This window comes from Triturus cristatus, chromosome 2_1, assembly GCF_964204655.1.
Source record: "Triturus cristatus chromosome 2_1, aTriCri1.1, whole genome shotgun sequence".
Taxonomy (NCBI): Eukaryota; Metazoa; Chordata; class Amphibia; order Caudata; family Salamandridae; genus Triturus; species Triturus cristatus.
This window is the reverse complement of record NC_140581.1, coordinates 533,856,136-533,928,224: the sequence shown is the minus strand read 5'-3', so window position 1 is coordinate 533,928,224 and position 72,089 is coordinate 533,856,136.

Below are 72,089 nucleotides of genomic sequence, written 5' to 3'. Positions count from 1 at the left end.
ACTTCCACTGTTCAACTTAGAACCCACAGAGATCAGCTGCGGAGTGCCTCAAGGATCCTCCCTGAGCCCCACCTTTTAAAACACCAACATGGGCCTGCTTGCAGCCATCATCAGAAGCCAAGTACTCAACATCATCTCCTACGCTAACAACACCCAGCTGATTATCTTCCTCACAGAGAAACCCACAGCCACCGAGAACAACTTCCACAACGGGATGAAGGCAGGCGCCACCTGGATGAAGGACAGCTGCCTCAAGCTTAACTCAGACAAGACTGAAGTCCTCATCCTGGGCTCCTCCCTCTCCATCTGGGAAAACTCTTGGTGGCCCGTAGTGCTCGGAGTCCTGCCACACCCATGGACTACGCTAAAAACCTCGCCATCTTCCTGGACTCCTCGCTCTCAATGAACTGCCAAATCAAAGCGATTTCGACCTCCTGTTTCCACACTCTCCACCTCCTTCATAAGATTTTCAAGTAGATCCCCACCATGTCCAGGAAAATGGTCACCCATGCACTTGTCAGCAGAAAACTTGACTAGGGCAATGCACTCTATGACGCCATCACCAAGAAACTCCCAAATAAACTGCAGACCATCCAGAATGAATCCACGTAACTCATCCTGAACATCCCACGCCGCAACCGCATCATTGGCCACCTGAGAGGCCTTCACTAGCTTCCTGTCAACAAAAGAATCACCTTCAAGCTTGTCACACACGCTTACAAATCCCTCCACAACGCCGGACCTGCATACCTCAACCACCACCTCTCCTACACTCCCAGCAAACATCTCTGCTCTGCCCAACTGGTCCTGGCACTATTCCATGGATCCACAAGGCCACGGCTGGAGCAAGATCCTTCTCCAACCTCGCTATGAAGACCTGGAACTCTCAGCCTCTGCACCTTAGGCAATCACCATCGCTGCCGCAATTCACGAAGGACCTCAAGACCTGGATCTTCAACTGAACCGAAAACCCACCCTCCCCTCCACTCAGCGCCTTGAGACCCTCACGGGTGAGAAGTCATGCTTTATAAGATTACTGATTGATTGACTGATTGATTCAATGACTCCGGGGAAAATAAAATTTCACCCAGGCCTAGAAATTGCCAGAATTATGGGAATTACACTAATGTAACACATATTACTCTTGCCTAGTGTAATTGATGCCATGCTTGGATGGAGTGTCTGGCCTGAAGGTATTACTGAGATTTTGTGACTGATCTCATCACTCATGCCATTTAACATGTCATGAGTGCTGTAATGCACAAGGTCATAAGCAGTTCATGATTAGGGCGCATGTTTATTTATTTACTTATTTAATTTTTCGGATCAAATAAACAACACGCCATTGATAACATATTAACAAAATAACAATTCTCACTATCAAAAAGACTAAAATCTTCTTAAATATATATTACAATCATTACAACATTTATTCACTTGTCCCTAGTTGATCTATTGCGAAACATTCTTGATACAATGAAAAAAATCAGAACCTTAATTCTCAAGTTCCTGGAGGTTAACAACTATTTCAAGATTTTGTACACCACACTGATATCATATTTACAGATTCTTAGGGGGTCATTATGATGGCTTCCAACTTCCATCGTTGTGGGATTGGGACTCGCCGAAAAGTAGTCAGCAGTCCCACCCGCCAGATTAGGATGCGATTGCTGTGTCGGTGGTCAAAAACATCCCTTTTTCAATTGTGGCTTGTGTTGCTGTAAAGCTGAGTACTCAAAGGAAAAACTTGTAAGTAGTTTATTGCCAAATGGACGACACACTCAACCCGGAGGCTCAGTGCATAATGATCTGTTGAAAGTACAACCAACCGTCTAAACTGTCATAAGAGAACGTCCAGCTGTCAACATTCCAGCTGGTGGCTGCCGCGCGCAGGAGGGGAGGGGCGCGCGGTGAGAAGCAGCTAGCTAGATGTGAACAGGTTAAGTAAACAACACAACACATCTCCTTCCCATATGAATAGAAGGACCTAAAGGATGAAGGAAAAAGAAACATAGACAGATGCCATGCCCAGTTAACTATTCACAAATATAGTCTTTATATTTGCAGGGTTTAACCACACTGCGACCGCATTTACTGGTGATGGTCACCTCTTCCAAAGTGTTATTCTCCGGCACCAGTTCATGACTCTGTCCCTGACTGTCACTTGAATCCAAAGAACTACTTGTAGCACCAGTATCAGGATAACTGTTTTCACCACTAGGCTCCAAAACCTCTTGGACTTCCACAGTCACATTATCACTAGAATTGCCAGGAGATGCCTCCAAGGTGCTTGTGATAAGTTCTCTCATCCCCCCAATGGTTTCAATATTCTCACCACCTTCACTGTCTCCATTGTTTTGTCTAATAGATTGTGGGAACATGCTGTCATTATCCCCGTCAGAATCAGATGATACTTGTTGTATCCAATCCTGCTTGTCTAGCACAACCCTTTCCTCTTCTGCTTCCTTTTGTTCCTGTCCAGTTATGTCTTTTTGAACACCCTCCATCCTATTACAGACAGACAATGCAGATGTGTGCCATACTCTTCCATCACTAAGGAGTGCAGAGTTGCAGAACACTTTTTCCACCTCTAGCGGATTAGTAAATCTACTTTGTCCTTTAACTACATTTCCACTCCTTTTTACTCTCACCTCGTCACCTTCTCTTAGTTTGATAACCTTGCATTTATACTTGCTGTCAAATTTTTCTTTGCTCAGGTCTTTTGCCTCCTGAATTCTCTTTCTGACTGCTTCCACTGACCATTCCGATTTCCTTGCACTTTTGAGCCATCCGATATTATCCTTAGATACAGGAATTCTGCCTCTCATAATCTCAAAAGGACTTACCAAAGTTTTCTCTCCAGGAGTAATCCTGCACCCCCAAACCATTTTGTTCAGTTCTTTCCTCCAACACTTCCCATTGTTGTTGGCCAACTGGATGATGCCTTTTTTGACCCTATTAAATGTCTCTACGACACCATTGCCAGCAGGGTGGTAAACCACAGTAGTTTTGTGTTTAATGCCATTCCTGTCTACAAACTTTTTGAAGATCTCAGAAGTGAACTGACTTCCATTATCACTGACAATAGTTTTTGGTGTGCCCTCTCTAGTGAAAATTCCATCCATAAATGTGATAATGTCAGAGGCATCGACCTTCCTACAAATCTTAATTTCCGGCCATTTTGAAAAGTGATCAACTAAGACCATTACGTGCACATGTTCCTCTTGCCATCTTACAGGACCGAGTATGTCAATGCCCACCCTCTCCCATGCCATGTCAGGACACTTCAGTGGTTGGAGAGGAGGTCTAAGGGTCGTTTGTGATTTGTCTGAATTTTCACATTGTATACAGTTTCTCACCGCTCTCTCAATTTGTATGTCGCACCCAGGCCATCAATACCAATTTTTAATTCTTTGTTTGGTTTTGTTTATGCCTAAATGTCCCTCATGGCAAAGTTCAATGAGACTCTCTCTCAAGGTGGTAGGAGGTATAACCTTCCCCTGTCTTAAAACAAGTTTGTTTTCCACGGATAGTTCATTCCTCAATTCCCAGAAAGGCCGCAACTCATTTCTCAGTAATACCTTTTTGGGCCATCCTTTCACAATAAGTTTCCTAACCTTGTTTAAGGTTCCATCTCTTTTATTCTCTTTGCTCCATACCTCCGTTGTAATGCTAGGGAACTCTTCATTGATGCTTGCAACACATAATTCTTCTTCCTTTACTACTTTTTCCACATTCTTCAAAGGCAACCTGCTCAGAAAATCTGCAACTACATTCTTTACCACTGGCATCCGTGGTAACCACACATGTAAGATTGTTGTCAAACCCTTTAAGGGGTGGAGCGTCACAGATCTCTTTTTTTAAGCTTTTAAAACTGTCTTCACAGTCTTGCGACCATTCAAATTTGTTCTTATTCTTAAGAAGGGTCCTAATGCAGTAAGTTTTCATAGAAAAGTTCCTAACAAACTTTGAATAATATTCCACCAGTCCCAAAAACGCTCTTAGCTCTTCCTTACTTTGTGGAACTGGGGCATCCTTGATAGCCTTAATTAATTCTTGTTTTGGTTTTATACCATCTTTAGTGATTTCATGACCCAGGTAGTTGACAGAATTATTGCTGAACCTGCACTTTTTGTACTCTGCTGTCAAACCACTTTTCTCCAAGATCTTAAGTACCTGTACCAACCGGTTGTCATGATCAGTTTGGTCTTTTCCCATAATGAGGATGTCATCCTTAAAGATGAGTAATTTTTTTACCCCCTTGAATATCTCATGCATTAGTCTTTGGAATAGTGCCGCTGCAGATGCAAGCCCGAAAAGTACCCTTTTAAACCTGAAACACCCAAAAGGTGAAACAAAAGTGGTAAGGTGTCTGCTTTCGGGGTGCAGTGGTACTTGGTGGTAGGCAGCAGCTAAGTCTATGGTCGAAAATATTGTCATATCTTTTGTAAGAGACAACATCTCGTTTATTCTTGGTAAGGGAAATTGGTCGATAAGAATATTCTTATTTAGGTCGCGCAAATCTATACACAACCTCAACTTTCCGTTGGCCCTTCTTGCGACCACCAGAGGTGCGACCCATTCTGATGATTCTGTGCTTTCGACTATTTCTGCTTCAAGTAGTTTATTTATTTCTGATCTCACCTCATCCCTTAGTGACAATTGTATTTGTCTCACCTTATGCAGGCAGGGCACTGCATCATCTTTAAGTTTTATTACGTGTTGGAATCCCTTGAGTTTACCTATTTTTCCATTAAAAACTTTGGGAAACTTGTTGACCAACTCACTGCCCGGTAGCACCTCCTGTTGTGTAACCAGGACCGGTTCAACACTGTTTGGGTTGAGAGTAATCCCAAGTATTCCCTGGTCCTTCCAACCAAAGCACCGAAGGGCCAGTGACAGCAACATACAACTTGCTGCTGGTTTTTCTTTCCTTAAATGCAAATGTAAGTTCCTTGAAACCCATAAGTTCAATCGGTTCGCCCGTGAATGTTTTAAGTGAGATGTCAGGTTTTTCTAATTGTTTTCCCACCTTACCTCTAAATTTCTCCCTCCAAACCACACGGTTAACTATTGTGCATGGTGAACCAGAATCAGCGACTATATCTATATTCACACCTCCAATTTCCACCAAGCACATGGGTTTCTTTTTCTTGCTCTTCTCTTCATCCTCTTTAGCTGTTGCCTCAGTTACATTTAGTACACATAAGTTGTACTCCGAATCATCCGAAGATTCTAGCTCAAATTCTTCCTCGTCCTCATCCTCAACAAATTTCACTTTTTCTTTCATTTTCCTTTTGCAGGCTTTCTGAAAATGACCAATGATCCCACACTGGGTACATTTGTTGTTTCTTGCTGGGCATTTCCAGTCATTCGTCAAATGCTTACTGCTACCACACCGGTAACACTTCAACTGTTCATACGAACTAGCATTCCCTTTGAATCTAGGTGTGTCCTTCACTCTATTTTTAGAACTTTTCTTGCACCCACTCATTTTTGCCACCACACTAGTTTCCTCATTTTTACCTTTTCCCTCATTGATGACTTCCTTCGCACAGCGACCAGTCAATTCTGCTTTCTTTACGATATCAATAACCTGTTGGAGAGGTTTTTCACCTTTAGCCCATAAGGCGTCCTGTATGTTAGAATTTGCAGCACACATCACTATCTAATCCCTAATTAAGTCATCATGCATGTTTTCAAACTTGCATAAGAGTGCCAAGTTCTTTAAAGCAGATACGTACTCATCTATATGTCCTTGTTTCCTCCTGTAGAACTTATACCTGTGCACCGCTACACACACTGTAGGTTTATAATATCCATCTAAGTCCTCCATTGCCTCATCATAAACATTCCTCTCTCCTCCAACTCTTATTTTCTTAGTAATGTTGTTATACACTGTTAGACCACCTGCACCTAAACAATGTAATAATATTTTTTTCTTTTCCTCCTGTTTGAGTGGTTCATCTTCTTTATCAAATGTGGAAATATAATTACTGAAATATTCCTTCCACTGTTCCCATTTCACAGTTGGTACGCCAGTACCCTTCAAAAATGCTTTTGGTGGCTGTAAATTATATATATTGCCTGTTGCCATGCTCAGTCCTTTCCTTATTTTATTTATCAATACAATTACTTTTTTCTTCCTAGATGCAAATTCGATAAGGCGTCACAGTCTGTTCTTTTAAATCACTTTCTTTTTCCTATATATCAGTCAATTACTGAATTCAACTCTCACCTGCTCACTTCCGCCCATACGATCGAACTCCTTGGTGATCATAAACTCTTTTCTTTCATATTTTTACCTTAGCGCTTGAACAATCAAAGTCCCGTATGCCTCCATCAGATTTGTTCGTTTAATCTCCAATCTGCTTATTCTGTTTCTTCAAACTTCCTCAAAGATGGTGGCACGCACACTTCCTGTACGTGGTTGCGTGAAAGAAAAAACTAGACCGCAGGCACTACTTCCGGAAATTCCTCTTCCACCTTCCTAAGTTCTGAGGTGAATTCCTTTCGCAGTACTTTGCTTCATAAACTTGTTATTATAGTTTATTAATTACGTTAAAGTTCACCTACAAGGATTTGTCGGCTGCGATCAATGTTTTGAGAGTCTTCAGGCTGAATACCTTCTTTATACGCCAAGAGCGTTATTCTCCCTTTCAATCTTAATTAAGTTACGCGTTCTTCTGTCCCCACACGCTATTTCTCACCTTCATTACAATTCCATTTTCACCTTCGTAACGCGTGTAAGGAATTTCTTATTCTTTTTGTATACTTGAACGCTGCTTCACTGTTCTTCACTTCCTTTGCTACAAATTTCTCCTTGTTTCCAATTTTCATCCATCCACCTCCGTTTACTTCTTTTAATCATTCATCTTCTAAGTGCCACTAATGTTCACACATTATCCGCTGCACTTACTTTAATTTCCTTTTCTTTCTTCCAATGGACTTCTTCTTACTTTTCCTTGCTTATTCCTCCTCAATTTCTTATTATCAAAGTCTTTTCAAATCTTCCTTCATATATTTCAAATTCAAATTCTTCCTCTCGTGGGTTCATCCGTGCGTTGTCCAACCATAACTCGTCGCCAAATTGTAAAGATGAGTACTCAAAGGTTAAACTTGTAAGTAGTTTATTGCCAAATGGACGACACACTCAACCCGGAGGCTCAGTGCATAATGATCTGTTGAAAGTACAACCAACCGTCTAAACTGTCTGTACATGTACCTGGCTTTAGGCAAGTTTAGAATTATGGGCCAGGCTAATAGGCATCGGAGCCTGAGGTGAATGAGGACACAACGTCTTTTTCAAGTGTTTTCAGTTATCTTAAGATTATTCAAGTTACAGTGCCCCCAAAGCTCTGAGCTGTAGAGGGCTGGCTTGCTACTAGGGCTCTATGGGCCGGATACACAAAGGTACATTTAAACATTTGGTCTAAACTTCTAAGTTTTCACAAAGGGCCTTTACGAGTACTATCTTAACGTCCGCAAGATCTGCCTGTGTGCAGACATAAAGATAGCACTCGTTTTTGCCCTTGGTGAATTCCAAAAGCTGTAAACTTAGACGTTTGGTCTAAGTTTAGAGCAAACATCTAAGTTTAGGTTTGTGAATTGGTTAGTTGTTGTTAAAGTTATTTTACCACGGAATCTTTTTTGCGGCTTAAAAGCTATGTGATTAGTTTTATAGAATATTTGTAGCCCTATCTCCATTTTGGAAATGAACTAGGGGTCATCTGCACATAACTGATCAGGTATATGTGTCACTGCCTGTACCGAAGAGTCATTGTCACACATAAACATAGGCCACAGTTTACGATAAACAAAAAGTGGGCAGATGTAAGGACCCATCCCTGTTGTTCCCCTCTTTTCATTTTGATCCTGTCTGTTAGTTCGCCATTTTGTCCCCTCCGAATCTAGGCAAAAGTATCTGAATATAACCTCCTAACTATATCAAGCAGGCCTACTGGTATCTCTGGTATCTCTGATACTTGCTAGCATGTACCACAGGTTCTCCATATGAACAGTGTCAAGTGCTGGCTGAAGTTGACATATGCATGTATAGATTTTCCCCACTGATGTCAATCACCTTTAGTTTAATTTGAAGAGGAAGACCTAGTCAGTTGGGCTAGTTTTAGGTATTAACAAAGCGTGGAATGAACATAATATGCATCTTTCAGACATTCAGATCATTAGCCTGTTGAGCACCTATCCACAGAATATTTCCTGTAGGTTATTGAGCAAGCTAATCAAGTGGTATTTTCCAGATACAGTTCAACTCCCTTCTTATGTGTGGGGACTGTTTCTGCTTCCCCCATGTGTCACGTATTGGCGTACCTCCGGATATGGCATTTGACAGAACATTAATGTATGGGGTCCAGACAGTAAGTTCAAATATATACACATCAGCCAGTACCTTATACAGTCCAGCGGACCTTGCTTTTTTGTGGCCAATTGTCACTTACATTGAATCATTCAGGGAGAAAACGATATTCAGAGCTGCTGTGAATTGTGGCTCAGTTTGAGACAATATATCTGGTCCATCATCTTCCAAATGTTTGGCGTAGAAGGTCTTAATGTACACAACCTATTCTTTAACCAGGGCATGAACTTCTGGGCACATCAGTTTCTTCCAGTCATTGTGAGTTACCATTTGAAAAACAGGCTTTTGTTTCATTATCCTCAGTTGCCTGTAATAGTTCTTCCCATTTCTCTGTGTGCAAATTATAATTAGTTCACTATAACTGGCATATTTCAGTGTCTCTGTTTAAGCATTTTAGCCCCTTGCAAAACACACTATGCATCAAATTACTAAAAACTAATAACTCCCCTCATTTTTTAACCCACTGGTTTCATGCTTGCTTTAATCTCAATGCTGATTTACTTCAACCTGCACTCCGGGAAAGGCTTCACATTCAACAGCACTTATGGAATTCAGGAGGGCCTTACTTTTGTCTTTAAATTAATATGTTTTCGCTCTAGTTGTTCATTAGACAGTTAACTGATAGGCTATTGCTGTGTTGGAAGTAAATGTTGCATTCTGTAGGGCAAAATGTTATACTAACATAGATTAGAGAGATAAAAAATGTCAGCTTTCTAGAGCAGTAACCATAATATATATATAATAAGATAAAGCCCTCATGTCCTTCATTTTAAATGGAGATGCTTTCAATTTTAGAGTTTTGATTTCATCAAGATAGCATAACTACAGAATGTTAGTGCTCTTGTTGTTCATTAGATCACCGTGGGAAGCGGCAATAGGACATTGGGGAACTGGATGTACTGCTGATCAGTACATTTTAATAAGTAAATCAGACTTTAATCTCACATGACTTAGGAAGATAGTTTGAACCTATAGAAAATGTACACCCATTGTGCATTCTGGTGCCTCCACCATATCCTCAAGGATCATGAGAGAAAACAGTTCTCACAAACATGGTTCCTCAATTCATAGCAGAATATCAGCCTTTTTAATGGGGCAAAACATCTGAGAACACCACAAACAAATGATAAATGATTTATATTGTGAAAAAAACCTGTTAGCACTCTTCATATATGTTCCTTTTTATAATTCTCAAACACTGGCTTTCAGTACAATGCATTTCAATGGGGACCATGACTGAGTTCTACAATGGCTAGCACAAAATATTTTCCAATCAAGTGGTGGTTCCTTTGAGACCACCCCCACATATCCCTGAGGCTCAGGGTGTGTTCACCCAGTTCCCTTATATATTTGTTTTTAATTACTTTCCAACACAGAGGTGCTATGTCCCTGAGGCCGTAATGGCTTGTTCATGTTGTGGCGATTTAATCAATATTGATTAGCCCTTTAAATTGGCCAATCACAGCATATCTGGACACCTGTATACCAGATATACCTATTTATATATCTTTATGATCACACCAAGTATTTATTTAAATGCACATTTCTCAATAACTGCTATATAGATTTACACCTATGACAAAATACACCCTTTCAGAATAAAGGTTTAACTTGTTAAGAAATGCAATTCCCTGGAGCAGTTTTATCTCTAACTCCAACATAAGTTTCCTAAAGAAGTTAACATGGGAAATCAATGTTATGGGCCCGCAATTTTTCCTTGCCCCCATTTGGTGGATTGCCTCAAAACTTTCTAAATTTCTAGGAAGGAGCTGAGGTAGATGAAATTTTTTTTGGAAAGTTTAGCGAAGATTCCTCAAAAGTCACCAAAGTCCCTAGCAAAACAAAACATGTTCTTCCTATGGAAACTCTGACCTAACTATAGCTACACAGTGGTGACCACCAGTGTGTAATAAATATTCAGTATGCATGCCCCTGTTTGCACATGTACTGCATCCTTGTTAGTGAACTGTCAACAATGAGTAGGGAGCCGGTGGGTGGGAGCCCCAACGTTAGCCCAACACAGGTTACTGGTAGTACAAACTCTAACCTAAGCAGGATTACATGTTAGAGGTGTCTTTTTAAGAGAAATTCCTCAGATACAACTTTTGGGACTGCCCTACTGAAGGATATTGAGCTAAAAAAAGATATTAAGCCTGAAAGTGGAAATCTTGACCAAGAAAACTCATGAAAAATATCTGATCAATGAGAGAACTTCAGGTGACACAAAATTTGAATTTTCCCTCTCAGAATCTTTTCAACACGAAATCCAATGGCTTTAGTGGGACTTTTTCAAGTGGCTAGCTAGCAACAACAGAACTTTGCCTGATGCAGCCTGCAGCCTTGTCCCACTAGTGGATTTTGACTTATACTTCAGAGACTAAGCCAAAAGGTAAAACCTTTGCAGTGTTACACCTGTAAGCCTTAGGGTGGGTTTCCCCCAAACATTTTTTCTGCTTTGCCTCACTTTTTACTGATCTGTTTTTGTTGGCCTTAGGACTCTGGGTGCTTTATCACTTCTAACTGGTGTTAAAGTGCATTTTGCTCACGTCCTTAAAACATGGTAGGATTGCTGTATCCACAATTGGCATATTTAATTTACTTAGAAGTTCCTATTAAAGTGCACTGTATGTGCCCAGGCCCTATAAATTAAATGCTACTAGTGGGCCTGCAGCACTACTTGTGTAACATACATAAGTAGTCCCATTAAAATGTCTCAGGCCTGCAACTCTAGAGCCGTATGTGCAGTTTCACTGCCCTGTTGGAATTGACATTTGAAACCCCTTGCAAAGCCTCAAACTCCCCTTTTATTACATATAAGACACCCCTAAGGTAGACCCTATGTAGCCCATAGGGTAGGATCCTCTGTATGTAAAAGCAGGATGTATACTTTTTAGTTTTACATGTCCTGGTAGTGATAATCTCTCAGATTTGTTTTTCACTACTGTGAGCTCTACCTCTCTTGTAGGTTAAAATTGGGGATTACGTAATACATATATTAAATATAATTCCTGATTGAGAAGGAGTAAAATAGTAGTGATTGGTACCTATGGACTTGTAATGATAACATCTCTTTGATGGTAAACATGGGTTTATGATTACAACTTTAAAAATGCCACTTTTAGAAAGAAGAGATTTGTCTGCTCTTAAGACCTGTGTCACTCTTCCTGCCCTCAATACACATCTGGGTTGGGTGACAGTTGGCCTTCATGCATTCCCTCTAGACAGTTAAACAGAAAATGAGCTGAGGTATGTCATTCATATCCTGATGGTCCATCACCAGGCTGATGGGCCTTCATCAGCTAGATGGGTGAGAGGAGCTGACACCTGAATAGGGCTGTGCCTGATCCCACACAAAGCATTGCATTCCCCTCTGTAGTGTGTCTGGAGCCGGGGTAGGAAAGGGAAGGGAGGACCTGAGTGCATTTTAAAAGACCCTTCCAGAAGCTTCTCCCACCTTCCAGAACCAGGGCACCAAAGTATAAATACTAGACCTCAAACACCACCATTTTCATAAACTTCTTGACCTGTGGATACTCTGCCAGGCAAGAGCACTGCTACTCTGCGGGACTGCTGCTCTGAGAGAACTGCTTTTTTGGTGTGCTGTTGCCCTGGCTACCTCTCTCTGCCTGGGTAAGAAAGACTGGAATGTCACCACTTGAAACCACAGTGACACAGAGGGCTAGACTGCTCGCCTCCTGTTTTTGCAGTCTCAGGGACATCAAAGACTTCCTTCAACTCTCCATCCAGCACATGATCTCTGCCAGCTGTGAGTCATACCCTTCCCTGAGGTGCCCCTTCCAGTCCAGGGCCTCAGAAGTGGGTTTCTGTACCGTTATGCTGAAAAACTCAAGCATTCCAGACTTTGCACCGGTCTGAACCAAAGTATTTGCCCTTGAGGCTGACGCAGTGCCTTCATCACTGAGGCCCAAAGATGATGCAGGACACCCAGTGCGGCTCAACGATGATGCATTACCTTCAACGCCAAAGCTCAACAATGACACAGGGACTCAACTGTGTGGTTCAGCGCTGATGCATCGCCTACAAGCCTCTCCTCGATGTCACCTCTTGTCCTCTGAGAAAGTACTGCTTTAGCGGGGCCTGCGTGACTTCTGTATTGGACCCACACTCCATCGCAGTCGGTTTGACTTTTCAGATTTGACTCGGTCCACCGTGACCTCAAGTAACTCCTTAGAGCTATTGACTTTTAAGCATTAAACTTTAAGTTATTTTTTAGAAAGTTCATAACTCTGTTTCTATTTATTGGATGTTGGTCATTTTAGCCTTGTTTTATTCAATAAATCAAGCTCTGTTTTTCTAATCAGGTTTGGATTATGTTTGTGTGGTGGAGTGTTTTACTGTTTTACTGTAATAGGTGTTGCACAAATACTTTACACAGTCCCTCTTAAGTTAAGCGTGCCTGCTCTGTACCAAGCTACCAAAGGCTAAGCACAGGTTAATTTAGGGAGTGTATCTACTTTACGCAGATTAGAGTGGTGCTCCCTTCCTGTTCAGGGTGCGTACCTCTGCCAACTAGAGACCCCACTTCTAAAAACCAGGATGGCCCAGTTGCTATTTGTGTGACTCTGGAAGGCCATCTGTTATGTACATCCCTCTTCTCTCAACAGTTCTGCTGAGTAAAGGTATGGTAAGTACCCACTTCTTTCTAATACATAATGTGATATCCTAGCAATCACCCCTGCTACATTACAATTTGATGTAGAATTTATTGTGTAGAAAATAATATCAAACACAAGTTTACAGGCAATTAGGTAATCTGGCTGTAGTGACTGTTGGTGGAGTTATATTCTAATCCCAGGAATCAAGCTGCCACGTCAGAAACTGTCCACATAATGCCTATGATTGGCAGAAGTAGTTCCAGGCCTGGAAACTGGGACCCCTGTGCTCGAGTAGAATATGTAGCACTTTTCTCAATTCAGAACTGAGTTCACTGGCACTCAGCTAAATCTTGCTCTGCAAGAATTCCCAAGCAGAGGTCTGATCTGCAGTTTGGCAAATGGGCCATTAGTCCTCCAGCATGGGGAATCTGATACATCCATCAGACCAGTGGTTGTCCATCCTCTGAAGTTAGGATTTTGGCCAATGGACAGCCATTTGTCATGAGGGAGCTGTTCTTCAGTTGACCTTCAATGTTGTCTTTCAGTTGGCCTTCAAAGACCCATCCCCATTTCCCTATCAATATATACAGCTCCAACTACGTTGTTATTGTGGACAGCCTTCACATTTTGAGTTGTCCACTGTATGAGTGAGATGGCTCATGGGGTTTCTGATTGCTGTCCATTGACGGATGTGTCCATCAACACACATTTAATCAAAATCTAATCACCAACAACACCTGCAGCTCCCACTACAATAGACACTCTTCAGTAGAGGTGTGTAAAATTCCTGTACTTTGCGTAAGTATGCTAAAATATGGCAAAATTATTCTCACTAATTTGTGCTTTATTTTAGCATGAAATGTGTCTTTGCATCAGTTTTTGGCATGGGGACACGTTGAATAAAAGTAGTGCAAACAACAGCCACTCAAGTTCTGTTTTTCTGGTGAATTCACAGTAAATGTGTACTGCAATTTTTAGTGTGAATTCACAGTAATTTTTTAACATTTTACAACAAATGGTGCATAATTATGCAAGTGACATAATAGCACATTTTTGGAAAGTTTGCACTAGAAGAGTAACATGAAATTCCCAAAATTAAGGGGCAGATTTACAAGCCCCGTACGCCACATTTGCGCTGCCATTGCGTCACTTTTGTGATGCAGCGGTGGCGCAAAGCCAGCGCCATGCTGCGGGGTATTTACAACGTGATGCATCTAGGGAGATGCGTCACGTTGTAAAGCCCTGCGCCACATGTGGGCATTCCGGCACAGGGGGGGGGGCGTTCCGGCTCAGGAACGCCTCCGAGAAGTGGCTGAGTGAAATCTACAAGATTTCACTCAGTCACTTTTACGGCCAGGCGTACGGATTGCCCCAGCATGTTAGGAATAGGGGCACCTCGAGCCTTGCTGGAGCTGCGTCGCTATTGCGACACGACTCCAGCAACGCGCCGCCTTTCTGCCGGGGGATGTGACATGCATCTGCCCATCCGTGCGCCGCATTGTAAATGCGGTGCCTCAGTGGTTGCGCATGGGTGGGCAGATGCGTCGCAACTCTTCTGGCGCATCCCTGCTGATTAGCAGAGATGAGCCAGAAGTTGCAAATCTGCCCCTAAGTGTATTATGCCGGTATAATTAAACTTTCGCCCAGGCCTACTCTTCAGACCATACAGACCATTTACCAATCACAACACAAATCAAAGGGAGCAGAGCGAAGATGTCCTGAATAGGACAACTCAAAGTATCAGAAAATTAGTTAACTGTAATGGTGGATGGGGTAATTAGGGTGAGACTCAGTTGTCTTCAACGCAGGTCCAAACTACAATTATGAGCCAGACAAGGGAACTGTGGCCCAGACAAGTGGCCAAAGTGAATGCTGTCTTCAACACCAGTTGCTCAGAGGAGGCCATCTGCAAGTGGTGAACGACCTTCAAGGGAGAGATCTATCCTTCTCTTCCAGGGCACACCAAGAGGCCCTGACAATAGGTGGTAGTTCTCACAGGCCTTCAACCTCATACCCTGGGAGAAAAAGGTGTTGGTCATATTCCACGCTAAAGGCATTATGGGAATTGCAGGCGCAGTGTGTATGCTAAATGAAAACACTAGCTATCTCACTCTGGGAAATTCACCCTCTCCCCACTCTGCAACCTCTAATCACTAACACACATCTCTCCACATGCAGCAAGATTTTCATACCAGTATACTGCCAGATATCTGTCACAACTCACTACGTTTACTACGTAATCACAATCAACCATTTACTCACTCTGTCACACCATTCTTTTCAATACAACTCATATTGTAAACAAAAACAAACAGATGTGAGGTTATATTTCGACCACTGGTCATCACCCCATGAAACAATACCATATATCAAGTGACTCCTACCAATTTAAGGTCAATCCACTCTTGTCATATTCACATAGCACATGCTAACTCTCTTGATTCACTACAATGCCATATTATAAATTGTCTAGAGCATGACAAAGGCTATGAGAGTATCTGAAATTCATTGTTCTTGTTAATAAACAACCAATGTTTGAACTTTATTGTGCTGCTGTTTACTTACGGTACTTACAGATGGAATTGTAAACTTTATCGATATCTTCTCATCATGCACGGTCACCATTATATTACTGATTTCTAAACTATACTAAACTCAATATTAAACTCAGTAGCACTTTTAAAATACTGAGCAGCCTTCAACCTGAAAGGATATTTGAGGATTAGCTGTTTAATAGTAATATAGGATAGGTCTATATGTCAGCAAACAAATTACACTTTCTTTACAGGCACCTATAATCAGGCACAGATGTTTTCAATTAGTTCATGCCTGAGGTCAGTCCCTTCATCCTTACCACTGACAACTTGCTGCCGCTTATCCCCATTGTCACCTTAATGTTCCATTTGGTGATCATCATCAGGGATGAAAGGAATATCTCTTTCACTGGATAATGTTGTGAAGCATAAAACATAACATAACAATCATGGAAACACTCCTGGAGACTACAGAATGGCCCCTTCGGTCTTGACCAGCCATCTAACTTGGGTCTTCAGGAGCCCAAAGCCAGCTCCATGGACCCCTCGTACTCACGTGGACCTCTTTGAAATGGACTTTCCCTGGGTTGTGCCAGGTTCCTCAGAGATTTTAAAAAGCCAGGTATGCTTTGGATGCCCTGATTCACCTGAAAAATTGCTTAAGCAAACATAAGTGACCTGATGTTTGAATGAGCACAAAAATAACTATAAATTGTGTAAACAAAACCATATAAATTTACCAACAAGCCAAGGCCTCCTCAGTGCAAGGCCTGCCTTTTGTTATAGTATGCATCTGTTGCATAGTGCCAGAAAGTAATGGATGGAGCTTGTTAATCTTACACTGACACTGGTGTTTTAAAGGTTTGCAATGAAAACTGTCTGCACATTCATACAGGCACATGCATCATCATAGGGTTTTGCGATTCCTTAATAGCGATTATTAAGGAATCGCTATTAAGGAATAGCAAAACCCTATGCATGTAGGAATCGCTAAAGAAATAGTGATTCCCACAAATTCCTTAATTGCGACTAGCAAATTGCGAGTCGCAATTAAGGAATGTCTTCCCATTCATTCCTATGGGCCTCCAGGCCCATAGGAATGAATTATAGATTGCGGGAGCAATTTGCGAGTACCAGTAGGTACTCGCATATTGCTCCCGCAATTTCCATGGTGCAAGGGTGTCAAAATGACACCCTATTGCACCCATGTATGTTCACTCTGCACAAATGTTGCATACACACATGCTCTAAGGGCATGTGTGTAGGCAACATGAAACTTAGAAAAATGCAAATAAGTGCATTTTTCTAAGTTTTCGCAAATTACCATGAGGTCCAGCCTCATGGTAATTTGCTCACGCTAATAGCGAAATCGCTATTTTTTTAACTGTAATGCATTGCATTTAAGGAATCTCAATTAGGGATTCCTTAAATGCAATCGATATTTAAGAAATCACAATAATTTGCGATTTCTTAAATTGCAAGTGGCAAGTTGTTTCATGCATCGCAAAAGCTATTTTTGCGATCGCAAACGGCCGATTTTTGCGATTCGCGCCGTTTGCGATCGCAAATAGCTTTGATGCATGTGCCTGCTAGAGTGTAAATGCTTCCTATTGCAGTACACTTATTCTCGGTGAGGAAGTGGCACCAATGCAAAGTGGGCACATCTATGGCACACATCAAGGTATGCCTTTCAATACAAAGAACTCTGCCTTGAAAATGTTCACTGCAGCATCATTCATTGGAAATTGGATCTTGTCATTTATTTCTCTGAGCATACAATCTAAGATCTGGTTGAGACATGCCTGAGTCACTAACTATGTACTGGAAGTAGCCAACAGCACGCACTATGTGGGATGGCAGTCTGAATTCTGATGTCAGACAAAAGTTCAGATTAAAATTATTGTGCCAGAGTCTCTGTGTTGTTACGGTTCAGCCTGTACTTCTTAATCATGTGTCTTTCCTGCATGGTCTGTAGATCCGGATGTGGTTTCTACACATATTCACAATATGGACATTTTCTTCTCTGTCTTGTCACGGGTGAATGATGTATATAACTGCAAAATATAAATTCAATTTGGAGAATGATATCGTAACACCCATGTTTGATGGACACATTCAAATTTGCCACACGTGTAAACACAGACACATATAACATGAAAACAGGGTAAAAGTTGTGATGCCATTCGTTACATAGTCTGAAATATATGTCACATACATAAAGATTTTTTTTAATTTAATAAATTAGCTAAAAACTCACCAATACAAGATGTATTTTTTAAAAAATAAAGATTAACATTTGACCAATTCAATTTGTAAGAAAAAATGTATGTATTGTCAAGTATCCATGTTTTTTTTTTTTGTTTAAGAAATTTTTAGTGAGCGTTCAGGAGAAACAAAACACAAAAATACAAAAGGAATACAGTCAATTAGGAAATCAAAATCGTACTTACAAATTATAGAAACCAATTAATAGGAAACAATATAAAAATCCCATAAAATGATCAAACAGTAACGGAAAAGAAGAAAAGAAAGAGAACTAAAGAGAAAGGGGAAAGAAAAGTAAAAGGAGGGTAGAGATCAAAGAAATAAAGAACATAAATCATAGAATATAAATCAGAGAATAGCAAATGTCCTAAGACCACATAAGATATCAGAGAAAAGAACCAAATTAGGGAAGAGGAGCATTTGAAGAAAGATAAGATGTAAAAGGTAACCAGAGAAGATCAGATTTAATTTTTTGAGAAAGGACAGAAGAAGAGACACTGGCAATCCGATGTTCATCGCAAATAAAATTCCACCACATTAATGAAGATATTTTCGAATTGTCTTTCCAAGAAGATAAAATGACTTTGAATGCCAATGCAATAAAAAGATCACACAATAAAGAAATAGAAGTGGAGTCATCCAAATCAGGTGATGAGGAACCTAAAAAAACATTATGAAATGACAAACTCAGATTACAATTAAAAATGTTCATGCAAGTTGACCAAACCGATTCCCAAAAAATCAAAACATTGGAACAATCATAAAGTAGATGTCTCAAAGAGCCGGTATGCTTAGAACAAGACCGGCATAGTGGAGACGAGGAAGGGGAGAACTTGGATATGCAAACAGGAGTAATAAAAGCTCTATTGTAAATAAAATACAAGGATTGAGTTATACGGGCAGCAGCAGAAATTTTAAATAACTTAGACCATAATTTATCCCAGACATCGATAGTAAATGAAAGGGATAAGTCTATTTCCCAAGCAAGTTGAGTAGGGGATTTAGGTCTCTCGGTTATATGCAACAACAATAGTTTATAAACAAGAGCGGCTTTAGGTTTATGCACAGGAAATAGACTGTATAAAGGTGTTGGGGGAGTAAGGGATGGTGGGGTTGCAGGAGAGTCAAAAGAAGCTAACTGTAATTGTATAGCAGCTGAAACTAAAAGATACTCGGTAAGAGAAGTATCAGGTAGTTGAAATCGTGTTTGCAAATCAAGGAAGGGAATAACAGAGTGTTGAAGAATTAATTGATGAACAAAAATAATACCCTTCTCCTTCCAGTGTTTGTAGTAGAATGATTTACCCTTGTATTTAAGAAATTTATTATACCAGATAGTAGAAGATAGAAAGCATTGAAAAGGAGTTAAACCCTTAGTGAATGAATTATACAATACATTTTGGGAATATTTTATAATAGGGTTATTAGAGATGAAAGTACAATTAGACATATAAAGCACATTCTGAAAAGAAAAAATCCTTTAAAGAGGAACGCTCAAAAACAATCCATCTTGGTATAGTAGTATCAGCAAAATCAAAGGATAAAGCAAAGGACTGTTTGATTATGAAGGCTGAGTGATAAGCCTTAAAATCGGAAAAACGTACTCCACCTTCAGACTTAGGGCGTTTAAGTTTTATAAGAGAAATACATGGGTGTTTCTTATTCCATAAAAATTTTACACAAATGGAATTAATTTGTGACAAATATGAAATGGGAATGCGAATAGGCAACATAGACAATATATAAAGGACATGAGGTACAATCATCATTTTTATAGTATCTAACCTAGCCCACCAAGAAAGATACAGTGGGGTCCAGGTAAGAAGCAAAGATTGAATTTTAGTAATTAATGCTGCAAATGTATATTTAATTGTGGCAGGTAGGGCAGCGAAGAACCAAATACCTAGGTATTTAATTTTCATGGGGCACCATGTAAAATTAGTATCATTAAACATATATTGATAACATAACGAGTTCAGGGGTAAAACTTCTGTCTTAGAGAGACTTAACTTATAACCAGAAATGCTGGAGTATAACCGAACCTCATCCAGGAAGGGGGGAAGGGATGTAAGAGGATTGGCCATATATACCAATATGTCATCAGCATATGCTAATAATTTAATTTCTAAAGAGCTATAAGTAAAGCCAGATATATGAGCATTAACCCGAATACGCTCGAGAAAGGGTTCGAGGCATAGAACAAATAACAAAGGGGAGAGAGGGCAGCCCTGACGCGTACCACGAGACAAAGAAAAAGATTTTGAAAAGTGATTATTTACAAAAATACTGGCCCGTGGACAGGAGTATAGTAATTTAATATAGGAAATGAAAGTTGGACCAAAACCAAACCATTGGAGGGTTCTAAACATAAATTGCCAATTAATACGGTCAAAAGCCTTTTCGGCATCTAGAGACAACGCTGCAAGAAGAGATTAAAATTTTTTTACATGAGAGATAACATTTGCAAACATTCAAGCATTATCTGCTGCTAATCTACCCTTAATAAATCCAACTTGATCAGTCTTAACCAATAATGCAAGAAGACTCTCAAGACGAATAGCAAGAATCTTTGCAAATATCTTACAGTCATAGTTAATTAATGAAATAGGGCGATAGTTTTTGCACAGGGAGTGATTTTTGTCAGGTTTGGGAATAATAATTATTAAAGCATCCATAAAAGAGCCAGAGGCCTTCGCATCATTAATAAAGGAATTAAATAGTGCCAGCAGCTTAGGAACAAAAATCGATGCAAAGGTAGAATAAAATTCAACCGAAAAGCCATCCGGTCCAGGAGCCTTTGATTTTTTTAAGGATTTAATGGCGTTAATAATCTCTTGGGCAGTAACCGCATCCTCCAATGAAACAAATTCACTGGGTAAGGATGGGGGAGAAGGAAGGCCAGAAAAAAAGATATCTAAATTTTGATTAAAAGGATTCGTGTCATCAGAGTAAAGGGCCTCATAGTAATCATGAAAGATATTGGCAATGTCGTCATCTGAGGACACTAAACGTTTAGTGGATTCATTTAAGATGGGACCAATATTTTTATTTCAGATTTGATCTTTAAATAGTTGGCTAACATCTTACTGGCTTTATTTTGGCCACCATGATATTTAGATTTAATTTTAAGGAGGATATTACAAGCTTCCACTGTCGCAAGTTTGTTAAGTTCAGATTTGGCCTTAATGAGCTCATGAAGAGCCGAGGATGATTTGGAAGTGAAGTAATTATGTTCCAATAATTTAAGCTGTTGAAGTAAAGCTAAATATTTATTCCGAGCAATTTTCTTTTTCTTAGATACATAAGAAATAGCAAATGCCCGAAAGGAGGACTTAAAAGCATCCCAATTATTAGAAACAGAGGTTGCTAAGGGATTGTTAAACATGAAAAACTCTTTAACAAAGGAAGTAGCTTCTGTAATGAAAGTAGAATCCGATAGTAAAACATTATTAAGCTTCCAACGACTAAATTTTTGGAAGCTTAACGAGAGATCCAAAACTGTAAGGACTGGTGCATGGTCAGAGATGAAAAATGACCCAATCTCCGAGGATTGAATAGACGGGAGTAGGGATTTACTGACTAGAATATAGTCAATCCTGGACCGTGTATGGTGAACATTGGAAAAAAACGTGAACTCAAGAGAATCCGGGTTACATGTTTTCCAAACATCAAATAAAGGACGAGAGGTAATGGCCGATTGAAAAGCCTTGTGGGATTTGTCTGGTTGAAACTTGGACTTAGATTGTCTATCAGAAAAGGGGTCGATCCATTGGTTAAAATCACCAGCAATAATAATATTAGGGCAGTCAAAGGAGGAAAGTAGAACCTTAATGTTATGCCAAAATTTGGGGTCAGATTTGACCGGACCATAAATATTCAATAAGACCAAATCCTTACCCTGCACAACAACCTTGGCCATTACCCATCTTCCATCAGCATCATTTTGCGTAGATACAATTTGCACAGACAACGACTTATGAAACAATATAGCAACACCCTCTTTCTTACTAGAGGCAGGGGAGTAGACAACTTGACCTACCCATTGTCTTTTCAACTTAAGTGATTCCTCTTCATTACAATGAGTTTCTTGAATGAAAGATATTTGAGAATTTAATTTGGATAAATGAGAAAGTACCTTCTGTCTTTTGACGGGGTTGCCAAGACCACGAACATTCCATGTGACAAACTTACACATAATGGAGGAGCGGAGGGGTACAATACGTAAGGAGATGATACACTTCAGGGAAACAGCTAAAAAAAAAGAGACACCAAAATTGATCAAAATAAGAAAAGTATACAGTAAAACAATACACAGTTCCAAAGGACATATGCAGTAAACAGCACATTATCAAATGAGTAAAAGGACATGTAAGAGGATAAAATAACAAAGCAAAGAAAGAAAGAGAAAATAGAAAAAGAAGTGAAAGAAGTTAGATCAAGGAAAGATATCCAGATCTAAAAGACAACAACAGAGACAGACGCATGGGGCGTAACAGCACCGACGAGAGATGGAACGGCAGAGAAAAAGGTAAGAATAGAAAACTTAGAAACAGCCATATTAAAAGAGAGAGCTAAAAGATTCAAGGACATTAAGGGAGAGAGGGAGAGCCAGTTGCAGGTAGTGAAGATAGGTTTTGAAGAAACGATTTCAGTTTAAGAGGGTCATCAAAAGAACGAGTGGAGCCTTCATGTGTGATTTTACACAAACAAGGATGGAGGATGCCATAACGAATATTCAACTGTCTCATTTGTGGACGAAGCCAGAAATTCCTTCCTTCTTGCGTTAGTAGCATTAGATAAGTCTTGTGAAATAAAGATGTTGTAACCTGACCAAGTAAGTTGACGTTTTATTTTGGCAGCTGAAAGGACTCGCATTAAATCAGTAAATTCCAAAAACAACATGATAATACCTCTAGGTTTAGAAGCATTAGGTTGAAAACGTCCAAGCCTATGGGCACGTTGAATATTTAATGCGAGATCAGGGGAAATGCCTAAGAGCTCAGACAGAAATTTCTTCAGGAAGAGAAGCAGATCTGGACCCTCAAGATTTTCTGGTAAACCATAAATGCGTTGGATTTCCTGTTCCAAAAGTGGAATTTTAGTAGAAATATCCTGAACATCACTAATACGTTGTTCCATATCAAACACCTTAGCTTCTATAGTAATCCATCTATCCTCAATTAGTTGGAGCTTCTCATTAGTAGTAGCCATGAAAGATTTAAGTCCCCGTACTTCATCCAAAATAGTGTCAAGAACAGGATTTTGAGAGGATAGAATGGGTGAGGGAGGGTCATTCTTGGCTCTCTTGGGTTTGGTACCAGTAGAAACTGCTCTAGCCGCATGTGAGGCTTCGCTAGCCATCTTGGATGATATGACGGTCGAGAGGTGATTCTCAATAAGGACTTCCGTCTGCCCATCAGTCAGAAGAAGACACCACACTCCTCAACAAGTCTTTGGAGACCAAAGAAATGAAAAAAGCCAAAAAAGAAGATAGCATGTGCAATTGAAGAACGTCACCTTCCATCAGCACTCTGGTGATAGTAGACACTCGTGAGCAAAACAACGTCCCAACTAAAAATGACAAATCACCAAGAGGCTAGGAAATGTGACAAAAATAAAACAAAAAGATTAAAGTAGGCACATACTAAATATAAAACAGAGAGCCAGAGAAAGGAGAAAAGAGTGCAACTGGCAACACCTCTGGAGAGTCTATTAAAAATAACATGCTGCAACTTGATCACACGGTGATGAAGGGAAAAGCATAATCACCATCAGCTGCGAGGCGTGGTATCAGGCAACAGTCATTCCTTATTTTGATACATCAAGTGATATGGAATGAAAAATAGAAGAAAGCGTTGCCACGCGTTCATAACCTGAAACGCCGGATTACCTCATAACATGCAGCAAACAGCGAACGGTTCGCACAAAATGGCGGCTGCCGCTCGCATTCCACTGAGGTGAAGACACCGCCACAGCTACCGGGTCCGGGACAGCAGAATCCAGGGTCGGAACGACCAAAATCGCCACACCGACCCTTCAGCGCTCCAGACCCATCCGCGAGGGGTCCCCAGGGGCCAAATAACAGGCTGCAACAAGTAGAATATCTCCGCGTTCGAGCGGAGCTCACAATCCAGCCGCCATCTTCTCGCGGCGCGAGACCACGCCCCCCCAATTTCAGGGTTTTTATTATGTTTTTCATTTATTGTTGACAAATCCATCAAAGTTGAAAGATGTTACATGATGGATGCTGTAGAAGCATGACTTGTAATGGGAATGTTCTAATTGTTATTGATGAAGCAATATCAAAGATGACGGATTCTTCCATCAATAACGTACTACTGGTCCATTATATTGTAAGCAAAAGCCTTCGCTGACAATGTTGTTTTTTTGATAGGGGACCAAACATGTCAGATGCCTGACTGATGGAATTTTATATTCAAAGTATAAGCGCCCATTGACAGAAAATGTCATGTTGGTGTACACATTTTTTTTACGTCCTTGGGGTCACTTGCCTCTTAACCACCCCCTCCAGCAGACTCCAGCCCTAATGCTGCTCAATAACGTTTACTGATACTTCCTGGCTGAAGGTGCAGGTGAAAGGGCACCCAACAGCACTGCAGGGCAGCTGGACATTGTGTAGGGGTCCCTGGCAAACTACAACCAACTATATGGTCCCGCACAGCATGGTAGGCTAAATACCTGTAGAAGTGTAAATATGATTTGTAAGAAATAACATTGTGAGTGACTAGACACTCTGACCCTAATCTATTAAATATCACATCTGCAATATCAAAAGTGTTCCGAACTCTATGCTCTCATTTGCGCTCTACATACAAGATACTGCAACACACATAGATTGCAGTGCCCTGTGTAACTAAATTTTTAATTTGGTCACTTTCATTTACGTTTTGTATACCTTAGATCATTCAAAATTCAATGCCCTGCACGGCTGCCCATCTTTCGCAAGTAAAATGCAATGCTGGCCGAAGACCCACATAGATTTCTTTTTATGGAATACAGATCTGCATGGGATACTAATCTGGGCTAGTTTAGATTTTGCTGTACAGTAGCAAGTCAGGACTTGTGACTTAATGTAGACCCCAACTATTACTGATTAAAAAACAGCCAAAAACTTCCGGCCCATAGCACTTTCCCAGACCGGTATGTTGGTAAAAAATGTAACTTCTCACACATCAGCCAGGGCATGCACGGCCTCGCTTTGGCATGGGGACTAGGGCAACAACAATCTGAGAGACAAATTGTAGATCATCCATGGCGTCACAAAGCGTGTCATGGATTGCATTGAATGTGTGCGAATGGTGTTAGTGATTCAGGCCATAGCACTATGAGACAAGGGTGACCCTGGCAGTGGAAACAAGATTTCCATCAGCCAATCCAATGGGGACCCTACAGTTGGAATGATCATAATGGTGTGACTCTAACTATAGCATTGAAACAGATATTTATATGGACAGGGAACTGTATCATGTTTTGGATGGAGGAACCTCTACATAAAATCCAAAGGCCCTGTTTTTAAGTTGACAGATGGGTTACTCCATCACAATGTGGCAGATATCCTGCACTCAAATCCCAAAGTGGAGAATGCACTTGTAATAAGGTGGACTTGCTATCCGTCCCATTGTGATGGAGTTGCTTGTCCAAATGCCACAAAATCTGCCCAAAGGTATGGTACTTAATGACATCATGGAGCAGGGTCAAAACGCATTTGCAGCTTGCTGGATCCAAACTGGGGTGACGTGGTGAGAAAAATAATGATGGAGTATACCCAGGTCTTTGACTGGAGCTTAGTGTTTGAAAAGTTTTAACACTCCGTCCATCATTTTATTTTGTGATGTTACTTAATGTCATCACACACCATTGAGCGACACTCCTCTTAAATTACAATAAATATTTATCAACAATATTAAATCTCAACAATGGGCCTCATTCAGAGTTAGGTGGACATGTCCTGCCCACCTTATTACAAGTAGGTCTTGGTAAAATGTTGTTTATGGTGGAGTGATTGGGGTATTTCGCTCATTCTGGTTACTCTATGACTCAGAATTACCAATAATTATGTGATTGCTTCTGCTTGCGTATAAGGGTAGAAAATATTCGACTACAAGAGTACATTTAGTGAGCGTGAGCAGCCCCTCATGCTCACTCTTCGTGGGAGGACCGTCCGTGGTGGACCCGCCTCATTGCATTTAATCACCTGGGAAGGTCGTCCCAGCAGGAAAGGTGGGTGCAGTCTTGGCTGAACCCCATGATGCGGTGCATTCTGGTAGCAGTCTATCCCAACTTGGAGGTGGAGTTGAATGCTATGGAGCAGCGACAAGAGGCAAAGTTTAATCCATTGAAAAATATTTATGTTGCTTATAACCCTTCTTTACAATTTGTAGCTTGCAATAGTATTTCAAAAACCTAAATGGTATACTGTTCTTCCTATTAAAAATGCGGTAGCATACAATTCAGGGAATTGTATATTCTTCACATTAGTCATGGATAGGGTGCTCATCTGTCCGTTACTTTCATGCATTGTCCAATAATCCAGCATTTGTCTGTCATTTCAGCCACCCCAGTTTTGCAGGTATCACTGATATTGTGCAGCTAACCACTGCTGTGGTGCCATTTCCAGAGCTCTGTGAAAGGTTAATGGGTTAAAGAGCATTAAATAAAACAGAAAGATACTTTCATCAAAAGAGATAACGTTGTGTAATGTTTGAAAAGTATGCTTTAAATCCTATGGTTTCAAGGTTTATTATCATCATTTGCCCTTTCCATCTCATATAATTTGGCTGGAAGATTTTTAAGCACATAGCAAGTTTTCACTTACCTTGCTCGTGTTAAATAATGTTGACGTTTTGTTGCTATTGTTTGGTAAGGAGTGATGAATCTAGTGGTTAATGGATTGACAGGTGGGTGGATGACTACAGAGTGTGCGGGCGAATGGAGTGAGTGTAGATGGGTGGATGGATGAACAAATTGATACATTGGCTGGGAAGATAGAAGATTTTTAACAATAAACTTTATTGGCATTTCGTAATAAAATGGTCCCACAGTATCCTACTTAAAGGCCTGCAGTATAGCTCCATACTCATATTGTCATAGTGTCTTGGAGGTCATTGGGTTGCCCCTGCATGAAAGGTGCAGAGGATGTGAATCACCCATATACTACTACTGGGGTCTAAGGTGGGGCTGCATATCCAAATGTGTATGTCCACCATTTGGGAGAAGTTGCAATATATTTAACACTCCATCTTATGATGACTTCATACATTTACTATTTGCCAACTTGCGATTATGCCCATCATTTATGTATGTCCCCAAAAGGGTGTTGAGCCAAGTAAAGAAGTTATAGTGAAGGGGTGGGGATAATTTTGGAGTTGGTATGATGCTTGAGGGAGCGACACCGGAGGGGAAGAAGTATAGAAGATCTCTACGGAGTAAGTTTAGCCACAATCCTTGTTTCCCTGCCTCTCAGTTTAGATACAAATATGGAAAAGCACTAAAAATCATTCTTTCAATTTAAAGTCCTGAAGCCCATCACATGACCACTGTATCTCCCTAGAGTGGCCATGCCACTGATTTGGCTGTATTAAGCATGAGGCCCGAAATGTTGCTGTGTGTTTGCAACATTTGAAGACTTTGTAGACAAGACAAGGCAGAATATTGGAGGTAAAAAAAGAATATTGTCCATATAGAATGGCACACTATCCTTTCTAACTTTCAGTCCAGTAAAACCCATATTTTGTAGGAGAAGCCATTCCACCAGATCCTCTATGCCTGAGCATCATTACCTGAGACACTCATTAGTGTCAGTCACCAGCGTGCACTAAGTCTCCACCTAGTACGTTCACTCTTCCCGACATCTTCAAGTGTGATTGTCAGTAGAGAATGTTCCAACAGGCCTCTGGCAAGGATATGTGTATTCATAACTAGTCCTAGGCTGGAGAGTGGCATTAGAGAGTAGTCCATCCTAGTAAAAGGATGGGTGGGCGTCTGTGTTAACTTTTGTTATAGGAAACCCCTGTTAGTGTGTGTAAACGTGTGCAACCTGTCCATGACACCATCGAAGGCCCCACCCTCTGAGGGACTATACCAGAACATTCCCCTTTCTTACCAGGAAGGTTGATGAAAGCAGTTGGGAACAGTATACAGTCAATATGGACCCCAGCTCTACATACAAGAGCCCATAGATGGTGACACATCTGCTTAGCAGCTTCTGTTGTCTTAGTAGGATCTGGAAGGGGAGGTGGGATTGGAGCAGAACCTCAATCTGAACAAAGGGGAGGAGGCATTTGAGCAGAACCTCAATCTGAACAAACTTTTGATGCATACTATTTTTTAACAATGTATTATTAACCTCTCTGCTAAGCCTCGGTATTACATGAGCTGCAGCTTTCTGTAGTGGTGGTGAAAGGGTTCTGGCTTGCACTTTGATATTAAGGAGCCGCTGCTATACGTACAGCTACCATTATTAAAAACACCAGAGGTAGTGTCATAGCAGTGGGGCATCAGGCTCTCACTGTGCTCTCTAGGCTGTCAGTGATGCAATCTAAGTCAACATCCAACAAGTCTTGGATCCTCTCAGTGGAAAGAGAATACTACAAAGCTATCACACCATTAAAGTGATTGTTTGACTCGTGCTACACAAACCTTACAGGCCACCTCCGTTCCCTGTAAAGTGCTCCTGCACCAGGATTGGCAGTATTCTCACCTGCATCAGCAAGGAAGGAAGATTTTATTTAAGACCATGTTGGCATTTTAAGGCAAAAAGCTGTTTTTAAAAATACCAAATCAGAGAAGAAGAAAGTCAAATAATGTTATATCAAATCCTGTTGTAGAAATACATTCTGAGATTTTGCCACAGTTTGTAAAAACTCAGGTAGACGACCGTCGTGGAATTTACCGGCAATCATGTTTCTTTAATAACTGTTTTTATTTATTGGCCTCTTCCGCATCAAAGGATCCAAGGACACTGGATCTAGCCCTACTTCCTTGTCTTTAAGTTCAAGCGTCACAGTAGGATGGACGTGTCTCTCGCCCCTATATACTGGGGCTTGAGGGGACCAGAAACTTGGAGGAAAGGTTTGCTGGTACGCAGACATTTTGGGGGCTTCAAACGCTACGATGACCATGAAAAAATGGTGCACCAGTTGTGGTTTGAAGTCAGCCTTAAACATGTGAAGGTGAGAGACACCCAGAAGAGCAAGTGAGGTCCCACAGTGCAATGGTTTGGCCGGCAGCGGCACTGAAGGTGTTGCAAAAAACCCCTCTGTAAATATATAGAAACACAAATTATGTGTTTGATCGATAAGACAACGTTTCAAGATTGTTATAAATGCTGACATTTTCTGTAAAGCAACTGTAAAGATGTGATGCAATGCATTTTCTTGAGATGGGATCAGTTGTGTGTTAATGTTGATTGTTGTAATGAAACAAGGATCTGGTTCAACAATTGCCTCTCTAATTATGTATGTTTATGAAAAGTGATTTTATAAAGAGAATCATAAGAATCCTGAACTATCCCAAAACCATATCTTTGTGTGGGTTTGTAATATTACATTGCTGCATACATCAAGCTGCCAATGGTCAGGCATAAATTCCTGATAAAAGACATTGCATCATTGTGGATCATATGGTGGGACGTGCAGTAACACAGATCATGAATTTCCTCAGTCTTCTCCTTTCCCGGCACTGAAGTTCTGTATACGTTAGGTTCATGCCTGATTTTTTTCCATAATGCGTAACACTGACTTGGCTATCTTATCATGAATGATGGTCAGGTTAAATGCCACTCTGACCACTTAATAAAATATATCTGGTATTTTTAAAGTGCAAACTAGTCACTCCTACGGGTCTCAAGGCGCTGGGGGCCATCATGTAAATTAAGTGAGCTATTGCCCAGAGTCACATGGTGCTGAGCTGAGTTGCCACCGGAGGCGGGGATCAAACCGTGATCCCTGTGCTCCAACGTGAGCTGCCCTGGCTGCTGCACCACACCTCTCCAACTACCACTGAAATATTTGTGAGGAAATACGGAAGCAGATCCAGTTAGTCCTACCAGGCCTCGTAGGACTAAATAGACGTCACTTCAGGTCTTTGATATGCAGTAATTGTGTTGCCTGAAGTAAAGTACATTATTTTATAAGTAAAAAGCACATCTCAAATGTCAAAATCATCCAGTGAACTGACCCTGGGGTGAAGAGGTATTTTGTGTTTGCTCAAGAATATTCAGTGTCCATGTGGAAACACAAGAACAGTAGGTCGGATAAACATCAAATGAGTGGAGATGGGAACAGAAAGCACAGAAATTATTTCCTAAATTTCCCCAAAAATTGAGTAAGGGACAAGAGCCTAAACATACGTCAGTTACAAAAAAAGGTTATATACCAAAGGCTCAATATTCTATTTAATGCTTTCCAGACTAAAGGGCCTTATTTGTTAGCTTCAAGCCAGGGAACATAATCTGACAACTGCTTAAAAATGGACAGCAATGGCAACTGTGGTACTGGATTTACAATGTGGCCTAGTGGGCACTGTGGGGTTTACAGAATATTCCCTTGGATCCATAGGCAAGCTTTTCCTAGGATGGCTGACATCATTACTGAGTAAGTTCTTAAAAAGTTTGTAATTGGTGGCCTAATGTCCTCGTTGAGTGTCACAAGTGTCAGCTTCAACATGGAGGATATGGTGATGTTTCCATACAAGTATTTTAATGACAATATCCACTGAGAAATAGATGTTCAAATCAATGACTGTCTTGAACAGACCAGTGAGGTGGTACCCCCTGCAAACAGATACTCTCTTCCCAGAATAATATAGCTGTAAATCCTATCCTAAAGTACATTCTGCTTTGCGAGAGGTATGTGAAAGTCAAAGGTAAAATGCCAGGTCTGGTGGCTTAGTGGACTAATGTGTCCACTGCAGGAGCCTTTGTTTGACCTGATGGTCACAGGTTTACATCCCAGCGGGTCCACTCAGCCTTTCATCCTTCTGAGTTCGATAAAATTAGTTGGGTAACAATAAACATCTGCTAATTCAACCCCAAGATGCCCACAAGTAAACATGGGCTTTACAAATACACATGTAATGTTATTTAGTGCAAACTGCCTTGATTGGATTTCTAGTGCTGACTAATTTGATTAGCTGAGCCCAAAGAGCTCAAAGAGTACTTCGAGGAAGTTCTGGAGGAAAGGGCACTTCAGAAAACAGAAGGCACTCCAAAAGTAACTGTCTGAGGAGTGAAAAAAGATCAGGATGTCACCGCTAATAAGAACCCTGAGGCTGAAGGGATGACCTAATTGTCATGCAGATCTCATCAAGATTTTACTGCAGCTTGTATTCTTTCAAGCTACAGGGCGAACAATCTAAGAAGGCTTCCATAAAGCTAAAAGATCATTCCCCTCAGTTTCAAAGGCCTTTACCATCATGTTGAGGTACAGGCTAGAAAAGAAAACCTGAATTATTTATCATTTAATGTGAACATGTAGCTCTCTATAATGAGTCAATGTCCTCTGATCCTGTGGCCTGTTAGAGGTTAGTAATGTGGTATGTTGCAGTCAATAGATTTGCAATAATACTGTGTCTGGGATACTGACTACAATCTATAATCTTGGTAAGTATTTGCAAGTAAGTATAGATGTATTATTCATAACTTCACATAAGTGTATCTTAATGATATATCCATGTGAGGTTCAGACTGTGTCTGCTAGTTTGGACCATTCATAGGTCAAATCAACATAGTGGTCTCTCTCTTGCATAACAAAGCAATCTGATCGAATTTTTGTTTCTCTGTATTTTTACACTGAACACCGTTTTCCAACTCTTTCATATAGGACACTTTTTTTTAAATTACATTTAATTTCTTAATCAAATTTTCTTCATTTGTAAGGAAGGTTTCTCGTGATATGTTTCTTTTAACTGTATGTCTTGGACTTTTTAAGTGTTTTTTTTTTATTTCTTACCTCTATTGTTAATTGACTATCTAAACTATGACACTTGAGCATAGATTCCTTACATAAGCCAATTTATTTTTGATATTAAGAGGAGGGTATTAACTAATTTCCCCTGAGGTTGCTTGCATGACGCAAAGCGAAGCCAAACATTGGTTTGAAATATTTCAAATTAAAAAGACCCAAAAGCGCCTTTATAAACTTAGGCCTGAATGTTTAGCTTTGTGGAAAATCAGTCACAGCTCACCACAGGCAAATGGCCGCCAAGTAGGAGCTCTGTGCTAGAGCTCCTGGGTTCGGGATAACCGAAACGGTTTAAATCCCTAGTTAAACCCCGCCATTTCATCCACCGGTCTTCTGGCTACAGTCAACGAAGAGTACACATTGATATTAGCTTGGAATAATTCGGAAGAAAAAGAAGATCTGCTCACCTACCGGACGATCGTCCATCGTGTGTGTCCCATCTCAAGTCTCGCCACTTTGGTGGATGCAGGGATGGACACTGGATACACAGTGGATGTGAAATAGCAGAGGTCATGCGACCCTATGATCACCCACAGGCTGCCCGATGCCCCTGGATTGCGCTGCCCCAGACCCCACTGGCATCGGACGAGGCGCGGAGCTCGGAAGACCGGAGCCTGCCCACCGGAGGCTTCAGAGAAGGTGAGATCCTGTGATCGCAGCGCGTGCAGATGGTGAGAGGCACCTGGACTGCGCTGCTCCGAAGCACGATCACCCGAGGCTGAGCGGAGTGTCCTGGGATGCAGCGGAGACTCCCTGGGTTTGTTTGTTTTCCAGGCACTGCTACACTGCGGAGATGACGTCGACAACGGCGTAGATCGTTAGGGGCTGGTCAGACCGCGGGGGCATCTATGGCCCCTAACTGAGGAACTGCGCAGACTACTGTGGGATGTGGGGAGGTGCTTGAGGCCCAGAGCATAATACAAAAGTAGCATAGTAAAGCCGGACAAATTGTTCAGCAATAAGCTGGGAAGTCAGGGCACGGCTTGCCTGACCTTAAAATGGCGGCCGCCGCTGACGACCAGATTTGAAAGATTTGAAAGAAACTGAGTAATAAGGATGAATATACTGTAAAAACAAACAGAAATCAGACACTTGTACCTTTTTAACTGTACATTTGACCTTGGTGCTTTGTTGCCTCGCTGCCTGGACGACCGGGGCCCTCTCGAGTTCTCGAGTTCGGGGATGGCTCCATACTGAAAAACTGATCTACAAAATGGAAGGACCAAGGAAAAGGCAAGTGAAAGAGGACTAGGAAGTAGAAACAGATAAGGGCATCCAGCCCTCAGATGTGCTTGGGAACTAATACATCGGCCATATTGGATTGCCTCGGTCTATTTTAAATCACCATTGAAGGGAAAGGAGGATTGGTATGGGAAATTATTAATTATTATTTTGAACAATAATTTAGCAATACGCTCTAAACCAAAATCAAAAGAATAAACCAAAGCTACCTAGTCAAGTCGCCCATGCATACAGCCGGAATAGATAATAACAGCTAAGGGAGAACACCACTAAAGTACCTTATACCAACTAGCAAACATGTCCGTTAACAATTTAGAACCAGTGGGCATAAACGCACACGCAATAAAGTATCCAACCAACTTATCTAAGAATGCAGCCCAAAAATTCAAACACAAGGTATTAAGGACAAACCCGGACACGCTGATATCTGACCCCTCCTTTAATCTAGACAATGGCACTATTGTAAATGACCTGATCTTTTTTACCAGAAAAACAGCTAAATGGTGCAATGTCGTCATAGAGATGCTCAACATAAAATCTATGAGTAATATCCCACATGGCACAAGACTTATGATCACACCGTCACCAAGACGTAGAGTGACCCTATGCATAACTATTTACAAGAACGGAATTGTGCTCATACAAGCAGCCAACAACGAATTAGAAAGATTCGACAACATGTTCCTAACCTTAAAAGAACGTGTAGAGAAATCAAATTCTCAACAACACCAGACCTCACAAGTAGCCACCTTATGCAACGCCAATACTACCACCACAGGCATCATACTACCCAGAGACCTTCAGGAACCCCAACACACAATGCCATTAAAAGACACTAATGTGACAGGAGGCGCACTGGAAGAAAAAGATAAAGAAACAACAGAAATATCCACAAGATATACCAAATCCGATCCGACGACGATACAGAGGGAGGAACTAACATCTCCTACACATGTTGGGACACCTTCCACGAGTAGGCCAGTCCATGAGAATCTAGAAACAAATGACAGGGAAGATATCACCCCTTCCATATCCCTCTCTTCTACAACACAAATGACATCGAGGACTGTGCGAAAATTATACCCCACAAGCATGGTTTTCAGATCACAAGACACAGAGAACACATGTCACACCGCACGTAGAGGAAGTACAGACAACCGAACTAAAGAAAAAAAGAATAGGAAGTCGGGAACAATAACAGATCTAAAACTTTGGGAGGCAAACCACGAATCCCGAAATAAACAGTTGCACACGCCCAATATTTCACCCCAGATTCAGAGTGAAATCGAAGACCTTCAAACACAAATAAGCAATATGTCACAAGACATTCTAAGCACACTGCAAGCGATGGAAAAGACCCACTCGAATCCTGTGAATACCTAGGTCTCAAGATAAAATCAGCAGAAAATCAAAGATGCAACATGCATGCGCTTTACCACCCACCAGGAAATAATGCTACTTTCATAGACCAGCTAATGGAGATCATCACGGCTAACTCTAACACTCACTCTAATAACATATTCCTAGGCGATTTTAATTTACATTGGGACGACAATAAGGACAAACAGGTCAATGCTTTTAAAGACTTTTTAACTGAGCTAAACCTTACTCAAGCCTGCACACAGCCAACACACTCGAAAGGAGCAACGTTAGACTGGATAATATCGCAAAACAAGGATACTTCAATACGCTCAATTGTTCCATGCGACTGGTCAGATCACCATGCCATAACCTTCCTAATACCCACCTTGAAAAAGAAGAAAAACACGCAGCCTACCAAAATCAAGAAGTGGATTTGGGATACCAGAGACACTATGGTGCCGATCACGATCCGGTAAAAAATGTCCCCGTACGACTCGTATCGGGTCTTTTCACCGTACGAATCGTACAAGTGCCGTACGAACTGGCAATCACGATTCGCATGGTAAAAAGTCCATACGAACCGCACTGGGAATCATTCCCCACACGTCCTCGGGTCAGAAAATGTGTCCGACACGTCCTCGGACGATTTACCTTACAAACGTAAAAATCCAAGTCCGACCGAGGAATCACGATCCATCCCGTGCGTCCGAGCCTACAACCGTATGGAAAAAACACCGTCCGCACCGAACACCTATAGCAACCATGGAGACATGTGCCCGCATACGCGCCCAACACTCCCCCCAGCCCCCGTACGTCCGACACGTACCCCCCGTATATGTATACCCCCACCCGTCTAGGTACACCCCAGTACGTTCCAGTCGTACCCCCACCCCAGCACGTGTCGTACCACCGTCCATGTACACCCCAGTACGTTCGAGCCCCACCCCCACCCCAGTACGTGTCATACCCCCGTGTACCTACACCCCAGTACGTTCCAGTCGTACCCCCACCCCAGTACGTGTCGTACCAACGTCAATGTACACCCCGCCACCCCTGTACGTGTCGTACCACCGTCTATGTACACCCCAGTACGTTCGAGCCCCACCCCCACCCCAGTACGTGTCATACCCCCCGTGTACCTACACCCCAGTACGTTCTAGTCGTACCCCCTCCCCAGTACGTGTCGTACCACCGTCAATGTACACCCCCCCCTGTACGTGTCGTACCACCGTCAATGTACACCCCCCCCTGTACGTGTCGTACCACCGTCAATGTACACCCCCACCCCTGTACGTGTCGTACCACCGTCCATGTACACCCCAGTACGTTCGAGCCCCACCCCCACCCCAGTACGTGTCATACCCCCCGTGTACCTACACCCCAGTACGTTCCAGTCGTACCCCCACCCCAGTACGTGTCGTACCAACGTCAATGTACACCCCCCCACCCCTGTACGTGTCGTACCACCGTCTATGTACACCCCAGTACGTTCGAGCCCCACCCCCACCCCAGTACGTGTCATACCCCCCGTGTACCTACACCCCAGTACGTTCCAGTCGTACCCCCACCCCAGTACATGTCGTACCACCGTCAATGTACACCCCCCCCCTGTACGTGTCGTACCACCGTCAATGTACACCCCCCCTGTACGTGTCGTACCACCGTCAATGTACACCCCCCACCCCTGTACGTGTCGTACCACCGTCCATGTACACCCCAGTACGTTCGAGCCCCACCCCCACCCCAGTACGTGTCATACCCCCCGTGTACCTACACCCCAGTACGTTCCAGTCGTACCCCCACCCCAGTACGTGTCGTACCACCGTCAATGTACACCCCCCCTGTACGTGTCGTACCACCGTCAATGTACACCCCCCCCTGTACGTGTCGTACCACCGTCAATGTACACCCCCCCACCCCTGTACGTGTCGTACCACCGTCCATGAACACCCCAGTACGTTCGAGCCCCACCCCCACCCCAGTATGTGTCATACCCCCCGTGTACCTACACCCCAGTACGTTCCAGTCGTACCCCCACCCCAGTACGTGTCGTACCAACGTCAATGTACACCCCCCCACCCCTGTACGTGTCGTACCACCGTCTATGTACACCTCAGTACGTTCGAGCCCCACCCCCACCCCAGTACGTGTCATACCCCCCGTGTACCTACACCCCAGTACGTTCCAGTCGTACCCCCACCCCAGTACGTGTCGTACCACCGTCCATGTACACCCCAGTACGTTCCAGTCATACCCCCACCCCAGTACGTGTCATACCCCCGTGTACCTACACCCCAGTACGTTCCAGTCGTACCCCCACCCCAGTACGTGTCGTACCACCGTCAATGTACACCCCCCCCCTGTACGTGTCGTACCACCGTCAATGTACACCCCCCCTGTACGTGTCGTACCACCGTCAATGTACACCCCCCCTGTACGTGTCGTACCACCATCAATGTACACCCCCCCACCCCTGTACGTGTCGTACCACCGTCCATGTACACCCCAGTACGTTCGAGCCCCACCCCCACCCCAGTACGTGTCATACCCCCCGTGTACCTACACCCCAGTACGTTCCAGTCGTACCCCCACCCCAGTACGTGTCATACCCCCGTGTACCTACACCTCAGTACGTTCCAGTCGTACCCCCACCCCAGTACGTGTCATACCCCCGTGAACCTATACCCCAGTACGTTCCAGTCATACCCCCACCCCAGTACGTGTCGTACCACCGTGAACCTACACCCCAGTAGTTCCTGGCGCACCCCCAACACAACCTCCTAAGTACGGAGCGCACCCCATGCCCCAACATCACGACCGCATGTACGAGTCGTACAAAGCCACACACAAGGACATAATCGTACAACCAAATGGCCCATGTACACACCGTACACACGCTCAAAACGCACGTACACAACCACCACTCCTTATAACACACCCACCCAAAATTCAAAAACTGCCACACCCACCCATGGACCAATAAAAAGGGCCCACACACACAAACCATGAGCCTTTGCAACAGACTCACTGCTGCCAGACACCACAGAACCAGACTACAAGCTACACCACACCTTACACTTGCACACCTTCACATGACCACCCTCACAAACACCCTCTCATCACATTCACACACACACACAACCATCCACACCCCCCCCCCCAACATCCACACACCCCCCACACCCACACCATCCCCACCCACACCCCTCACCATGCCCACTACCAAGAATCCAAAGTTCAGTCACCGAGAGTTGGAGGTCCTTGTTGATCAAATCCTCAGAGTCGAGCCACAGATCTTTGGAACATTGGTCAGAAGCACCAGCCAGGCAGCCAAAACAGCCATGTGGCAGACCATCGTCGATGCTGTGAATGCTGTTGCGGACACCAGGAGGACCAAGCAGGATTGCCAGAACAGGTGGTACGATCTGCGGAGGAGGGTCAGAGCCAAGAGGCAGGAGGAACACGACCAGGCCAACGCCACCGGAGGAGGGCCCTCCCGCAGAGCCGTACAGTACCATCCCTGGGAGGAGAGGGTGATGGCCATACTGCCGGTGGAGGCAGTTGAAGGAGTAGAAGGACTCCGAGACCCGGGTGAGTACACAAACAACGCACCTCACATGGGGGGAACTGCAACCACAACCAAAATTACTAACAGGCACGCAACCACCACAAGCCATCGCATGACTCAACCACACTCCATGAGCAGGCACATGCCACTGCTGCCACCATGCCCCATGCACCCAGCTGGACAATGTCAAGTCACAGGCCACAGAAGACAACAACACATGACACGGTAACCCGGATGGCGGGAGGCTGGGCACAAAAAATCACATAGTGCGACTCCAAAGCAGACAACAATGCCCTCTGCCCATATGGCCTAGGTCACAGCCAGACAAACACTGTGTCCCAACACAGGAATGACTTGCCAGCAAATGGCGGACGCCTTGCATCAACACATGGGGGTGAAGGCACTGTTTTGCACATGACAGCAGCTAATGAACAGCCAACATTGTGAAAGAGTGGCAGCACACACCACCACAGCAGCAGCGCACAGACACACAGCAGACAAAATGGGTGCCTGGAGATCAGAAACAAACTCACATCAACAGGCCAAGGGCCACTCAAAGATCTGCTAACAGTGTGTGCCCAGGAAGCTGGGCCAAGGTGACAGAGGGTGACACACGGAGGGAGGGAGAGGGGGACAGAGAGGGAGGGAGAGGGGGACAGAGAGGGAGGGAGAGGGGGACAGAGAGGGAGGGAGAGGGGGACAGAGAAGGAGGGAGACACAGGAAGACGGACAGAGGGAGGAGGCTGACACACAGAGGGAGGGAGAGGGGGACAGAGAGGGAGGGAGAGGGGGACAGAGAGGGAGGGAGAGGGGGACAGAGAGGGAGGGAGAGGGGGACAGAGAGGGAGGGAGAGGGGGACAGAGAAGGAGGGAGACACAGGGAGAGCAAATCAGTCCTTTGGTGTGTGGGAATGTCTGCTCGTCAGCAGGTGGACTGCGTGCATGTAGACAAGGGTGGCCAGTGCCAGAACCCCCCCTCTTCATCATGGCAAAACGCAGGGCCATGTCACAACCTGTACACGAGCACAAGGACAGCCACCTGCATCATATAAGTGTGTGGATCCACTCCATGTGCACATGTACAGTGCTACAAGGAAGGCGCAAATGCATGGCTCGCCACACCTGCACACTCCACTGCTGACTGCAGTCACACTTGACGCAGCAAGTAAGACTGTGCCACACATAGTTAAAGGGGCCAAATTGGTGCCCAAGGGACACACCCATGCACAAGTGCACTGTGAGTGGAATGCAAGCCAGATCCTAATTCCAAGAGGAAATGTGCCAACTTTGAAACGGATGAAACATGGATGTTGCATGGACCAAAATTAACATTTTCTCTCTCACACACAGGTCAACGTCGTGCTGCACCCCCCAACACTGGGGGGGAACACTCACAGGACCCGGATCTGCAGGAGACCGATCCCACCGGCAGCGACCACTCTCACCACTCTGCGGACGACCCCGACCGACCTGGCCCCTCTGGTGTCCAACCACCTGCAGCACCTGCGTCAGGTACAACCGTGCCAACCACCACCCCCACTCCTGCCACATCCCAGGAGACACCCAGGATCCCTGCCCCAACACCACAATGCAGCCAGGCTCGCCAGGAGGGACACGGTGTCCCGGGCACCCAGGAGGAGGCAGGCGACAACGCCAATGCCACCCCTCAGGGGTCCCGGAGACCCGATGTGCCCACAAGTGCAGGCCAGACGCAAGTGGGCAGGGGTGGTGGGAGTGGAGGACGGCGGAGGCGCGAGCCTGACCAGTTGGCTGGGGATCCGGTATTTTCCCATGTCCGTAACATCCTGGACTCATACCGGCAGGACACCACGGGCATGGCCCAGGTTGTGTCCGTCCTCGAGGGGATCAAGGTCCAGCAGGCCCAGCAACATGCGGAGCTAATAGCCTGTCTACAGGTACACCAACGGAGGATGGAGGACAGACAGGCTGAGCAAGTGACGGCGTTCCAGGGGATTCACGCTACACTCCGTCGGATGGCCGACACCATGGCCGACCCTCCCTGTGCCAGAAGGCGGAGAACATCACCACCCTGGGAGGGATCAGGAGGAGGAGGAGGAAACATCCGACGGAGCATCCCAGACGTCGTCACGGCCTGCTGCTGAGGTTCCCCGCAGGAAGCCGGGTCGTCCACGGAAAGGACCGTGAGGGTGGCTGCTACATCACCATCTCCCAGGACACCTGGCCTGGCACCTGGCCCACTGGAGCAACAGCATCACAGCATCAAGAGACATTCTCTGCCACATGGCCCTGCTGGTCACTGGCTGACCAATGTTGACAAAGACTGTGGCATGGACTCTGAGGATTTCCAATGGCAAGGACACCAACTCCCCTACTGAACTTTGGATTCCCTAATCCCGGAAAGCCCCTCACTTTGTCCCCCCCCCAATAATAAATCACACTATTAAGAGTAGATGCCTGCTGGTAGCATTATTACCTAACATGTGTCTTGTACAGTCTAAACATGCCTGAGTCATCTGTTCACTTCAACCATCCACACCCTGGGGCCTGAGTCTGGCACAGGACACATGGGTCACAGTTTATTAGGCAAGACAGACATGGAGCACCATACACACCCGTGATGGGCAGAACCAGCTGAGGGGGTGGCCGAACAACCGTGCTGACAGACACATTGAGTACAGCAACAGTCATGCGCAGAGGTCAGGGATCCTGGCCAGTGTCCTGGGGGGCACCCAGGTATGTGTAGACAGGTGGCAGAACCATGTCCTGCAAGCTTGAGTCCGGTGGATGCAGAGAATGGGGTCATGGACAACGTTGGATGCATGGGGATGGCACATGTCACAATACCCACACAGTCATGGACATCATGCCCAATACACAGTCTCAGCACACACACACAGCTTGCATCTTGCCACACGACACATTGACACATAGCCACAATCAGGCAATACCATGCCAGACATGCAGGATGCACCGTGCCAACACACCAGCATTGACTGAGAAGAGGCACCTTGGAGGCATAGGGACACCTTTATTAGTCATGTTTTTGGGATTGCAGAGGCAACTTGAAGTACACATGAACACATCATGTGGAGTAACATGTGGGTCCAACACTGGCACCCCCCTTCTGCAGCACAAATGCGTGATAGCCATGGAACTGGCACACAAGTGTCGGCTAACAGCTAAAACCCACAGCTGCACACGGAGAGCCTGACATACACCATAGATCCGCTGATGTGGAAGTCCCACGCCATGCCAAGACAATGTCAACCGTATGTGTCCGAGGGCAGTGTCACACACATTGATGCCATCATCACAATCCACTATCCCATCACTGATGACTGACAACCAGGCAGCCCATCTATTCAGGTGTACCCAGCTGCATGTCGTGTCCCATGGGGATGCCACATGACTGCAGAGGAACCAAACCCCGATCGGGGAAGTGTGCACACATCGTGAACAACAGCCACACCCAATACACCCCAGATGCATCCCTTACCCCATGGAGACTTCCAAACGTGTCCGTGCCTGTAACGCTGAGTCAGCCCACGATGTCATGTCCATGAGGAATAGCAGTGCCACAACAATGCAACCAGCAAACGGCATGCGCAGGTACCTGGGGAAGAGAGACACACAAGAAGTCAGCCACAAAAAGCACAGCCACTTGCATGTGCATTTACTCGACACATGTATGGATGACAACATGCTAGGTCACAATTATGACTGGGGAAATACTACCATCACTGCCACCATCACTCCAGTGACACACCCACACACACCTCTGACCCACGTGCCATACATGCAGGTGGAGACACACATCACAACGCATGCCACACGGGGACCAATGCGTGCACACTCAGACCCTGGTACTCACCACTAAGCAAAGAAGTCGCGTATGAGCCGAGTCCGGATGTCCTCTTGCGGCTCCACATCCTCCACATCACTAGCCCCATTGCCAAGCCCTTCGTCCTCCACGGGTGGATGGTCCTCGTCATGTTGATTCAGGATGAGTGGCACAGCTCTTTCAACTGCCATGTTGTGCAGCATGCAGCAGACCATGAAGATCTTGCAGACCTTCGCCGGGGCATAAGGGAGTGCACCGCCGGTCTTGTGGAGGCACCGGAATCGGCTCTTCAGCATGCCAAACTTCCTCTCTATCACTCGCCTTGTCCGGCCATGGGCGGTGTTATAGCGGAGCTGGGCCGGCGTGATGGGGTTGCGGAGAGGTGTCAGCAGCCAAGGCATGTTGGGATAGCCAGCGTCCCCTACATGGGAAGCACATGGACATCGTTAGAACTGGTGAGGCGGTCGTGCTGGTCGGCTATACAGAATACAGGACAGACAGACTGTACCCACCAACAACACATGCCCGTTCGTTGCGCAGCTGCATCATCATATCAGGCATCCCGCTACGCCTCATGATGTAGGCATCGTGTGCTGACCCTGGGAAACGAGCACAGACATGTGAAATCACCATATTGGACAGACACACCACAAGGGCATTGATGGAGTGGTAGTGCTTCCGATTGCGGTACGCCACCTCCCGTGCGTGTGGTGGTACCAAACCTACATGTGTCCCATCTATGGACCCAATGACATGGGGCATCCCTCCCAGGGCATAGAATCCACGCTTGACCTCAGTCATCTGTTCAGGGGTTGGGAACTTGATGAAGTCATCCAGGTGAATCAACATGGCCTCCAAGAAATCATGCAGCACACCGCTGAACATGCTCTGGGACATGCCACCAACATGAGCTATGGTATTTTGGAAGGTACCCGTGGCAAGAAAATGTAGGGCAGCCATTACCTTCAGCTGGGGTGTCAGTGCCGTAGGATACCTGTGCTGCGGTTGCAGGTGTGGTGCCAGTCTCGCCGTCAGCTCCAGAATCAACGGTTGGGTGAAGCGGTAGAGCCGGATCCTGTCATTCTCCTGCATGGTAGCCAAGTCTGGAATTCTTCGGGCAAGAGGCGGCGCTCTGCAGTAATTTGGAAGTGACAAGGAAGAGTGAGTGCACTACGAGAACAACTCATGTCTACTGAGCACATGTAAATCTGGCAATACACACATGCTACATAGGGAGTCAGGTATGTGCTACATGCCCAGGACACGTATGGATGCAAGGTGACACTCCTTCCAAGACCCAGCTACACACGGTGATTGAGAACCTCCCCATGCCACGCCATGGAAATAGCTGTGTCCCAGTGCAAGTGCACAGCCCGACGCAAGACAGGAGTGACATACACCCACACATCAGCAGAAGTGGGATGCCGATTGCAGAGACTGGTAGCGGAACACTGGAGCCACAGGTCACATGACATTACACTAGTCCAGCCCACACACCTTGCCATGAAGGTGCACATGTCATGACTCACCACACATTCCTTGTGAGGATGCTGACATGGCCTTGTCACGCTACTCCGTGTCCCATGCATACATGTGCACCTCACATCCGATAACACATGTGGCATGGTGTGCGGAACAGTGTGCAATGACAATCTACACACAGCCACATGTTGGTTGCTGCAACGGCTGCAGCTTTTGAGGGTGCTACAACATCAACCTGATGTAAATCCCGGACACATATATGACATAGTCACATTGTGCACTGTGGGTAGTGACAAGTCATGTGTCATGACCCCTGTACCGGGCATCATGGGACACTTCCGTGTGTTGGTGTCCGTGCCATGCCAGTGACGCTCACCCCAAGTGCGCAGTCCCACATGCACACATGTCAAAGGAGTCAAGGGCATGCCTGGCACACATTGCACCATCACACAGTACACCTGTACACATCTCATCATACATCTGGTGCCTTCTCCACTCAGGAGGCATGTTCCACATCACAGCCTGTGACACCTGTGCCCCACACATGTAGTAATGCACAGACGATGCCTTGATGTCCATTCCTGGACAAGTATGTCCATCCATGGACAAGTATGTCCATCCATGGACAAGTATGTCCATCCATGGACAAGTATGTCCATCCATGGACAAGTATGTCCGCCCTATTCCTACCTGTGTGTCGCCTATCACCACAGTGATGTGTAAAAACCGCCGTACTGCTGCTGAGAGGGCCTGTGCATGTTCCCAAATCACTGTGGGAGTGCTGCCGTATGTGTACCCATCGTGATGGCGAGCGTACAGGCATTTGTACGGTCCGTAGCACTACGAGTACGCATACGCGTGCAGACCCATAGTGATAGGGCCGTACACACGCATGTACGCTCACTATCACTATGGGTCTGCACGCGTATGCGTACCCATAGTGGTACGGACCGTACACTCGCATGTACACTCACTATCACTATGGGTCTGCACGCGTATGCGTACCCGTAGTGGTACGGACCGTACACTCGCATGTACGCTCACTATCACTATGGGTCTGCACGCGTATGCGTACCCGTAGTGGTACGGACCGTACACACGCATCTACGCTCACTATCACTGTGGGTCTGCACGCGTATGCGTACCCGTAGTGGTACGGCCTCGCATGTACGCTCACTATCACTATGGTTCTGCACGCGTATGCGTACCCGTAGTGGTACGGACCGTACACACGCATCTACGCTCACTATCACTATGGGTCTGCACGCGTATGCGTACCCGTAGTGGTACGGACCGTACACTCGCATGTACGCTCACTATCACTATGGGTCTGCACGCGTATGCGTACCCGTAGTGGTACGGACCGTACACACGCATCTACGCTCACTATCACTATGGGTCGGCACGCGTATGCGTACTCGTAGTGATAGTGAGCGTAGATGCGAGTGTACGGTCTGTACCACTACGGGTACGCATACGTGTGCAGACCCATAGTGATAGTGAGCGTACATGCGAGTGTACGGTCCGTACCACTACGGGTATGCATACGCGTGCAGACCCATAGTGATAGTGAACGTAGGCATGCATGTACGGGCCGTTGCCATGCATTTGGGGTGCCCTAGGGCCCCGAAACGCACCGTACCTGTGTGTGATGCTCCAAATGACATAGGGGACAAGTATTAAGGCCTACATGCATGCTGGTTGTCATGGAGACCAAGTTCAAATTTCGAAATTGTTCTGGAAGGTGCACAGCAGAAGTCAGTTGGAATTCTTCTACTTTGTTGCAATGTGTTTGTGGGGCTGACATCATGCAGGAGAATTAAACTGATAGAGAACCCACAGACTGCTAGGTTTGAAGGGATTGGTGGAAACATAGGATGCAAATGTGAGTGACCAATCACTCTGTACTCCTGTGCATGAGACTGGGCAGAAGGGCACATATAAGGCAGCCAGGTCCCATGAGGGAGCACTTGCCTGCACATCTTTGCATTCGTCGACCCAGCTGCTGCTACTGATTCCCTGGAACCATGTCAAGGGCTGTGGAGAGGACACAGCCATTCACCCTGGAGGAGAACATGGCTCTGCTGGATGTGATCCTCCCACAGTACTCCATGCTGTATGGGCGACCAGGGTATCAGGTGAGTGCATAGGCCACTGCCACAGACTGTCCCTATGTTGTGACTGTGACTTCTGCCATTGCGTCCAGGTGTAACACACATGCCATGTACTGTCGGGGGGGTCCCAGGGGGGGGGTGCCTGATGTCTCCCAGCAGTGCCCTGAGACAGGAGGGGTGGGGGCCTATCACTCACAGCAGTGCCCTGAGACAGGAGGGGTGTGTGCAGAGTCCTCCCAGCAGTGCCCTGAGACAGGAGGGGTGTGTGCAGAGTCCTCCCAGCAGTGCCCTGAGACAGGAGGGGTGTGTGCAGAGTCCTCCCAGCAGTGCCCTGAGACAGGAGGGGTGTGTGCAGAGTCCTCCCAGCAGTGCCCTGAGACAGGAGGGGTGTGTGCAGAGTCCTCCCAGCAGTGCCCTGAGACAGGAGGGGTGGGGGCCTATCACTCACAGCAGTGCCCTGAGACAGGAGGGGTGGGGGCCTATCACTCACAGCAGTGCCCTGAGACAGGAGGGGTGGGTGTGATGCACAGTGTGAGCCTTGATCATTGATTGTGACATTGCCATCATTCCACCTGTGTACCCACTGTGGCACGTACTGCTTTTGCCCTCACCAGGGGATGATGTCCCTATGACAAAGGTGCAATGCGTTGGCTGCATGACATGCCTTGTTGTAACCAGCTAATTTGTACCCATATGTCTCTCTGTGACATGTGGCTGGTGTATTGATGTGGTGTCACTTGTTCCTCCTCACAGGTAGGCGCCACTGCCAAGGAGCAGATCTGGCTGACCGCCGTCAGTGCCGTGAGGGGTGTGGATGGTCGGAGGCGGAGCCTGCCCCAGGTGAGGAAACGCTGGCAGGATATCCGGTGCTGGACGCGGAGGATTGCATGGCTCCTGCTGGGGGACTCACCTGAGAGCCACAAGAACCGCGGCCGCCGCCGTCTGAGCCACCTCCACAGGCGTGTGCTGCCGGTGGTCTTTCCAGACCTGGAGAGGCGCTTACAGGCGATGCAGCAGCCGGAAGGGGGTAGGTACATTTGTGTTTGTTGTGTGTCACCGGCATTTGTAAGGGCACAGTAGCATGAATTCACTGGCAGGGTTTAAAGGTGCTGTGCAGATCCTGTTTGCCCCAGTATAGCGCTGTGCCCCTGCCACCCTTCCCCTCCTTGCAATGTGTTCCCTGGTCTGTGTGTAGTCACTCCTTCACAAGGTAATGTAGGCTGGCGCTTTGTCCACGAGAACAATGACTGTAGCATCATGTGTGGGGGTGGTGTGTAACAGGTTGTGGGACCTTGCCTGTGCACTGTCAAGTTCACTGCATGTGGGTTCCATGTCAGTTGCCACTGATGCTGACTCCAGACATGGGAGTTGGTCTCTCATGTGTCATGCCTTACAGCGCGCATGTCCTATGTAGTGGCCTGTGACATGATGTGCATGAGTGTGCGATACACATAGTGCAGGGATGGTGACGTGTGTTGCAGTCATTACCATTCAGTAGCATGTAGTTGCATACCTACTACTGTCCCCTGGGGCACCTTTTCCTCAGTGGTGTATGTGTCATCATAAACGTGGCCAATCTCAGTGTCTACAGCGTAGGTTGTGCTCTGTGCCATTGTCCCCTGTCACCATGTATATAGACGTGCTATTTTGTACAGGTGTCCACTGTGCAGCCTGACCTGATTGTCCTTCTTCATACTCACAGTTGCCAGTGCCTGTGTGTCTTTTTCTACTCATCTGAGGATGGGCACTGGTACCTCATTATTTGTACAGGCGCACCTTGGCTGTTTGGCGTCCAATCTTGCTTTTTGCCTGCCCCTGTGTGTATCACCCAGACTATGAGATGTTGGTGCCACCTGTGTCTCAACAATTTGCCTCGTGTAGGGTCTTGTTGGGGCGGGCAATGCCTATGTGTTAACTCCTGATTTCCACTTGCTGGGACTGGGCAGTGTGTGATGTTTGTCTGGACACACACGCAAGGTGCAGTGACCGAGTCATGTTGTGCATGTTTTCAGCATTACCTATGCAGCATGTGTCTCAAGTTCATGGATATGCTCCCTGGTCATCGGTATTATTGCCAACGCTGTGTGGTGCAGATGCAGTGCTGGATTGTCCCCAGGGCCTGGGTGCTATGTCAGACTCCGTTTCCTGTGTTTAGCTATTGTCTCATGCTCTCCATGGTATTTCAGTGGCATGGTGGCTCAACCAACTGTGTGTTTCATGCCCTACATCGGTACCCTGTTCAGTAGATGTTAGGGATCTTCCTTTTCAGGCCATGCAATGTTACCTATGTAGATTGGACTCATGTGACAGATGTGTACAGGTGTCTGATTAATTTCTGTCTCTCCACCCTGCCCACAGCATCGTCGGGGGACACAGAGGGAGACATGGACACAGACCAGGCGGAGGGACCGAGCACCAGTGCCAGCCGTGACATCGGGTCTGGCACATCGAGTGGGACAGAGGCGGAGGAGAGTGTGGCCGAGGACCTGTCGACTGGCACATCAGACTACGAAGCTGACAGGTCCGAGGAGGATGTCTCCGGGTGGGCGGAGGCTGCACCAGCAGCTGACAGCGGAACAACACCTCGCACCGCCCCCTCAGTTTCCACCAGCCACCTCCCACTTGCTCGTGTCCCTTCCCAGCGTGCCCGGTCACAGCATGTCTCCTTCCTGCCAGGCACCGCACCCCCTGCCCCTGTCTCCACTGCTGCCGCCAATGCAGAGTCTGTGGACATCCAGCGGCAACTGCAGGTTGGTCAGGATGCGATCCTTAATGTCCTCCATGCCCACGGCAAAACCCTCACCAACATCGAGGCTTTCTTGGAGGGCATTCATTCATCGCAGGCTGACCAACGCAACTTGCTGAGGTCCATAGACTCCACACTGACTGCAGCAGTGGGTCTCCTGCAGCGCGACCTCCCCCCACCTACCCCTGCCCCATCCACACTTCCCACTCCCAAGCCTGTCCCACGTACACCCAGACGTCAGCATGCACCCACATCAACGGACACGGGCACCACACCAGCAGGGAAGGTCCACCGCACTCCTCCTGACACGCACACACAGGGTGAGGTAGGCACACCCACTGGGTCGGGGGGCAAACGTGTGACACGCAGCCATAGTGGGAGTCCGCATTCCACCCAGTCCACTCCCTCCAAATCCCCTCCCCTCAGCTCTCCTGGCCACATCTCCCCCAAGGACTCCTTCATGGCCGCTCTGTCCCTGAGCCCCACAGTTACACCACCACGCAAGCGGTCAAGGAGGTCCCCGGTCAGGGTGGTTGAGTCTCCCCCCCTGTCTCCACCCTCCCCCGGTGGCGCTGCGACCCATCCCTCTGACCCCCCACCTCCTTGGGGCCTGAGGTCCCTTCGGGTGCAGGGGACTCCCTGGAGGACCTTGCAAAGGTGTGTAGTGCCATCCTGGCCTCCGCCTTTGGCACTGACCCACCCCCTGTGGTGGAGTCCTCCATCCCTGCACCCACAACGCCGCCCCTTTGCCCTGATGTCCCTGCGGTGCCTGTTGCTCCCCCCCCCCTGATGCCCTCACCAGTGTGGAAGACGATGCCATTTGACTGTGCAGGCAAGGTAGGGGACACGCATCCCACTGTGTCCCCCATCCAGCTGAGAATCATTGACTGCCCTATGGGCTTTGTGAAGATTGTACTGCCTGCGATCCACGGACATTGTGCTCATGCTGAATAAAGCTTAATTTTGTTTTCATTATCACACTACTGCTATGCTGGTATTGGTGTTGGTGGGGCTGCGACATGGTTTTGGGTGGTGTGTATGGGTTTGGGTGTGTGGGATATGTAGTGGTGTACTGCTCATTGGTGGGACCCTGGGATCTGTGTGCCATCACAAGGTGTTGGCTAACTTTCTTTGTTCATGTGAGCAGTTACTGCATGGTGCACTTGTCCCAGGGTGTATTCCTTCCTCTGTGTACCCAGCTTTCTACCCTGCAGGGTGTTCCCAATGTTTAGCGCAGAGCTGTGTCTACATGAGCTGTGTGTGTGACGGAGCCCTTCTACTTTGGCCATGCATGCAGGGCCATGTGTCCACCTGCAACAATCGTGGCATCCTTGGTGTTCACTGTACTTGTGTGTGGAGTCTGTTGACATGAGTTCATGGGGACATGTTCCCTTGTAGCCAGTATGCATGTGGATAATTCTGGCCTCACACACATGTGTTACACCCCTCCTGTCTCAGGGCACTGCTGGGAGGACTCCACACCCACCCCTCCTGTCTCAGGGCACTGCTGTGAGTGATAGGCCCCCACCCCTCCTGTCTCAGGGCACTGCTGGGAGGACTCTGCACACACCCCTCCTGTCTCAGGGCACTGCTGGGAGTGATGGGCCCCCACCCCTCCTGTCTCAGGGCACTGCTGGGAGGACTCCACACCCACCCCTCCTGTCTCAGGGCACTGCTGTGAGTGATAGGCCCCCACCCCTCCTGTCTCAGGGCACTGCTGGGATGACTCCACACCCACCCCTCCTGTCTCAGGGCACTGCTGTGAGTGATAGGCCCCCACCCCTCCTGTCTCAGGGCACTGCTGGGAGGACTGCACACCCACCCCTCCTGTCTCAGGGCACTGCTGTGAGTGATAGGCCCCCACCCCTCCTGTCTCAGGGCACTGCTGGGAGGACTCTGCACCCACCCCTCCTGTCTCAGGGCACTGCTGGGAGGACTCCACACCCACCCCTCCTGTCTCAGGGCACTGCTGTGAGTGATAGGCCCCCACCCCTCCTGTCTCAGGGCACTGCTGGGAGGACTCTGCACCCACCCCTCCTGTCTCAGGGCACTGCTGTGAGTGATAGGCCCCCACCCCTCCTGTCTCAGGGCACTGCTGGGAGGACTCTGCACCCACCCTTCCTGTCTCAGGGCACTGCTGTGAGTGATAGGCCCCCACCCCTCCTGTCTCAGGGCACTGCTGGGAGGACTCCACACCCACCCCTCCTGTCTCAGGGCACTGCTGTGAGTGATAGGCCCCCACCTCTCCTGTCTCAGGGCACTGCTGGGAGGACTCTGCACCCACCCCTCCTGTCTCAGGGCACTGCTGGGATGACTCCACACCCACCCCTCCTGTCTCAGGGCACTGCTGTGAGTGATAGGCCCCCACCCCTCCTGTCTCAGGGCACTGCTGGGAGGACTCTGCACCCACCCCTCCTGTCTCAGGGCACTGCTGGGAGGACTCCGCACCCACCCCTCCTGTCTCAGGGCACTGCTGTGAGTGATAGGCCCCCACCCCTCCTGTCTCAGGGCACTGCTGTGAGTGATAGGCCCCCACCCCTCCTGTCTCAGGGCACTGCTGGGAGGACTCCACACCCACCCCTCCTGTCTCAGGGCACTGCTGTGAGTGATAGGCTCCCACCCCTCCTGTCTCAGGGCACTGCTGGGAGGACTCTGCACCCACCCCTCCTGTCTCAGGGCACTGCTGGGAGGACTCCACACCCACCCCTCCTGTCTCAGGGCACTGCTGGGTGGACTCTGCACACACCCCTCCTGTCTCAGGGCAATGCTGGGAGTGATAGGCACCCACCCCTCCTGTCTCAGGGCACTGCTGGGTGGACTCTGCACACACACCTCCGATTTCAGGATATGTACGCTTGGAACATACACGGTGGGGGTACGCTCAATGCATTCGAGGTGAGGGTACGAGTCTACTTACACTGGTGTGGTGGGGGTACGCTCCATGCATACGCGGGTGAGGGTACGGGTCGAACTTACACTGTTGGGCCGGGGGGTACGCTCCTTGCATACGCGGGTGGGGGTACGGGTCGTACTTACACTGTTGGGCTGGGGGGTACGCTCCTTGCATACGCGGGTGGGGGTACGGGTCGTACTTACACTGTTGGGCTGGGGGGTACGCTCCATGCATACGCGGGTGGGGGTACGGGTCGTACTTACACTGTTGGCATGGGGGGTACGCTCCATGCATACGCGGGTGGGGGTACGGGTCGTACTTACACTGTTGGGCTGGGGGGTACGCTCCATGCATACGCGGGTGGGGGTACGGGTCGTACTTACACTGTTGGGGTGGGGGGTACGCTCCATGCATACGCAGGTGGGGGTTCGGGTCGTACTTACACTGTTGGGCTGGGGGGTACGCTCCATGCATACGCGGGTGGGGGTACGGGTCGTACTTACACTGTTGGGGTGGGGGGTACGCTCCATGCATACGCGGGTGGGGGTTCGGGTCGTACTTACACTGTTGGGGTGGGGGGTACGCTCCTTGCATACGCGGGTGAGGGTTCGAGTCGTACTTACACTGTTGGGGTGGGGGGTACGCTCCATGCATACGCAGGTGGGTGTACGGGTCGTACTTACACTTTTGGCATGGGGGTGCGCTCCATGCATACGCGGGTGGGGGTACGGGTCGTACTTTCACTGTTGGGGTGGGTGGTACGCTCCTTGCATACGCGGGTGAGGGTTCGAGTCGTACTTACACTGTTGGCATGGGGGGTGCGCTCCATGCATACGCGGGTGGGGGTACGGGTCGTACTTTCACTGTTGGGGTGGGGGGTACGCTCCTTGCATACGGGGTGGGGGTAGGGTCCGTACATATCCGTCCCCACGCTATGTGATGTTTGTGCGGCCCGTACCCAGGCCTTTGCCACGTGGGTGCGATCCGTCCCGCCATTGTTGGGGTGACGTGTGTGGGCGTGGTCAGACTCATACCCACGCTCTTCAGGCGTGGGTAGGGGACGTACCTGTCTGGTTGTGTTGCCGGTTCGCGTGGTGACGGACTTCCGTTGTGGCGGTCGCTGGCTTATCAGGACACGCCCCCACCCCCTCGTGGTGACAAGGGCATGGGAGTCAGGTATGTCCAGGCCATGTGTGGTGTGTGACTTATGTGGTTGTTTTGTGGCCTGCCCTGGTCGTGCCACCCCCACCCCACCCCACTTTCCCCCCTCCCTTAGTTATTCTGACCTTCTGCGGCGTCTGCGTCGTAACCTGTAGAGGAGGTGGACTGCTATGAGGGCAGGGATGACTCGTAGGTTCGGGTCCATGTCTGTCCGTCGCGTACTGGTACTCCTTGCTCGCGTCGTCCTGTCGCGTACGGGTCCTCCTTGATCGCGTCGTCCTGTCGCGTACGGGTCCTCCTTGGTGGCGTCGTCCTGTGTGTCCGTCACGTACTGGTCCTCCTTGTTCGCGTCGTCGTCTGTCCGTCGCGTACTGGTGGTCCTTGTTCGCGTCGTCCTGATTTCCCGGCAGTTTTTGGCTGCCGCAAAATATTCACCGTGCGGGTTGACGTCGGTGCGAATCGTGATTCCTGGGTCGTGAATGGCTGGGTGCGAGCGTCCCGACGTCAGGTCGGCGCTTTCCCGGATCGCATTGGTAGGTGTTTTTTTGTTCGGTCGGGCTTTTTTACGATTCGTACGGTAATGGTGTACCCGTGCGAATCGTAATTCCTTGTTTGTAAAAATTGACGACCGGGTACGCGTCGGGCGGAGATTGTGCTCCGTCCGACGGTTCGTACCCGGTTTTTACCAGATCGTGATCGGCACCTAATACTGATATTCTAATAGAAAGATGTGAGAAGGACCTAGTGCCGCCTAACAAACTGCAGAATGTGAATGATCTAATGGAACACTACACTACATCAATAACGGACATAGTCTACTCGACCATGCCACTAAAATTGAAAAGAGTCACAGAGAAAGATAAAAATCCATGGTTTAATAGAACATTAAATGAAGATAGGCGAAAACTAAGACTGGCTGAAAGAAAAGCAGCACCCATCATCCCCCACGATGAAATCTCTCAGAAAAATCAGAAACGAGTACAAAAAAAAAAGATCATCAACTCGAAAAAGGAATTTATTAGATCGGAACTGGACAACACTAAAAACAGTCCACGGAAATTATTTGAGATCTTAAAGCAACAGTCCAATAAGTTGCCAAAATCGGCCCAGGAAACTACTAAAACGCAACTGAGTTGTGAAGAATTCTCAACATTCTTCACCGAAAAGGCCAACACGCTTGAAAGAGAGCGCAGGATGGCAACCGACAACCTTCTCAACCAACCACCCACGCTGAACAATGCCACCACGACAATCAAAAATGAATGGACAAAAAATAAGGCACAATGGGATACCTTCAAGCTATACGACCAGAATACCATTGCCAAAACGCTATCGGATATCAAACCTAATAACCACTATAATGACCCACTCCCCTATAAATGCCTAAAAACAATCAGCCATATAGTCATCCCTATATGGACAAAAATAATAAATGCATCTCTATCGCAAGGGTTCCTTCCAGAATGCCTAAAAACAGGTCAAGTCGTCCCCATCATTAAAAAAACCCACAGCGGACCCAGGAGAAGATAATACCTTCCGCACAGTAACCAATATTCCTATACTTGACAAATTAACTGAGAAATGTGTGCAAAATCAATTGAGCCATCACATCACAAATTTCAAGCTGCTAGACGACTGCCAATCTGGATTCAGAACAGGCCACAGCACGGAAACAGCGATCCTACATATTGTGGACGATGCGCTACAGGCCAATAGAACATGCCTACTAATACTTCTTGACCTGTCGTCAGCTTTTGACACTGTAAATCATGAAAAACTACTAGCCAGGTTGCATGACAGGATGGGATTGTCAGGAAATGTGCTGAAATTGTTTGAATCCTTCCTTCAGAACAGAACGCAAAGATTCCTGGTCAACCAGACACTATCCCAAACATGCCCAAATTCAATTGGAGTCCCTCAAGGATCCACACTTTCTCCATCACTCTTCAACCTGTATGTCGAACCCCTGACAGAAATTCTCAGAGATGCAAGAATTTCCTACCACATGTACGCGGATGACACGCAGATATACATCAAGATCAAGTCGCTGGAAGACATCAAATAATGAATGAGGCCTTAAAAACGTCTTTACGTTGGTTACCTAGCAATCATCTGAAGCTAAATGCACAAAAAACTGAATTCCTATTAATCTCACCACCAAAGAACCAGACAGAAGCAAAAGAATGGACAGAATGGACAGAACTGATCACAGCACTAAACTGCACCCTTACTCTTGTCGAATCAGCGAAATCACTAGGAATCACACTGGACAAGAACTTAGACATGAAAGCCCACATCAAAGCAATGGCAAAATGTGCCCGATTTCCCTTGAACTACATTAGAAAAGTGAAACCATTCATTTCTATGGTAGACCTCAAATTGGCAGTCCAATCTTTAGTTATTTCAAGGATTGAATATGGATGTACAACCCTAGCAGGTCTACCTAAAACTTCCACAGCACCAGTAAAAGCATGTCTTAATGCAGCCGCAATACTCATAACCGGATCGAGGAAATTCAACCACATTTCCCCACACCTGAAAGCATTAAACTGGTTACCTTACGAAGCCAGAATTCAACTTAAAATGGCATGTATTACACACAAAGCGCTCCACTACAGAACACCAAAATATTTGGCCAAGAAAATTGAACTATCGGGGGGAAACAGACCTGCCAGAAGTGCTAAGGAGCTGCTGCTGAGACCACCCATCTTCAGGAAGAAGAAAACGTATGACAGAGCTTTCTCCGGAGCAGCCCCCAGAATTTGGAACTTACTCCCTCCAAACATTAGGAAAATTCCTAACACAGCAACATTCAAGAGGAAAGCGAAGATCTGCTTAATGAGTAAGTTCCTTTCGTAAACAAGACGGCTCATCACTGGCACCGTGATATAGATGCTCTCATAACAGTCCTTCGGAATTTGTAAAGATAATTCACCAGATACACTGAGGTTAACCATTTTCGACTCTACTACTTGAGACTCACAGATGTAGAATGCTCGGAAAAAAGACACTTCGGATCATGTGTATTGGAAATCCCAGTACACCTTGTACAATAAGCAGTTACAATAACTTTATTGGAAAATTGAAGTTAAACATATCAGGGAAATAACTATATATATGTATTTCCTGACAACACACGGTAACCTAATCTTGTCACTGTATAGTTATTGTTAATACTGTATAGCTGCATACCTAATCTACCTCATAGCACTGTAAATCGTCCTGCTATTCAAATTGTATCGTGTCAACTTACCTCATGTAACTGTGAAGCGCTCTGATACCCAAGGGTCACGTTCGCGCTATATAAAACTCTGTAGATAAAAAAAAAAAAAAACATCAAGACCATGGCCTCCCTCTTCCATAGTCTCACACTCCAGTTCCCCATGAATGCAACCTGATTCATATTGAATTTGTCTATGATTTGGCAACCTCAGAGAAACAGATTAAGGATTGCTCTTAAATGATTAACATTGGAGAATCATTTCAAGGAACATTTCTAAAAATAATAATATTAGATCCCTGCTTTTTAACCCCTTCGCAGCGGCGCAAATTCCGCCACGGCGCTGGGGGGTTTTTCGGTGAGCGCGGCGCCGCTGTGCTCATGACGGAACCACGCCGTCATGAGTCACGGGTAAGCTGTGCTCATGACGGAGTGGTTCCGTCACGGCACCGCCCACTTACGTTACACGCCCGCACAGGCGGGGAAAAGGCGCCGCGTGGGCAGAGCGGCCGCCAACGGCCGCAGCATGACGGAACCACTCCGTCATGAGCACAGCGCGACCGTGGCTCATGACGGAGTGGTTCCGTCATGAGAAGGGAAGGGGTTAAAGGGATATTTGACTATAAAAAATAGTTGTATTATATCTGCTCCCACAAACGTTTGAAATAAATGCTATATGACTCCAAGTATGGCATATTGAGCACTTTATACGAAATGGTTCACAACTTGAAATGTATCTAGTAATAAAAATATTCATATGAATCATATTGATGAAAATATCTACTTTTTTCAAGCATAGCTTGAGCAAAGTTAAATGGCATCGCCCTTCTCTGATTTTATATACTAGAAAACACAAGTGTTTTAGCTAAAATATCAGCAGGAGAATGAGCAACTATTTAATTACCTTATCAAATGCATATACCAATGATTATATTTACAGCAGAGGTGTTAAAATAGCACTATTTAAAAATAGTTCTGATCTCCGACTATCCATCTGGTGCTTATGTTTACTGACAACTGACAGACACCATGTTGCATGTCATGCTGTGCATGTGTCATTACACTTCTTATTGGGACCTTGCAGTCATTACAATCTACATAATTTGCGTGATTTTATTAAATGGAATACACAATCTGCAAGATTATAAAAAAACGAATTATAAAAGAAAATAGTCTCTTCTTCTGTACTGTGCCTGACAATTGGTTGATTGTTTTCTCTTAGATACATGATGTGGCCTATTCACAAACTGCGCTTTGTGGTACATAATTGTACATAAAGAAGTACCACAGTAGCACTAATCAAGTACTGCATTATGAAGTTCACAAAGCCATGGGTGGAGAAGTCTGCCTCTCCTATCCTTTCTGTGAGGAGAGCTCGCCAAGTACACAGAGATCTTCACACATAGGTGTATGTTTCAGTAAAAAATGATGGAGGGATTTGAAAATAGGTAATACAACTAAATTGTGGTGTTTTATGGACATTGAAGGAGGGATATAGGAATGGACAGGCTAATACACAGATGGGCTGGAAGAGCACCTTCAGTACCACTTCCAAGGGTGCAGGACTGGGGTAGCACCACTTGGAACTGTAGGACTCACATATGGCAGAGTTCAGGTGCTGAGTTCAAGGTTGTTGGAGCCTTCGGTCCCTAAGGCTCTAGTCAGGTGGCCATCCAACTAACCCTTGGAGTCACTATGAGTTTCTGGATTCAACAGATTAAGGCCCAGTTCTGCTCAACTAGGCAGGAGAGCAGCAGGCAGCAGGTCAGCACAGATGGGCAGCAGTCCAGCAGAGTGGCAGCCCTTTAAGTAGCATGGCAGTCCGTCTCCCTAGTAGAGCCCACAGGTATAGAAGTGTACTGAAGAGTTGGCATCTGAGGTCCAATATTTATACCGGGTGCCTTGTTTTAAGTGGGAGAAGCTTTTAGAGGTTTCCCTTTTAAGTGAGCAGGTGTCGTGCCTCCCCTGGCATAGTTTCATACTAACTACAAAGGGTATGTAGCCCTTTGTGTGTAGGCAGGTCACAACCTATTCAAGTGCAAGTAGGGCTCTGCCCAGCTTCACCCTTCCATCCTGCCAGTGATGGCCCATCCAGGCACACCCACGCTGTCTATTGTGTGTGGCTGACTTGTAGGAATACACAAAGTCCTATTGTCAGCTACACCCAGTCATGTAACACAGAGACAAGCTGCAGGCACTTAGTGGCAAAGGCAGGAAAGTGCAAACTTTCTAAAAGTGGCATTTTCAAAATTGTCAACTGCACACAGGGTGCAATGGAAGCCCTCAGATATGTTTAAAGGACTACATACATGAGTGGCACAAACAGTGCTGCAGCCCCCCCCTAGCAGCATTTAATTTGTAAGCCCTGGACACAGGTAGTGCCCTTTACTAGAACTTTCACATAAATGAAATATGGCAATTGGGTGTAAGCCACTTCTACCAAAGGGGGAGAGTAAAAGCACTTAAGCACTGGTTAGCAGTAAAAAAGACACATTACCATAGTACTCCCGGGCACTTAAGGGAACTACTTTGTGTATAGATGTGTTCCTTGTGAAAAGGAGGTATGCCATAACTCATGGTGAAGTCAGCCATTTGCTGAAGAGAGCTGATACCTTGCCCATTCATGTTTTCTGTAGTGGGTGGAAAAATATGTGATTGGCACCAACCACAGACTAATGGGTGAAGGCTGGTTCAAATCCCTATAAGTAACTATCATATACATATAAGTCAAAAGGTCTTGGCAAGACATACAAACAGAAAAAGAAAGAAAGAAGAACAAAGGAAAAAAGAAGGAAAGATAACAAAAGATAGAAAGAAGGAAAGCAAAAGAAAGAAGAAAAGAATATAGGGGAACATGCATCAAACTCCACATTTGCAATTACCAAATAGAAATTGTTAGGGAATCGCTATTTGGTAATCGCAAATGCCTATGCATGTAGGAATTGCAATAAAATGTGTGATTTCTTAACATCAGCTAATAGCAAATCTGAAATTGCAAATCACTATTAGCTAATGTGACTCCGTTCATTCCTATGGCCCTACCGGCCCATAGGAACGAATGGTAATGCATTCGCAAATTTGGATTACCAAATTGGTAATCGCAAATTGGGGATGCAAATCCAAGGGTGCCTGGGGGCCTAAGAAACCCCTGAAGCACCACCCAAATAAAGGTAAGTGTGCACATGTGAAGCACGCACATGCTCTAATGCTCTAAGGGCATGTGTGCGCTACATTACACTTTGAAAAACAAATTTTTGTGCATTTTTTAAGCTTGTATAAATTACCATCAACTTGAAGTTAATGGTAATAAGCATTTCAAATGTCTTTGAAAATAAAATGTTTTTACTTCTCACTGTTAGTCCCAATATGAAATACTTCAGTTCTTCGACTAGCACAGGAAACTCGTTTGAATCCAAAATGGGAAATTCAGCCACATCTAAGATCAGATGTCTCAAAACATTCAGTCTTGTCAACAGAGGACGTTCAAAGGTAAGATCAAACTGTGTATCAAGTTACCAAAGTTTCAATTGAACTTTTACAGTGATCCCAAAATTCCCAAACTCGTTTTCCCTGTCATTTGCAAGAATGTATGTCCATTCAGTTGATAACTACCTATGACAGGGCACTCTTGCTCACTTCGACCTCCTGAGTGTTGTCTCTTCTCCCCATTTGATGAGGTCTAAATCTTCTATATCCTCTGGGATAGATGGGAGATCCCGTTCTGCCTGTTGGACCAGTCTCCCTCTTTCCTGCCTTCTCGGCCAATGTTCTTCTGCTGTCCCTGCAGTTCTCTAGCACTAGGCCCTTCGTCGGGGTCTAAATTGATCTCTGTTATGACCACTGGATTAGCTTCTCCTTCACCAGTCCCGTCATTCAACTCTCCGATCAAGTGCTATTTCAGTTTCTGACTGCTCCCTACATCTTGACTAATCTGCTCCCATGATCTCGTCATCTCCACTGGCTCTTCTGGGAAAGCTGCTGTCATTTCATCATGGGGGACATGGAACCCTGTGAGAATGGGCAGCATGGATCCAATTGGGGAGACCTCCGCACTTCACAGCAGTTGTAGTTACTAGTATTACTTGGTAAGGCCCACCCAGTCTCCAGGACTTAGGGTGTGTCACTGCTTCTGGTGCGGTGGGGCTGTAGCAGCTTCAGCCTAATGAGACACAGAACACACCATGTCAGCCAATCCTCTGAAATAATCTAATATCAGGTCATCAATAATGATTACCAGAAGATTTGCAGATTCATCTAGCAATCTCATTGCCCTTCCTATAATGATCTCATTGGAGACAGTCCTGTCCTACGATCAGGCGTGCTGGGCAGACTCATTAACACCAACGGCAAAGAATCCAGCCATTTCAAAGACCTAGAAGCACAAACTTTGGCAAGTCTTGATTTCAGCGCCCCATGGACATGCTCCACCAGAACTGAAGCCTCAGGTTGGTATCAACAATGCAGTCTTTGTTCAACTTGCAAAGCAGCACACAGCATCCTCAGCCCTTTTGTTGTTGAATTGTGTACCTCGGTCTGATTCCAAAAACGTTGGGTAGCAGAAACTTGGTATCAACTCCCTCAACAACTTCTTTGCTACTGTGAGACTATCATTTCTTTTAGTGGGATATGCCTCAACCCATCGTGAATAGATGCACAAAACAACCAACACATATCTCAGCCCGTTGAACCCAGGCATCTCAATAAAGTCCATCTGCATTCCGCTGAAAGGACCACCCGATGTCACTATGCGACTCAATGTCACTCCAGCTTTTTTCCCTACATTGTTCTGTTGGCACAGAACACATCTGTAACCTAAGGCTTCCGCCATCAATCTGAACTTTGAATTAAACCATGTTTGTCAAAAAATCTGACCATGGCATCCCTCCCTTCATGGGTTGGACCATGGTAATATCTAGCCATTGGTGGCAACAAACTAGTTGGCAACACGGGTCTGCCATATCCTGAAACCCATATTCCATCCTCATCTCTTTTAGCACAATCTGCATTTACTCAGCTCTGCTGTTCTACTTCTGACACTTCTTTCTGTAACCTCTTAACTTCCTTCCAAGTATCCGCTGCTGTGAGCAAAAGATTGTAATTGGTCTAATCTGTTCCTTAATGTACATACTCTCCATTAAATGTACAGGCATTGTAAGCACAGTACCTTGCGACTTCGTCTTGATCTTTAGGCTCCTCCATGATTTTGTGTTAGGACTAGGGGTGGGCGGAATTTGCGAAATCCACTTTCGCAAATTATCGTGAAAATGTTTAAAATTATCGCAAACACGCGGAAATATCGCGAAGATGCAGAAGTTTTTTTCCCGCATGTTCACGAGATTTTCTGCATGGTTGCGGCTCGCCAACTTACCCATGTGGTTGCTCGCGGGCGCGGCCATCTTGTTTTCAGTTGTCTCGCGGTGCATGATCGCGAGAAGAAAGACGTGATCGCGCGACTCATGATGTCACTGCGGGCGCGAACTGTCGCGAGACACCGCAAATGGCTAAAAACAATACAACATCTCATGGAGAACGCGACCGGATCAAGAAAACTTGTCGGCGAACGCAGGGATTCAGGTAAGGCGATCGCGCGTGCGCGAGAATGTATTATTTTACAGCGTGAGCAGGAAACAAATTACCGCCAAGCTGCGGAATGCGGAAATTTTGACATTTTCGCACTTTCGGCGGAACGCGAAAATGTCAAATTATTGCAATTTCCGCGAACGGAACAAAATTTTCGCCCAGGCCTAGTTAGGACTGAAACAGAGCAGCCCTCTCTTTCACTGCAGAAAAGTGAAAACGCTTTGCTTTAATCAGGCATTCCAAGTGCCAGGGTGCAGCAGAGATGTTCTCTTCACTCAAGGAAAGCAACAAAACAATCATTGTCACAAGGCACCAGATCGGACAGGTCCTTGTCTGTCAGCCTTTGTAAAGGCTTAACCACTAGGGAAGAGACAACAGCAGCCCTCCATACCCCAAAATATCCTGACTTCTTTGTGTTGTTGGTGGATTCATTTACATAATCGCTGAGACATCCTCCTCGCACATTACTCAATATAATGATCAATATATATAACTTATCTAAAACAGTACTGCATCTTATTAGAGAATACCTTATATCCATTCTCAGCCAAGTGGTTGAGCAATGCAATAGAGTCATTTTTACATGCTTCCCGCATTTGACACAACGAGCAGGTCGTCAATATACTGAACCAGGATGGAATTACTAGATATAATGAGGAACTCCAAATTCTTCTTGAGGAGCTGGTTAAAAATTTAAGGGCTCTCTGTATACACTTGTGGGACTCAGCAGCATGCCAAAACACGGTTCCAATACCTAAATGCAAAGAGGAACTGACTGTCCTCATGCAAGGGTATCGAAAAGAACACCTGACACAGATAAATGATAATAAACCACACTCACCCTCACGTGAAATTTCAAACAATATTACTGCAGGACTGGGTACCATGGGACAACAAGGTATGCTGATATTATTGATCTTGCAACAGTCATTCAATTTGCAGTACTTACCACTAGGCATCTGCATGGGTAACTTAATGGGTAGGTTACATAGACTTCCCATGATTTCTTTCAGTATACCTTGCTGAATCATTGTCTCTATCACCGGAGTTATTTCAGCAATCATTTCAGAGGTTAAATTATACTGCAGTGTTCTGGGATATTCCATATTTGGTTTTATTTGCATATGGACCAGCTGAACTCCTTTAATGAGTCCAATGACCTTTCCTGAAAAATTCCAAACTTTTGGTCTCAATGAATCTCTGAGATTTAAAGGCAAATCTTCTGTTGTCATCATCGGACACATTCTGCTAATTGGATTCTGGTTTGCCAATTTAAAAGCAATGTCTTCATTCTGAGTTTGTATCTCTATTCCTTTTGAGGTACAATATATGGTTCAGTTCAGTTTGCACAACAAATTGCGCCCTAACAAACTCATAGGACTAGAATGACAAACCACTAGTTGATGATTATCCTCAAAAATCCTTATCTTTACAGGGAGAACTTCAGAAATGGGATTCTTCATTTGTTGGTTTGCAACTCCAACAACTTGGATAGTTCTTCCCAAGAGTGGTAGGTTTGAGACTTCCATTGATCTCACAGTAAAACCGGTAGCACCGTTATCAACCAAATATGATACATCACTCAGGTCTATTTCCAAGATTTCATCAAGCACGCAATCTTCCTCCCCCATCAGGCACCATCAGGACTGGAGGACTGATGGATGCCAAGATTTTCACTTATCTCAAACATAGGAAATTGTTGGTAAGGATTATTACTCTGGAAAGCATCCTGATTTAAATTCGGGACCAGGTTTGAAGAAAACCTGGGTACATTTGCGGCTTGCTATGGCATCGGAATTTGAGGAGGCTGCATCACTGGAGCTTATGGCAGAATAAAATTCAGAGATCTAGGTCTGGGTGCATTTTGTCGCTGCATGGTATTACTGTACTGAGATGGTACAAACCATGGATTTTGACCCTGATTTGAAGGATTAAAATGACATTCTCTCTTCCAATGTCTCAACCTATTGCAGTAGTGGCATGGATTAGACTTCTTCCATGTCGCTACATCAGGTCTAGTACTCAAATCAATAGGGGCCCCCTGACTTCTACCTTGTGAGGGAAATTCACCTCCAGCTTTCATGAGCAGACCTCCGTGTTGACACACTCCCTGCATTGGAGGGGCGTTCCCTACAAGCAGTTGATTTTGAATTCCTCTCTAAGCAGCCTTAATTTGTACCTTCATTAACTTTTCCTCAACTTTTTCTGCCTCATTTCAATCTAATCACTACAGTATTTTTCATATTGCAAAATGTCCTCGACCGACTTATTCTGACAACAATCAGATGCTGTTGAACCCTTAAACTAATCTCAGGCCTCAATACTATCACAAGCCTGGACACAAAATGTCCCATATCTTTAGACTCCAGTGTTTCCATTCCACTATACTGTTTAAATGTAATAGTATGCATGAATCATCTCCTTCGGTTCCTGGGTCGTTTATCAATCAATCAATCAATCAATCAGGGATTCGTAAGCGCACTACTCATCCATGAGGGTCTCGAGGTGCAGAGGGGGGGGGTATGCATCTCCGTTTCAGCCACAGACCCATGTCTTGAGGTTTTTTTTTAAGGTGTTCAGGGAGGGGGCACGTCTGATGTCTGTCGGTAGCTCGTTCCAGGTTTTAGCTGCAATGTGGGAGAACGATCTTCTGCCTGCTCTGGCTCTGTGGATGTGCGGGGTTTCAGCTAATGCGAGGTTGGCAGATCGATGGTTCCTTTTGGGTACGCGGAAATGTAATCTGTCGTTGAGGTATTTGGGTCCGCTGTTGTGAAGGCATTTGTAGGCGTGGGTGAGGATTTTGAAGGTTACTCTCTTCTCCACAGGGAGCCAGTGGAGTCTCCGCAAGTGTTAGCTGATGTGTTTGTGCCGTGGGATGCTGAGGACGAGTCTGGCCGGGGTGTTCTGTATCATCTGGAGTTTGCGGAGTAGGGATTTGTTGATGCCGGCCTAGAGAGTGTTACCATAGTCGAGTTTGCTGGTGATGAGTGCATGGGTAACTGTCTTCCTTGACTCAGGTGGGATCCATTTGAAGGTCTTTCGAAGGATGCGGAGGGTGTTGAAGCAGCTGGAGGTGACGGCGTTGACCTGGTGGGTCATGGCCAGTGATGAATCGAGTACGATGCCGAGGTTTTTGGAGTGGTCTGAGGGGGCAGGCGGGCTTCTGAGGGCAGTGGGCCATCAGGTGTTGTCCCATGCTGATGGGGTGGTTCTGAGGATGAGGACTTCAGTCTTTTCGGCGTTGAGTTTTAGGCAGCTGTTGGTCATCCAGACAGCGACGTCTTGCATTGCTCTCTGGAAGTTGAGTTTTGCGGTGATGGGGTCCCTGGTGAGGGAGAGGATGAGCTGGGTTTCGTCGGCATAGGAAATGATGTTGAGGCCGTGACGTCTGACGATGGCTGCGAGGGGGGCCATGTAGATTTTTAATCAATTTTGACCCAGTCAATATCTTGGGGTGGCACCTTAGACGTCAACCATGTCATCATCTGATCAAACTTCCTCATCACTATAGCTGAAGGATAATTAGTCACAGGGTCTCTCCATCAGGCCACTCTATGGTTCTTTTAGACGCCGTCCACAAATCACTTGGGACCACAAAATCAAATGAGGTATTCAGATCAGTATACAAAGCCTTCATAATTTTCACAAACTGCTCAAGTTGTTTGTTCTACTCCACAGGCTTCTCTCTTAAATTAGGGAATTCATTTGTGAATGACACAAGATCACTCCTACTCCAAGGTACATATAAATTACCTCCGCTTGATACTACAGGTAAAGGAAAGCTTGTAGCTCCTATGCCCACCCCCTCCAGGAGGCGGCATCTCTTCAGTTGTTTTCTTGGGAGTCACTTTTTTTGACCATTTAACTTCCAACTTCTCTAATTTACTCCAAATTCATATGCTGTGGATTAATTCCTGAATTTTGATCATAATTTCTGGTATTCTCAGAGTCTGTGGCTCTTCTGTAAAGTCTTTGTTCATTCCAGATTGACCTCATATTTCTGGGCTAATTCAGATAATTTGTCATGGGTTTGTCTGGCTCTCCTAGTAACATCCTTACTCATTAACAAAAGTTCACACCGCTGATAAGTTTCTAGTCGATCCAAAGTAAGACAAGCATTTATTATTTAATCCAATTCCAACTTCAATTTTCCCACATCCACCAAGTTTACTTTCAAAGTCGACTGAATAATTCCCTGACTTACTTCCATACTCCCTCTCTCATTCAAAATCAGCATTAGGAGCTTTCAAAAAGTCTTCCAATTCCTGGGCATTAAGATCAGGATGTACCTTAGAAGCTTTAGATACTGCCTTTATTTTAGGTTTACTGCTATGAATATTAAAAGGCGGTTCCCAGGTAAGTGAACCCAGATCTGGTAACCCTGTGAACGACCTTAAAGGTCCAAATCCAGTTTAATGCACACATGGGTCTGCACTTGCACCACAAGGAGAACTTCCATTAATTGACTCAAAGGAACAAATTCCCCAACTCACTGACTGATGGTTGTAGCTTCTGGTGAATATTCCTGCGTGGGAACAGCTGCTTTTTTAATCTAATTTCCCCCAGAACCAGTAGTTTATAAACAGAAACCACTGATCCAATGGTAAAAGGAACTGTCATTGCATCTGGGGCTGTACAATCAGTGGAGGCCCCGGTAATGCAAGTCACTGAATTTTCCTCCTATCATGTTTTGATTTATTGTGATAGTTCTCAACACACTCCAGTTCTTTTGCACAGGAAAAATCCCTATCATACCCGTTCTCGTACTTACTGATGCCATAGGCAATCCAGTATTCCCAACTGCAGCCTCTCTCTCTCACCTCCCTCCACTCAATTCTCACTATACGGAGGTGGTTGCTCAGACAATAATACATCTAAAAGACTATCACTAGTATCACTATCACTATTTTGTTTTTCTCCCCAGATTCACTTATTTTCTCCTTCTTTCTCTTTACGGTCCCGTTTTTCACTTCTTTGGTTTGCAATTATATGTATAATTTTGCCCTCTCTATCATGTCAGTTCTCCCCCTTTTCTGCTTTGCATCCCACCTCGCCTCTGTACAAGTATACACTGCCCTATTTTACTCGTCCCTGATATCTCTCTTTTTCTCTCGCATGAACCGCGCACTCCCAAGCCGAAAGCGCTTTGAATTGTGTGGTTCTAGGTCGAGGTTTCATCTCATATAAAAGCATTCTCGAATGTTCAATAATTCTCAAATTTAATGTACCCTAATGTGGAAACGCCAGTGCACCTTCTTTCACAGTGATCTTGTACCATTGTTCTGTCTAAATACATGTGTGTGACCCTATATTTATCACCATATATTAACCTGCGGTGTCTTTGGGCAGTGCTTCTCTCCACCCCTAGAAGAATCTGAACATCTCCTCTAAATAAATCTTGTACAGCTTTAAAACATTTAATTTTCAATTCAAATATGTTTGTTTCTGTACAAACATCAATATTTTGCTTAAAATCTCATTTCAAATCATCAACCATTAATAGTGTGGCACCTTGTAACTTAGACAGCCAGTAATAGCTTGGCTTCACACCAACTGACCTATCTCAGTGCGGTGCACGCTGTGACGCAATATCAATCCTCGCAGCAGCTCACCCTTCTTTTCAATTTTCACACATGCAATCTTTTCAGCGACACGCTTGCAATTAAATACAATGCAATAACAACAAATAACAATTGTCTGCTTTACTAAAGGATCAAGAGAAATCCATCATACAAAGTAACACAAACACACAATCAAATGACACCTCCTCATGTGGGGAATCCCTCTGATCAGTGCAGCTTTCCTCTGCTGAAAAGGTCCGCCACACTAATCATAACCCAATTTCACACAAAAGATAAATGTCCCTATCTCAATTGGGCTGTCAACGATGTTTCATGACAAACCCCACCAAACTTAAGCAGACAATTACAATACAGAGTCTTCTACACTTATTAATATGATCCTGGGATCTTAGGGAAAGTCATAACTGATAACAACTTCTTCACAATGAGTGCCACACTTGCCCAATCATCTAAAACATTATCACGTCATATCACACAATCTCTGCAAGACACCACTGGGCCTGGGCAGACCAAATTCAGCAGAGTTCCACGAGCAAGCAGAGTATTGCTCGACCACCCTTACCAAATGGACAAACCCCATCTGCAGAAGAACCAGTGATTCATCCATGCTTCCGCCAGCAAATCTCTAAGCAGAATATTTGTAGTTTATTTTAACTGCAGAATATCTTTGATGTTTGAAATAACAGACAGTACCTTTACTTGGGCTCCGTTATGGGGAATATGTGCAGTAACGGAGTTAGCTATTTTTCAGAACGGAAATCGGTTTCTTACATCCGCCAGTCACCACCGTGGATGCCGTTATGTTTGTCTCCTCTTGTAAGAGACACTGAAACACACATTTTCTGCGTAAATAAGTACCACACTGTTTCTTAAGCGTTTGTTTCTTTATTTTAACTATTTTAGGATACACTGGTGAATAAATTAAATTGACATTTTATTTTCCCATGAGCCAAGACCAGTTTTCTTCAGGATTAGATTTAATAAGGTAGTTGTATATAATTTTGTTATGAAGGGAAATCAGTGTGTTCACATCAACACTCCTTTTTAGACAGATACGAGCTAACAGTAAGCAACTGGAATTCAGGAGGATGGTGGAGAATTATTTCTTACCTACCTGAAGAAGCTATAATTTCAAGTATAGCGCTCGCATAATCATGCCACGCTAACAGAAGAAACCATGAAGGCTACCTGCTTTATTAGGAAACTGCCAAATTATGGAGCTCCATCCTGATGCCTACAAGAAGCTAATATGACTACTAACTCACAGACAGAATAGTAATTAAAAGATCTATTTAATCCCAGCAGAAACATACAGCACTTAGACTTAACCCATCTGTTACACCTTCTCCTGTACATAGGACAGAACCGACGATATCAGACCTAGGACAGTGCTGCCACACCAGTAACAACTGGAAGGGCTCCAGCTGGCAATAATAGCAGCATATAAATTACAAAAGATACCTCTTCGTGATCTGGAGCACATTTTGATATAACCCTCTCTATTGCCAAGAAGGCCATGAGTTACAAACTTCCTTTACGGCCTGCTGCAGGATTAAGAACAAGCCCATTCCACTTAAGGCAGCAATAATCTTAATATCATAACCATATTTGGAGCACTGCAGATCTCCTGTGCCGTCTCCTGAGTAGAAGTGCATGTGGGCCATTTTAAGAAAAGGCGAAAAAAGCAATCCAGAAATTGAAAGCGTTTCATTATGAGTGCAAAGGTGATAGTACTCACAATGATGGGATAATGCTGCCCCACCAGGTGGGCCAGTATGTGTTTCCTTCTCAGGTGTGGCTTCAGACTGCATCTCATTCTTTGCATTGTTTTATTCCCAGATAAAGTGCAATCATGATTGGCAGGGAAGTGACAGGGTCTGCATCCACTGGAAGAGCATGGAGTTCTAAGTACACACTACAAGTTGAGAAGACGCAGCGGGAGAAATTATAAAATCTACACGGAGCTGTGAATCCAGTTGAGTCAAAGTAGGTGGTAGAGGGAGTCTGGAGGGGTGCTGTTTTCCCATGCAGATGGATGAGGTGCTGTCAGATGGCAGGAGATCTGCAGCACCGCTCGTTCCACGCCCCTAAAGTTAACATCTGCAGTTGCAAATATTGGTATAAGAAAGCGCCCAGTCTCTAAAATGCTCACCACAAGAACAGTCCACTCTGATTCCTGCAACAGGAAATTACCCACCATTTTTTTGACCTCCTTGGCAGTCACTTAACTGGAGAAAGTCAGAGCGAATAAGACGCACTTGTACCACTTCTGGACACCACCTGATGTACTTCTGGCAGTGCTAACTCAAAACAAAAGCCTCCTCAAATTTACCAGAATAAAAGTGTGTTGAAGAGGAGATTGCACCAATCCCGGCATTTGTGACTGCATTCTTTGGAAAATGTAGGGGTGAGTATACGCTGGTAAACTCCGCTCCGCCACTGGCTGAGTTTTTGCTGAGCTCCCCATTTCAAGCGGAGCGGTGCCAAAACTCAGTGAACTCTACCGGCGGAGTGGAGTTCACCACCCACCTCTAGACACCACACAATTACCACAAACACTGCAAACTGAACATAAGCCACTTACACTCAACGCTATTGATACTTACTCCTCCACTGTTGCAACTTGCTCTTGAACCACTGGAACATCACCAACACCGATCCTTCAAGTCAAAACATGGGCACTAGGGGCTGAGACTGAATCTAGGCAAATCTAAAGTAACAGTTTTCTAGCCCCTCTACTTCAGGTACTAACAATCCTCAGTATGGTAGCATCTGAGAACAATATGTCCCTCTTCTTCCAATTCAACCTTAGTATTGGCTTGAAAGGCAGAAGGGTTACATCTAAACGTTCAGTGTGATCATTAGGACGAGAAAATGAATGTTTCAGTCCGTAGCTTGTCGTTAAAAGTTTCTGTTAATATTGAGAAGGACGATGTCAATATGAATTGATGCATTCACGCATTAAATGAAATCCCATCTCTCTTGACAAATTTGCCTGTTATGAATACACATTAACCCCGACTCAGAAATACATAGTCAGGCAAACGTTGGGACCCAGGTCATTGATTGACAAGTCACAGTCACAGGTGCCCGAACAGGAAACTCCAGATCTGTCTCACTGATAGGTGCAGCGGCACCACAATGACCCAGGGAGACTGGCTCCGATAAATAACACATGGCCAGAGGGCTACACGTGTTCCCAAAACAACATAAAGTCCGATTCCACCTGAAGTTAGGAACACAGCCAATGAGGACACAGCACACACAGTACCCCCAGCAATCAGTCGCTCCCCATGCCGAACATCTGGATACGTTACTCAATGGCCATATTATGTCCATGCAAGGTTGAGCCCCACCTGGATTCCTCATTGAATACATTAATTTATGGCTCCAAAGAAAGTGGTTCACATTCCTTACAAAAAAATTACCACCCAAACTATTTTATGGCATTCAATGAATTGTATACAAATCTATGTCCTATCGATTGTAAGTTGAGACAGTGTTCAGACCCTATGCCTTAAACTGTTCTCCTGGCCACACTGTTGAATTACATTAACTGCTCCTGTTTTGCCACATGCCTCTTGTCTCTTGTTTTTTCAAGGTATGTCATGTTCAAGCAATATTCTAGCGATCCACCATTAGAGCTGATTGGTACCTCAAACCCAACTGCAGCCAAAGGAAGGGGACCCGCCTGGAAGAATTCATATTTGCACAACAAGGAAGGTGAGGAGACAGTGCAATTGATTGGAAGTTCTACTGAATTCACGGTATGGGGTACATCCTCAAGCAGCCTTCACAGAGTGTAAGAGACTACATCAGAACCTTAGTAAAGCATGTGGCATAAGTCAAACTAGGCAGAAGCATAAAAAGATAACCTAAGCATGTTGCCACTGACAGAAATCTGACTATTTTATATGTCCTGGCTTAAGGCAACCTCAGAGGTGACCCCATGGAAGTCAAGCTTTTTTGATAGCACGCTTGGAAACGTGAATAATAATTTATTTATATAGCCGTTATGGCGCCCAGGATACCAATTTTGTGGTAAAGCTATCCTGATTGGGTGGAGTTTGCACTTCAATCTTATTTTTCAGTCTAAAAGGGTTTCTCAGTGCCACTGGTCTCTTAACACTGTTAGTATATGAAAGGAGTGAGAGGTGTTGGTCGCTTGGACTGCTGGTTGTGACACAGATGGTACACTTGGCCCCTGGGTATGATACAGGGTGCGATTCAGACATTTAGGGAACAGAGTTTGGACTTAGGACATTAGGTGTAACATGTGTTTGGCAAATAAGGAGCCTGTAGTTCTTGAGTTATTCCCTTTTTCTCTGCAAACTATTGTTATTATCTTTGCCACGGAGCAGTTATTAACAGACTATCAGGCTCACTTAGTCCCGTTTACTGAGCAGAGGTTCTCCTGGTCACAGGATAGAATATGCTCGGAGTGGCATGAGGAATTGTAACAAAGATATAATTTTTTCTCTGTCAATTTTTATTGTTGAGATTGATGTTAGATGTATATGATATTTAGGTGCTATTAATTACTGCAAGCTATGTTTTGTCTTAAGTATTGTGTTTTTGTCGATGACCCAATGTGGATGCTGCTATTTCTCGCAAACAGTATTTTTTGCCGAGGTTCAATATCGTTAAGATATTGTATTTATTGGCAAGTGCACTTTTCCTATGTTGTAACCCTTCATATGTTTTGTTATTTGTGTTTATGACATTTTCATGTTGAATTGTTGATGTATCTGTTTATAGTGCTGAACTCATAGTAACGGAATTATAAGAAGTAACCCTTGTGTACATTTTCCCCACAATTAGATCAAAAACAGAGATTCCCTGAAACAAAGAAGCTAAGGTGTATCTTGCCCTCTAAACCTGTTAGACTTATGGAGTCACCATTAAAACACATGCAAACCAGGTGGCCCACAGAGGTAAAAAAACGTAACATACGAAGGCACACATATTTCCCTGGACAAAGGAGGGAACTCTTGACACTTACGCAATTGAGCACAAGAGAACATAAATACAAACCCAGTACAGAGGTCAAAAGAAAGACAGGACAGAGGCATTATTAGAACTATATGGCATCTTTGAGGAAGCCCAAATCGACAGTCTTGCATGATAGATAGCAAGCAAGGCACTACTAGCTCCCCTTACGAATGCAGGTGTGGAGGTGCTCTTGCCCGCTCTCCCCACGTTAGTATACTCCAATTCACCAGTTGAAGAAGTCGATGGGTCCCCCAACAAACAATGAGTGGTCAGGCCTAAGCATGAGAGACTAACAGGTCAGCAGGCCCTGGCTGTCCCAGCGCAAACCAGTTCGGTGCGAGGGCTACCACATGTTTGATCCCATGTTTGATCCCCCCTTCCATCATGTGCAACACATTGAACCCAAGCATCGCATAGAACGCGCATTGCTACTGGTTTAGGCAAACACACTCGAGTGACAGGGATATTTGTGGTGGTTCTATTGATACAGCTAGCGGGAGTGAAGAAGGAGGCCCCAGTCCTCCAGGATCCAATGACGAGGGTGGAGCTA